This window comes from Haliotis asinina, chromosome 16 (genome assembly GCF_037392515.1).
Source record: "Haliotis asinina isolate JCU_RB_2024 chromosome 16, JCU_Hal_asi_v2, whole genome shotgun sequence".
NCBI lineage: Eukaryota > Metazoa > Mollusca > Gastropoda > Lepetellida > Haliotidae > Haliotis > Haliotis asinina.
The window spans coordinates 162,561-224,025 of NC_090295.1; the positions used below are offsets into that span (position 1 = coordinate 162,561).

At 41.6% G+C, this 61,465-nt stretch overlaps 1 protein-coding gene across 2 annotated transcripts; it reads right to left on the reverse strand.

Moving 5' to 3' along the window:
* Nucleotides 1–10,926: 10,926 nt before the first annotated feature.
* On the reverse strand, nt 10,927–52,115 carry LOC137268199 (uncharacterized). 2 transcript variants are annotated; one of them, XM_067802737.1, is made up of 11 exons: nt 52,015–52,115; nt 34,789–34,937; nt 32,619–32,704; nt 31,743–31,848; nt 30,766–30,900; nt 24,024–24,176; nt 16,372–16,473; nt 15,874–16,006; nt 13,142–13,242; nt 12,213–12,293; nt 10,927–11,768 (listed from the first exon to the last, which is right to left on the reverse strand). In XM_067802737.1, the coding sequence occupies exons 2-11, from the start codon at nt 34,919–34,921 to the stop codon at nt 11,596–11,598; spliced, it is 1,203 nt and encodes a 400-aa protein (XP_067658838.1). In that variant the 5' UTR covers nt 34,922–34,937; nt 52,015–52,115; the 3' UTR covers nt 10,927–11,595. The 2 variants fall into 2 exon arrangements, with proteins under 2 accessions (XP_067658838.1, XP_067658837.1); XM_067802736.1 differs by lacking the exon at nt 52,015–52,115 and adding an exon at nt 38,820–38,935.
* Nucleotides 52,116–61,465: the final 9,350 nt, after the last annotated feature.

Genomic DNA, 61,465 nt, shown 5'->3' on the forward strand with positions numbered 1-61,465 from the left:
GTTCGTTACGGTGTCTGTAAACAGATTATGTGAGAAAGTGAGGCATCTGTTCCTTTCGGCACATGGAATGTCTGTTCGTTAAGGTGTCTGTATACAGATTATGTGAGAAAGTGAGGCATCTGTTCCTTTCGGCACATGGAATGTCTGTTCGTTACGGTGTATGTAAACAGATTATGTGTGAAAGTGAGGCATCTGTTCCTTTCGGCACATGGAATGTCTGTTCGTTACGGTGTATGTATACAGATTATGTGTGAAAGTGAGGCATCTGTTCCTTTCGGTACATGGAATGTCTGTTCGTTACGGTGTCTGTATACAGATTATGTGAGAAAGTGAGGCATCTGTTCCTTTCGCCACATGGAATGTCTGTTCCTTAAGGTGTCTGTATACAGATTATGTGAGAAAGTGAGGCATCTGTTCCTTTCGGCACATGGAATGTCTGTTCCTTAAGGTGTCTGTATACAGATTATGTGAGAAAGTGAGGCATCTGTTCCTTTCGGCACATGGAATGTCTGTTCGTTACGGTGTATGTATACAGATTATGTGAGAAAGTGAGGTATCTGTTCCTTTCGGCACATGGAATGTCTGTTCGTTACGGTGTATGTATACAGATTATGTGAGAAAGTGAGGCATCTGTTCCTTTCGGCACATGGAATGTCTGTTCCTTAAGGTGTCTGTATACAGATTATGTGAGAAAGTGAGGCATCTGTTCCTTTCGGTACATGGAATGTCTGTTCGTTACGGTGTCTGTATACAGATTATGTGAGAAAGTGAGGCATCTGTTCCTTTCGCCACATGGAATGTCTGTTCCTTAAGGTGTCTGTATACAGATTATGTGAGAAAGTGAGGCATCTGTTCCTTTCGGCACATGGAATGTCTGTTCCTTAAGGTGTCTGTATACAGATTATGTGAGAAAGTGAGGCATCTGTTCCTTTCGCCACATGGAATGTCTGTTCGTTACGGTGTATGTATAAAGATTATGTGAGAAAGTGAGGCATCTGTTCCTTTCGCCACATGGAATGTCTGTTCGTTACGGTGTCTGTAAACAGATTATGTGAGAAAGTGAGGCATCTGTTCCTTTCGGCACATGGAATGTCTGTTCGTTACGGTGTCTGTATACAGATTATGTGAGAAAGTGAGGCATCTGTTCCTTTCGCCACATGGAATGTCTGTTCCTTAAGGTGTCTGTATACAGATTATGTGAGAAAGTGAGGCATCTGTTCCTTTCGGCACATGGAATGTCTGTTCCTTAAGGTGTCTGTATACAGATTATGTGAGAAAGTGAGGCATCTGTTCCTTTCGCCACATGGAATGTCTGTTCGTTACGGTGTATGTATAAAGATTATGTGAGAAAGTGAGGCATCTGTTCCTTTCGCCACATGGAATGTCTGTTCGTTACGGTGTCTGTAAACAGATTATGTGAGAAAGTGAGGCATCTGTTCCTTTCGGCACATGGAATGTCTGTTCGTTACGGTGTATGTATACAGATTATGTGAGAAAGTGAGGCATCTGTTCCTTTCGCCACATGGAATGTCTGTTCGTTACGGTGTATGTATACAGATTATGTGAGAAAGTGAGGCATCTGTTCCTTTCGGCACATGGAATGTCTGTTCCTTAAGGTGTCTGTATACAGATTATGTGAGAAAGTGAGCCATCTGTTCCTTTCGCCACATGGAATGTCTGTTCCTTAAGGTGTCTGTATACAGATTATGTGAGAAAGTGAGGCATCTGTTCCTTTCGCCACATGGAATGTCTGTTCGTTACGGTGTATGTATACAGATTATGTGAGAAAGTGAGGCATCTGTTCCTTTCGCCACATGGAATGTCTGTTCGTTACGGTGTCTGTATACAGATTATGTGAGAAAGTGAGGCATCTGTTCCTTTCGCCACATGGAATGTCTGTTCGTTACGGTGTCCGTAAACAGATTATGTGAGAAAGTGAGGTATCTGTTCCTTTCGGCACATGGAATGTCTGTTCGTTACGGTGTATGTATACAGATTATGTGAGAAAGTGAGGTATCTGTTCCTTTCGGCACATGGAATGTCTGTTCGTTACAGTGTATGTATACAGATAAAGGGCGAAAATGTATAGCACCAGTGCCTTGAACATGCGCTAGTGCGTGGATATGTGTGCTATATAAATATTCTATATGTATCCTAAGCGTGGTGTCTGTTCTTTACGGTGTAGGTAAACGCATGACGGGCGAAAGTGTGAACAGGCAATGTCTGTCCTTTACAGCATATCTCAAAAGATCAGGGGTGAAAGTGTAATGTGTAAAGAAGTGGTGTTATGAACAGAAAAGCCCAGTTTCATAAAACTTCAGACCAAACCCAGTCACAAAGGATTCACTAAAAGTTGCCCATAAAAAATCGAACCGGGCCACCAGGTGATACTAAAACTGGCATTGTTTTTGAAAACGAAACGGCCTATGCCGAGACACAACACGCATAATACACTAGCGGCCAAAGAAACGCCACCAAGATATAAACGACTGTAAATTATCAAAATAATCGTGAGTCTGTTTGAAAATAGCTAAAAATACAAACGCATCTCTTGAACAAAACATATCTATTCCCAGAGAACAGTTGCACATGTATTTCGGTTTTGTTTTGTTTTTGTTTTGTTTTATTTTTGTTTTTTTTAATTGACGTGCGTCTTTTTGTTTTGCTTTTTTGGGTTTTTTTGGGTTTTTTGTTTGTTTGGGTTTTTTGTTGTTTGTTTGTTTGTTTTTGTTTGTTTTGTTTGTTTGTTCTGTTTTTTGTGCACAAAGCTACCCGTATCAGCTTAGGGTGTAAAAGCTAAACAGGTTTATCCCCTTACATCATCTTAATCGACTGACAACCGGGAACATGCCTCGTTTAAAGCAAAGGGAGACAGCAATCGGCAAGTTACAGATGGAACAGACACAAGAGCATGTGGTTAAGGCATGGGACGTTGCAAATCCACCATCGGAAGTCACACGTCTACGACAGACTGGCAGTACTGCAGACAGGCCTGAGAGTGGTAGACTGAAGGTCACTACCCAAAGAGAGGACCGGTACTTACGTATACTGGACGAACCGTATATAGACAACATCAAAAGCCAACAACACTCGACATCCAGTCGGCAGACAGACTGTGGCCAAACGACTCCGCAGTCATGGTCTCTGTGACGATTGACCTTTCCATCGCATGACGTTGACGTGCCAACGCCGACGTGCCAAATTGAGATGAACAAGGACTGTGCCACACTGGCAGCAGCGAAACTGTCAAAGAGTGAACTTTTTTGTCGACCGCAGATTCCAGCTCTTCAATATCTGTCCCCAATTGAGCACCTTTGGGAATAACTGGGACGTCGTATGCGGAAACGCAAAACTCAGCCACTGACGAGGAACGCAGCCTCATTGCAAAAGGAATGGCATCGGAAGACGTCAGAAGACTCAGCTACTCAGTTCGACGCCCGCATCACTGCTTGGGTTGGGTGGCCACATCCGGCATTGAATAACGTGCCTTCCAGAAAGTTGTAAAAGGTCCCAATGCATTGGAGGCCAAATACTGGATAATGTGTCATTCGTGTGATATTAGATCACGAGGTGCATCGTTTTTCTACTTGTTAACCATTGAATGATTGCTTTTGACAATGAAACATTTATTGTCACCATATTTTGCTTAAGTTTCGTTTTAAAACCAGAAACTATTCGGTGGCATTTCTTTTGGACGCTAGTTTACAATGTATCTTTGATTGAACTTCGGAATTCAACATGAGTGAGTGAGTTTAGTTTCACGCTGCACTCAGCAATATTCTAGCAATATGGCGGCGGTCTGTCAATAATCGAGTCTGGACAAGACAATCCAGTGACGAACAGCATGAGCATCGATCTGCGCAACTGTGAACCAATGACGTGTGAACCAAGTCAGCGAGCCTGATCATCCAGTCCCGTTAGTTGCCCCTTACAACAAGTAGTGCCGCATTTTTATAGCATGGGTTGCTGAAGACCTATTCTAGCCCGGATCTTCACGTGTGGATCTCAGTATGAAGAATAACAGCTTATATTTATGAATTGTGGGTTTTACATCGTTCTTTGTCATATCTAGCAATATCACCACAGCGGACACCTGAGGTGACCTTCACACATTGTGGGGAATCAAACCCTGGCCTTCAGCGTGATAAGTGAACACTTTAATGACAAGGCTACCACACTGCTCCTTATCGGTATCAAGGGAAGCACCATGACAACAGGGATGCAACTATTCGGTTCTATTCATCGAAAGTCGAATCTGACACCTTAGCTTTGATTTTCACAAACCATTATCGCCAGTGTGATATTTAAATACCTATATCAGTTATTTCCACATAGACAGACAGACCGTCATTTTCACTTCAACTCGAGCAGTTTGGAGCGATGATATATGACGAAACCTGACTGATAGTTCTACGCCACTTTTAGCAATATTCCAGCAATATCACGACCTGGGGACACCAGAAATGGGCACCACACATTAAACACATGTGGGGAATAGAACCTGTGTCTTCAGCGTGACGGCACTTTACACTTTACCTAGGCTGCCCCGGCGCCCCATCCCAGACAGAAAGATGTTTGATCTACGTAAGGAAACCACCGGCCCTGGAGGGAGTGAGTGAGTTTAGTTTCACGCTGCTTTTAGTCATATTCCAGCAAAATCACGGACAGGGCACCAGAAATGGGCTTCACACATTGTGCTGGTAATTGAACCGCGTGACGCCTGAACATTGCAAGTCCTCTGTGTGACGTGACTTTCATGAAAACCCATATTCCTCATACCTCTGAAATATCCCCTGTCCTTCCATGTCCTCTTGCATAGTCATTATCCCTTCCTATATTCCTTACTCCCCCCAATATTCCATATCCCCCACCATATTCCTTATACCTGATATTCCTCATCCTCTCCCATATTCCTCATTGTCCCTTCCGAAATCGTTATCCCCTCCCACCTTCTATATCCAGCTCCCGTATTCCTCATACCTTAAGGGAATCTGAACCAAGGTCAATCAAAGACTTGAACCACAAGACTTCCTTCCCCACATCCCCCCTTTACAAAAAACAAAGAATACCAATCTTAATATAAATGTCTTTTTAATTTTCATATAGCATGACCAAAAGTTAAGACTTGTTCCTCAGCTTTTAGCTTTTAGTTCCAAAAAACAAACATGCACGCACGCACAGAGAGAGAGAGAGAGGACAGAGAGAGAGAGAGATCATGTGACAGGCAACATGTCAAGTCTTACACAACACCATTATCATTATGGTCGAAAGTTCAAACAGTATTGGTTGACAAAGTGGAATGTAATTAACTCACGAAAATGAGAAACACAGTCTGGGAAGACTTTTCTGGCCATGAGCACACCACGTCCAAATAAACACACTTTACTGCTTGGAACAATGAAGTCTAAAACATTCATATCAAGCGATGATAATGCACAGAAACAGATGATGTCAACAGCACTAGGATAGAAGATTGTGAAATACGAAATTAACAGAAAACTGTTGAATGTCACCATACATCATATAAACTGTACTGAATGCCCGTCAAGTCTTGTCAAAAGCCTTAACAACACAACAATAAGGATGAGCCATTCATCGCTTCAAACATGCAGTGATTGCTTTTAAATTAAAAAAATTCATTGGTAACTCTTCAAAAGGTGAGTGAACGATTGCACGCCAATAAAACCTGATATGCCCACCTGAAATAATTTTCACAAATTGTTCCCAAATGGGCAATCTAGCCAGGCCTGTGGCATGAGCAAACACTTTAACCACTAGGATACCTCACCGTGCCCATCTGATGGTTACAGACACCAGTGCGAAAGGATTTAGAATATACACAATGCAATATCTGTAATTGTACATACAATATGATTCAATGACGATGCATTTATTCATGTCAAATCACGTCAAAACTTCCTGGGAATAACCATTCCAGAGCCGTTTCCAAAGGGAAAGCTCAATCAAGATGAAGTTTCATCACAGGTACTCTTATTTGTAATTTGGAAATGCTTTTTACCATTCTTTTGTGGGTAAACATCACAGACAAAATATGGGATGGAGAGCATCATTAAACCAGTAGTAACTTACATTGATACAGAAAATGTCATTTTCTGATTAAAATTGATATTTCACACTTATCCTATCTCAGGCTTATTATGCTTGTCTCCTTCTTCTATGCGAACATAGTGGAACACTTGAATCCCTATATGTTCCCTTCACTGAAGAGGATGTAAAATCAACAGTCACCCATGAGCAGCCTCCCTTTAGTCTGTGCATTGGCGCGTAAATCTATCACATGCTTGTCACTCTCTCTGAATCAAACAGCCAAACACCCAGATTTACAGTGAAATTGGCCAACACGTGATGTTTATCGACATTGTAAACAAAAAAGTAAACAAAGGGGGTTTTAGTGTCTGCACTCGTTTACATCGAGTATGAGTACAGCAGTGAAGTGTCTTCAGCTGGCCGTTTCAGCTGGTTCCCATGGTAGCATCTGGAGCTGCTCATTTGTAACATCACTCTAACTTTACGTCACAGTATGATTTGAATGACGTCACCACTGTTGATGACACAACAAAACAAATGTTTACGTGTCAATACGCAGTGAAAAGTCTTGCAGTTTCCGGAAATCTAAAACCATTTGATCATGTTTTTCAACCAATCAGATTACAGAACACAGTGACTTTTGGTTTATAATATGTTCTGCTAGAAGAAGGAGACTCCCAAAGCACAAGAGCACCACTGAATCATTTCAAACATATTCAAAAGTGAACACCTCTATTTGCATTCTGTTTGTGTTCTTGGACAAGGAACAGCAAAGGCGTTCAAACATTCATTCATGCTAAAACAGAAAGCATGCAACTAACCTGTAGTCTCAAATTCGCAACCATTTACCCATGACTGGGGGGAAAATAGAATGCTTCAGTGATTTGACATGTTTGTAAGTAATCTAGCTTCTCGCTAGCTTGCATAACTTGTAAACGAAACATACATCATACGAAGAGGCCACTTCACGACTCTGTAAACAATTCACAATATCAATTCATCTCGTTCCAAAACCTGTATATGAAATTAGAAAATGTAGAAATAGAAAAATAGAAAACAATGCAATAATTTTATCTCATATCACTGAATTAGACTCAATGCGGCATCTGAATTCTGAAAAAGACTCCTGCCATTAATTTGCACATTCTTTTCATGATTGATCAATCAAAGGTGTAAATAAAATAAAAAAACACATTATAACAGCAGATTTCACAAGGGATCATAAAAACACAAACTTTTTCCTAATTCACTGTTTACGGACATTTATAAATAAGTACATGTATAACCAATAATTTGTCAGAAGTATGCACAGACAGAGAGGATGTACAAGGATAATGTTTATAAATACAAACTTGACAACACCTTCAGGTTACTGGCTCTGTCAAACCATAACTGGGCACCATAACATTGATATACTCTTTAACACCTAGTTACCATGATATTACAAGTCTCCACTATCCAAATAAATAAATATGACATTCAACTAGGAAGTAACATAACATAGAAACATGTCAGTCATATATCTCAGTGTTAGTATTCTTAACTGTTTGTCCACTTGTGGAGACTATTTTGTGTTCATCTACCAGTTGTTTGTTTGCAGTACCTACAACTCATAAAACACCATTAGATCTAAATGGATTTGCCATGTCAAAATACACTTATGATGTTCTGACCAGATCATACCATGGTGGCAACTTTTTTGTCAGTCTTATTTCAGTGTAATTATTAAAGGCCAGATGTCTTGATGTCAGCTGCTAAGTCAACATCCTATTTCTTCATCTGATACCACTTTGTATTTTACATGGGAGACAGAAAGTATGTAAATATTTACATGATTATACAAATATCCTACATTTGTCACACATGGCCTTATCTTGATCCTTTGAAGACATACAGGAAACATCTCACAGTATACAAACATTCAGACATATGTATTTAATGGACACAACTTAAAACCTAAAAACTATCAAAATGGCAAATACAGTCATAAGGAGTTGAATGGTACATGTACTGAAATCTATAACAGGTTTTGAGACTGACATGACAGCACGGAAAATGTACATAGAACAGCTAACACTTTCATTCTAGAATTCATTACGAACATATGCAAATCTTCATCATCAAATGACATTTCTTAAATTGACAGGACAGTAACATAATGAAGTAGTTCATTAACTGAAGATCACAGGCTGGGATCTTCACATCTCAAATGCAAATTTCAGTGTAATTATTAAAGGCCAGATGTCTTGATGTCAGCTGCTAAGTCAACATCCTATTTCTTCATCTGATACCACTTTGTATTTTACATGGGAGACAGAAAGTATGTAAATATTTACATGATTATACAAATATCCTACATTTGTCACACATGGCCTTATCTTGATCCTTTGAAGACATACAGGAAACATCTCACAGAATACAAACATTCAGACATATGTATTTAATGGACACAACTTAAAACCTAAAAACTATCAAAATGGCAAATACAGTCATAAGGAGTTGAATGGTACATGTACTGAAATCTATAACAGGTTTTGAGACTGACATGACAGCACGGAAAATGTACATAGAACAGCTAACACTTTCATTCTAGAATTCATTACGAACATATGCAAATCTTCATCATCAAATGACATTTCTTAAATTGACAGGACAGTAACATAATGAAGTAGTTCATTAACTGAAGATCACAGGCTGGGATCTTCACATCTCAAATGAGAAGTACACAGACAACAATGAAAGCATCTGGCAAGTCATTGCAAAACCTGAAAACACCATAACATCAGCACTATGCAGATCAAAATTATTCACAGATCTTCCTTATAGTGAGGATTAAAGCTAAATGCTTTTCATTTGGAAAGAAGGCAAGGACAAGTATGCTTTTTGGCATCTCTGAGGCATACTTACACAAACTGTAATACATCTACATGCAGTGCAGGAATGAATGACAGCAGACTTAGCTTTGTACATGTGGCCCATGTTTACTGTGTTGAGTTCCACCTTCAGAAGGAATTATTCAAGAAGAAACTATAGCACTGTTGGAAACAGAAAACTGTTTTTTCATCTTTATCTCTACAATTTATGTAGCTGATATGCGAGTGAGTGAGTGAGTGAGTGAGTGAGTAGTAGTAGTATCAGCGGCAACAGTAGTGAGTGAGTTTAGTTTTACGCCGCACTCAGCAATATTACAGCTATATGGCGGCGGTCTGTATATAATCGAGTCTGGACCAGACAATCCAGTGATCAACAACATGAGCATCGATCTGCGCAATTGGGAACCCAAGTCAGTAAGCCTGACCACCCAATCCCGTTAGTCGCCTCTTACGACAAGCTGAACTGATATGCGAAAGTGTGAAATATCTCTTAAAATAATTTCGGCCTAACTACAGTTCCAGTGGTAGGGAGAGACCAAACATGAAAAAGGGACTTTACTGAGGAGAGTTTAGTGCAAAACTGAGCAATGCAGAAAGTCGTAAGCAATTTACTTGGAACAGACCATGACTTTATGCAAATTAGTGTGTGATGATATTGTATTACAAAGGGCACACTTTAAATTCGACTTAGCTTCATTAATAAACGATATCTGCCGTAAACAAAATAACTTTTATGCTGAAACTATTAAGGACGTAGCTACCATGAAGTCTCACTATCACTATAAAAAGAAACTTGTAGGAGTCATCTCAAAAACAATATCAGGATCGGTGTCGCAGACAATGATTGAGATGAGGTTCGGGGATAGAGATATCAGCTAAGATATCGGGTATCGGGTATCATACCCTTTCACATTAACCTCATGGAAGAAAGACAGTAAGATGTTAATTACCAGATGAGACACACATGAAAAAGCACAAAATATCTTTGAGCTGACCCCTTGTGCAGTGCACGCATTTCGTGCCAGGTGAGTCAACTTTCCGTCGTCATACCTGGCTAAGCGACCCAATTGCCACCTATTGTCTGATCTATTGTTTTCAGCAGCTATTCGTATTTTTTCTAAGTTTTGTCCAATTTTACAAGTAAACATGTTTTTCTGGACATCCTCTTCCCACTGAATGCCTAGTTAGGCCAAAGTGAGTATTTCGACATATCCTACTTGTAGCTGTGTAAATTTGAGGGCTACAGAGAAACAGTCGAAAAGCATTTTTTTGTCTATTTCCAACAGTACTTCAGTTTGACATTTTCTACTTTTTTACAAAAGTTTTCTCCAGCTGACATGGCTCAGTGGCAGTTTGCCTTTGTTCCATTTTTAAACACAGCCGCACTGACCCCGATCTTTCCTGCTTTAGCTGGACACTTATGACTGTTGTTTGAAAGAATCAAAAAATGATTTTAAGAGGTGAGAAATGGTGAGGTGAAATGGGAACAACAGACTTTAGCTAGTTTTAAAGTGCTAGCTCACTGCGATACCATGCCACATTATACTGACTCTGAGCCGACTAGTTCTTGATGTACCCATATTACTGCCCAGCTCGAGGCAGGGACTAACAAAGTCCCATATTTTAACGTCTTTTGGTATGACAGGAAGAAGTTCATGAAGATTGGTCAATGTCTGACCATAGGAGAACCAGATTGGTCAATGTCTGACAAGCCTCAAGGACTGCAGCAAGCTCACTTCACCAACATAACATGGACTTAAGACAGGGTTCATTTGCACTGAGATCCTTCTGTGAAGTGATACTAATGTACATGATTTCAGAATCTGAAATATACAAATATTTCACATAATCATCAAGGTCATGGTCATAACCATAGATCAAATTCATCTGCATGAGATTCACAACTACAATTTGTATATCTTCGTTCATGTAATAATGTCAATTATTACCCTATCAAGATTGAATTTTTTGCAAAATATACTTATTTGGGTTTTAAAATTTAAAAATTTTTTTTGCACTGTTAACTCAACTCTCCCTATCAAAACCTCATACTGTCACATTAACATAGCTTAAACATCAGCAAAACATCCTCCAACAATACATCCTTCAACAAAACATCCTCCAGCAAAACATCCTCCAACAAAACATCCTCCAACAATACACCCTTCAACAAAACATCCTCCAACAAAACATCCTCCAACAATACATCCTTCAACAAAACATCCTCCAACAATACATCCTTCAACAAAACATCCTCCAGCAAAACATCATCCAACAAAACATCCTCCAACAAAACATCCTCCTGCAAAACTTCCTTCAGCAAAACATCCTCCAACAATACATCCTCCAGCAAAACATCCTCAAGCAAAACCATTTTCAGCAGCACAGAGTTGGATACAACAATAGTCAAAAATGGTCATTACAAGAATAAAATCTCACTATATATAATTGTTTCATAAAATATATGAATACATGCCAGTGTATTCAGAACATTGAAAAACAGTATGAATTCCATTTCTCTTAGTGTTTCTACCAGTCCTGCATAAACTGTTCACAAACACCTGGTGTCAGCGCTGATTCTCAGTAGTCCAGTCAGATGATTCTTGCCTCTACTCTGACTTTACACCAAACCAAACCAAACCAAAACTACTTTTGTGGATAGTCAAAACTTGTACTACTGTTTTTCCTCCTGTTCTGCTGCACCTTGCTGCACCGTCTGGTTGTGGTCTCCATATTGTACACTCCTGTTACCAACAAAGTTGTGGGTATTGTAGTAGTTATTGATTGTCAGATGTGACGGACTTTTCTCCTCTTTCTCTGATGTTTCTGAGGACGTTGTGGGAGTACCTGAAATAGTGTCTCAGCCATGAATTCAATTCAAATTAAAGTTCAAATTTCAGAGGCAACTGAAAGTATGGCTGCTTGCCAGTCAAGTTCAAAAGCAAATTGTGATGGCGGACTGTCGAACATACACATTCACATAACAATTTCAGTCATAAATTACAAAATGTTGCCAAAAATATCTCCAGTAAGATCTATTCTATGTTTCATGATGTCATATATCCGCAAAATATCAGTAGTGTTTGCATTAATTTTCTTATTTCCCAAGCAAATCCAGAGTGAATGATCTATGGGCATAATGCAGTTGTCAAGAACAGACAGGACAGATGCTGGCAAAATGGAATGTCTGAGAAACATCTACGACCTGGGCTCATCCCATAAGTGACAAAAAAGATATTACATGTGTGTCATTCCTGCAATGTGAAAGATATTCTGAAAGATGAAAGTCACCTGTGCTGGTCTCTTTTGAAGTCAATCGATGACACTCTTCAGTAACTGGGATTTCTCGTACATAGCGCCTCCTTCTCCATTCTGAAACCCCAGTAGACGCTTGTAAAGACACAAGTTAGTGTGGAAAGAATGGGCAGTATACCAGTAGAGTAACACCCTGTTTACATTTGAATCAAAGTCTTCCCTTTGATTAAAAGATGTTGGAAATTATTCTGACAAAGCCTTAAGCTATATGTAGAGCTCTTCTTCCTGAGGGAAGAGCTGTATGTAGGGCACCTCTTCTTGAGCATTGTTTAAGCTGTATGTAGGGCACCTCTTCTTGAGCATTGTTTAAGCTGTATGTAGGGCACCTCTTCTTGAGCATTGTTTAAGCTGTATGTAGGGCACCTCTTCTTGAGCATTGTTTAAGCTGTATGTAGGGCACCTCTTCTTGAGCATTGTTTAAGAAATGATCATTGATTCAAATTGCTTTATTTGTATGACAAAGGGTATGCATATTAATTGAAACACCGAAAACAAGTACTGCTTGTACATTTGTCTCACTGTTCCATGTCTGCATGATGGGAGACTGTAACTAAATAGGTCTGGACCAGACTATCCAGTGACAGACTTCCCAAGCATCAATCTACTCAGTGGTGTATGATTATACGTGTCAGCCATGTCAGCTAGTCTGACCACCCAATCCCACTAGTAGTCTTTTATGTCTGTCAATGTAAGGGTTGTAACACTATCTAATATGAATTACATGATCCTAGAGTCCGCTTAACATGTATACATATGACTTAATCATCATACCAGAGGGTCATTCAGGGCTAACATATCATTGCCTGTAACATGCAGATTTAATGTTATATACCTTTATATTGGATCTTTGCAATATTTCTACTTTTTATCATTACAAAGAATGTATCAAGTAACATCTGACTCACCAACAACTTTATACAAGACACCAAGGCCCAGCCCCAGCCCCAGCACCAGCAACACCACCAGCACTATGATCAGCCATTTGTATTCTTGCATTACACCAGGACTGTAACATCAGAATATCTTTGAATGATTATGATTCAATTCCATCATTTAAATGTTCACAAAAGGAAATACAAAACCAGACTTCAGCCAAGGGTAGTTGAAAGTCCAAGATGTGAAATGATTAATTGCTATCAGTCCTATCAGTCCTTATTGGCTGTAAATGGCATGTTTTAACAATTATTCACTTTCACAATCTGTACTCTCTCTTAATCAGCGTGAGTTTACATAGTCTTATAGCCGAAGCTGGTTGCCACAATACTTGTGAACTACAAAACTCGGCTTTACATATGAAACTAGTATGTAATTCCATCTTCCAGTTTCTTCCACATGTTATCATAAAGAGAGTGTGCAGAAGTACAATGAGCAGAAGTAACTGCCAAATCAACTCTTCTGCAGAATCCTTTGGTGAATAAAGATGCTCCTTAAGTATAGATGTAGCACCTGCTGGGACTAATGTAGTCAATCTGAGTGAGGATGAATCAGCACATTCTCTCAGTTGGGTAAAACCAATGGTTCTGGACTGGTGAAGATCACCAAACCAACCTCGAGCCAGCCAATAAGGAGCGACCAAAAGTTGGGTTATTATCTTCGTAGAGCATAGTTACTGTAACACTCATTGAAAAAGGGCCGGTGCTGGAAACATGTAAGCATTCGGACTCTACCACGAGAATGCTACAGCATCTTGATCCCATGCCAAGTGCTGAGAGGATTGGTGATAGGAATCTGAGTAGCTGATTGTTGAACAAGGATACAGAGAAAACAGACCCTAGCAAAAACAGACCCCCAAAAAACTGAAAAACGGTCTCCAAACCCAGAGAAAATGGCCTCTGTGCCTAAAGAAAACATAGATGATTATATGTATATACATATAACATCATATATATTCTAAATAATAGCAATTAACTTCATTGCGGATAAGGATTTACAAATGGATTGGGGTTTTTTTGTCTTTTTTCAGTTTCAATCACCACAGCGGTTTAACCTTTTTGAAGATTGATTGGTTGTTTCGATAGTCACAATGAACAAACCATTTTGATTCATTGTTTATTTTACAGGTAAGATTAGTTCATGATAGAATAGAAGGACAATAAGGTAGTGCTTATATTAACAAGCATTTTAGTTGTACTAATTCAAACATTGGTTTGGTTAAAAAGATTTCAATGTAATTCCTAGTTTTACATTTCTATCAACAATAGACTAATTGTTTCACTGTCCTTCGGCGACAGGTGTTTATAATCTACCTTAATTATCACGACATTATAACCAGTTGTAACTAATCAGCACCTAATTATGACTTGTTTTAGACATTATAACCAGTTGTAACTAATCAGCACCTAATTATGACTTGTTTTAGACATGACTGAAATATTGTAGGCATGACTTAGAATACAGGTCAAGATACCGAATCACCCTGCTACTCCTCTTGTACTGACGGACGTGAGAGTGAGGAAACATACTTTCACCGCCAACTCCTGAGTAATGATAACATGTTCTTCCGTGTGTTCATTCAATTATTTTGTCCGTTTTCACTAGGGTCCATTTTCACTATAACCCATTAAGCCTGGTCATAAACAGATTTATGTGAGGGATACTGACTTGAAGCCCTGTGTGTTTATCTTCCTTTTGATCGTGGACAGTTGGTCTGATAGGCAGCTTGTCCAAGTATGGGGGACGTCTGGTCAGGCACAATGGCATTGTCGGTGCACCCTCAGAGATGGAAGAGGATCCTCTGTGTGCCTATTTACATGTCTTTCTTTATTCGATCTCTTAACTGAAACAGGGCCTACATCTTCTGATTTATGTCTGGAATCCCAGTCCGTGAGGCGCTGGGCCCCATCTTCATAATATGAGCAAAGTTGTTGTCATCCATCTTAGCGCATAGGTGGCACTTGGTCACATAGGCTGCTCCTGGTCACATAGGCTGCTCTTGGTCACATAGACTGCTCTTGGTCACATAGACTGCACCTGGTCACATAGGCTGCTCCTGGTCACATAGGCTGCTCTTGGTCACATAGACTGCACCTGGTCACGTAGGCTGCTCCTGGTCACATAGGCTGCTCTTGGTCACATAGACTGCACCTGGTCACATAGGCTGCTCCTGGTCACATAGGCTGCTCTTGGTCACATAGACTGCACCTGGTCACATAGGCTGTTCCTGGTCACATAGGCTGCACCTGGTCACATAGACTGCTCCTGGTCACATAGGCTGTTACTGGTCACATAGACTGCACCTAGTCACAGGCTGCTCCTGGTCACATAGGCTGTTACTGGTCACATAGACTGCACCTGGTCACAGGCTGCTCCTGGTCACGTAGGCTGCACCTGGTCACATAGGTTGCACCTGGTCACAAAAACCAATGCAGTCCATACAGGATGCATGTGAATCTGAGACTGAGAAGGCCGTTTGCAGTCCATGAAAACTTTCCTTTTCCTTGACGTAGCATTTTCTTTCCTACAGTGTACAGCACATCAGCACCCTTGTGCGACAAGACAGAGAATGACTACAAATGAGGGTATTATGACAAATCAGGGGACAGACTGCAGGCACAAGTTTGTCAAATCAAATTTCAGCATCAACGTTTGACTGTCTCAACACTAAGGGACACATCTGCAGCAATACTAGAGTTCTTACTTTGAAATTCCAGTCGTTGCAGTAGTTGGTGTGGTTGAAATGGCTACAGTTGGTGACAGTGTTGAAACTGCTCCCATGACATCGTTTGCTGCAGTGTTTGATGTCAGAATCTGTGTTACCTGAGACTGAGTACCTGGAACACATGCACCTCGTCAGACATTCGCCATTGCAATATGGAAGTCACAGAAACATGTTGAAGAATGAATAAACAATTCAAACCATCCACCAGGCGAGTAGCAAGCCAGTTTTTGTAATAATGGCAGCTATGCCCCTGTCCATTCACATCCTTAACATAGCAGGCACATAACAAGAATTTAAAATTATGTTCATCCAAGAACTTTTGCCATATTTACTGACATTACTTGTAGAATTGGGCAACAGTACCAACATTCCTCACAACTCTCCCTTTCAAACAGGTATCAGTATTAGGAAATTCACATTTTTGGTAAATTAAGTGAAACAATAAGAAGAATGAGTAAGACTAGCTGTATAGCTGACCCTGAGCACTGGTTGTTGGTGCTGCAGCAGGCGACATCAACTCCCGCCAAACACAGCGTCCACTTTTATTTCTCACCCGACCTTCTTTACACACACAGCTTCCTGTTGAGAGAGGAAAATATAGTTATGTGCTTAGACGACATGTTTACACGGTCTCCCATGATATGTGCTAAGATAACATGTTTAAAGGGTCTCTCTTGATGCATGATAAGACGACATGTTTAAAGAGTCACCCTTGATACATGCTAAGACGACATGTTTACAGCATCTCCCATGATACAAGCTACAGTGTTCCCAGAAATTATTGAGAAAATCTTTGTTTTTTTTCTAATGATGCTAAGATTGGAAAAAAGGGCTTTCACTATGCACTAAGCATACTAAATAAGGGAGACAACTCTTGAAGGCTTAGAAGGCAGCTCATTACGTCAAGAGTTATCTCCCTTGTCTGAGCAGACAGCTTCCTGTGTTGACATGGCAGAATTTACAGCAAGAGAGAAAAGAAAGCTCATTCTAGATGATTTTGAAAGGGGTGAGGCTGATGCTAAAGTGTTAGCTTGTAGACATGGCATTCCTCTGTCTACAGTATACAGAACTTTGAAGAATATTCAAACAGGAACCGGGATAGAGCACAAAGCAGTGGCAGGTCGGCCTAGGAAATTCAGTGTTGTGGATCGCCGAAGACTTGGGCAGATTGTGAGAAGGGGCAAATTGAAAAGTTTTGAGAACATCAGAAGTGAAATGATTAGCAGAGGAAGTCCTCAGGTATGCAATGAAACAGTTAGGCAGGAATTACAGAGACTTAATTGGGTGAAAAAACGTAGAATTCCCTCGCCGTTGATGAAAGATGCACAAAAGGAAAAACGTTTAAACTGGTGTCGTGCTCATGAAAATCAAGATTGGGATAATGTTTTCTTTTCGGATGAAAGTTCTGTTTGGCTTTTCCCTAATTGTGTGCAAATTTGGACCAAAGATACTGTCAAACCTATCTACCAGCGACCAAAACATAGCCCGAAGTTTCACATGTGGGGTGGCATATCGGCTCGCGGAATGACGCCATTGTGTGTTTTCATGGGAAACTTGACAAAAGAAAGATACATTGACATTCTAAATGGTCACCTTCCGACAGCACAAACATTGTATGAAGATGATTGGATTTTCCAGCATGATAATGACCCAAAACACACTGCGCGCTACACAAAACAGTGGTTGTCGGGCGAAAATGTTCAAGTTTTAGACTGGCCCAGTTACAGCCCAGACCTAAACCCAATTGAGAATGTGTGGGGAGTCATGAAGGACAGAATAAACCAAAAGGGACTGAGAAATATTGAAGATATGAAGGCCGAGGTGGTCCAATATTGGGATACCCTCTCACACGATTACCTACAAACTTTGATGGGTAGTGTGCCTAGGCGTATTCAGGCATGCATTGCTGAGCGAGGAGGTCTAACAAAGTACTAAAACAAGACTGAGACTGTAAAAGGATGATGTTTTAACATGTTTATGTAAGTAAAACGCCAGAAGTTAATAAACGTAATGAGTTACATGACGCAACATGATTCTCAATAATTTCTGGGAATACTATAAATCGACATGTTTAATGGGTCTCCCTTGATACATGCTAAGATGACATTTAAAGAGTCTCCTTTGATACATGCTAAGACGACATGCTAAGATGACATTTAAAGAGTCTCCTTTGATACATGCTAAGACGACATGTTTAAAGGGTCTCCCTTGATGCATGCTTAGATGACACATTTAAGCTTAAAGGGTCTCCCTTGATGCATGCTAACACAACACGTTTAAAGGGTCTCCCTTGATGCATGCTAAGATGACACACTTAAACTTAAAGGGTCTCCCTTGATGCATGCTAAGATGACACACTTAAACTTAAAGGGTCTCCCTTGATGCATGCTAGGACGCCATGTTTAGAGGGTCTTCCTTGATACACAGTTATTTACTGCACTTCTAATGTTTGTGGCAACCCCAGCCACCTAAAGTTCTCTGAAATTTCAAAACACCAGTGAGTGAGTGAGTGAGTGAGTGAGTGAGCAAGCAATGTTCCATGAATATCATGGGTGGAGAACTTCAGTAACATTTATGACTAGACTACCCCCATCCTCGATATCTCCAGGGTATACGTTCCGATAAGTCTCCACTATACCCTGGACGCATCTACGGCTCTGCCAGATAAATTCATTACCTCCCTTTGCTGGCTCCGCCTTCTCACAGAAGCCAATCAGCTAGGCCACCACTATAACAGAGCTTGCCAGTGTCAACAAAGGTAGCGGTCGCAACTGCGGAGGTTTGCCCACAGTGCGTCCCAGATTTTAGGGAAATCATACAAACAAATTGATAGGTCCGAAACTTTAAAACAACATATGCAAGAACGCCTTCTACCTCTTCCAGAGAACCTCTGGATGGTTGCTGTTGCCAAGTATAATCGGTTAAATAATTAAAAAAACGAAAGTGAGTTGTGATTGGTTCGCTCAACTTCCCAGCATAGACACCTGACTGGATGAAAAGACAGTCAAGGGAGGTAATAAATTTATCTGGCAGAGCCGTAGATGCGTCCAGGGTATAGTGGAGACTTAGCGGAGCGTATACCCTGGCGATATCGAGGATGGACTACCCCATGCCCACTGTACTTTGTTAGCGGAAGTAGTCAACACACCTTTCAAATTCTGAAAGCAGCACATCTGAATCTAGCTCATCGGTGATAGATTTCATGCCCTTGTAAACTGCTCAATAACAAATCAGATTCAATTTAAACATGCAATTTTCTGAATAAAATTGATATTTTATACTTATCCTGACTCTCCTCTTCCCGGCGAAGGTAGTGGAATACTTGAAATCCCTTCTAAAAGAAGCAGACGTAAAATCACTCTCACCCAAGTGTTGCCTCAATATTCCCTCCATGGTCAGCTGACCGCCATGATACTTCACTCTCTCCTGTAATCACCCAACATGAGAATGCGAGAATTCAGCGTGTCTGTGAGGGGCGGCTGGGAGGGCTTTCACCATGAGTCAGGATTAGTATAAAATATCAATTTTATTCAGAAAATTACATATTTTTCCTTATCCTGACTCATGCTTAATTGCTTACAGAATCGGACGGAAACGGCGGTAGGTGAGGCCACGCTGGATTCTGCTGTCAGTTGTAAACTACATCCAATAATTTCCCCCCTAACGGGAACTTGTAACAGCAATAATTCAGTCTTATTCTACTCATATTGACTGTAGATTTTGGGGGAAATCACATCCAGTCGAAAAAAGGTTCTGTTGACAGGTACTTGATGACACTAACATATCTAGTGTCTTGTTAGTTTCTGATGTAGCTAAATATCATGATATAACAATCAAACCTAGTTGCGACCTTTCTTCAAATATCTTCATAATGAATATAAGGTCATAATCACTTATGCTAGTCTGTTCAAGACGTGCGCATAGATTTTCCACCAAAATACTCCACACAACGTCTGGCTTCCACAAGTCACGTGATAACTCGGGTGAGTAAAGTCAGCATCATCGGGGAACTGTTAGTTGCTGAGCAACAAGAAGTGCTCCAAACTGATGAATGCCAAAGACGTCCTCTGTGGCTATGTCTGGCAGATAATGGTTGGCGAATACTGTACTTGACTTCCCAAAACAGCCTTCCATAATAGCAGATAGCGAGCCATTACCATGCAGCGCTAGTGTAGAGGCTAGAGTCCTCACTTCATGTGGGTTAGAGGCTCATGGAGGGTCTAATCCTGCTGCTTTATATGCTCTAAGTATAACAGCTCTGAACCAGACTGAGATAGTGTTGTGGGATACTTCCGTGGGTGTCTAAGTAGATATAGGGATAAATAGGCGCTTGAACCATTGTCTTCTAGACTTAGTACGTGCAATGTATATTTTCAATGCTCTCACTGGACATAATGATAAATCTTGTGTATCGTGAGGTCCTAAGATTGAAGAACTCTCTATCTGGTTGACCTAGCAGTTGATTCTTTGCTATGAAATCCCATCTTAGACCTAAATGAGCTGTTTCCTGGTGACTTGTGACCACGTTTCCTGGAGACTTGTGTCGAAGCTCGTTTGATTGAAGTCTAGTGCATGGATTTCTTATATTCTTGCCACTGTAGCCAAGGCAATTAAAAATAGCACCTTTTGAGTCAACATATCAATTGAAGTTCGATAAAGTGGTTCATATGCATCACTTGTGAGATGTTGAAGTACAATATTTAAATCCACGCTGGAGCTCTAAATCTGTGTTGTTGATCTTCCAACTTGAACGAACGTAGTAAGGCAATGAGCTCTGGTACTTTAGTCAGTTTGGTCCCTGTTCCCATGGTGATGACTGAGCTGAAAGCAGCTAAGTATGTAGATAATGTAGAACCCTTCAGGCCTTTAGACTGACGTAAATAGCATAAATAATCCGCTATTTGAGGATGTGTTGCCTTGTTCGCAGAAAATCCCTTTTTTCTGGCGTATGTTTCAAACCATTTCCACTTGTCGTCATAAAGTGTGCGAGTTAATTTCCGTGAAGCTAAGGTGACTGCTTTCGCTGCTCTCGCTGAATATCCTCTACGTTTCAGAGTCTTAATACGATCCATACATGAAGATGGAACACCAATGGTTGGCCGTGCACTTGTTTTGTGTGGGGATGAATGAGAAGATTCTTCCACTCTGGTAACTGTAGTGTTGGTTGTCCTAGCTCTTCTATAAGTGTTGGAAACTAATCTCGCCTTGGCCAGTAAGGCACGACCAAAATCAGTTGTAACCTCTTTGTTTGTCTTATTTTCTCGATGACTTTTGGTAACAGTACTGGAGGGGGAAACGCGTACGCGTTCATACCTTCCCATGAAATGCTGAGAGCGTCCGTTGCCCAAGCTAAGGGATCTGGTACTGGTGACACAAAGGTTGTTGTCTGTTTGTTGAATCTCGTTGCAAATAGGTCTATTTGCAGTGAACCGAAAGTTTGACTGATTAGTTGAAACACTTCCCGATGCAGCAGCCATTCTATTGGAAATGGACGCAGGGGACGAGATAAGGCATCTGCCATGACATTGCAGGCTCCTGGTATGTGACACGCTTTTACTTGAAGATTCAGACTGTCAACTAGGTTGCACGTTAGGCGTAGCAGAGATAGTGATCTTGTTGATCCTTGTTTGTTTATGTAAAAAGCTACTGTTGAGTTGTCCGTATGGATCACTAATAACTTGTTTCTCAATGCTGTCGACCAGTGGTGGATGGCATGAAAGATCACTTTCATTTCCAACTGGTTGATATGAACAGCCGGTTCCTCTTTGTTCCAGATTCCTGCTGCTACCTTGTTTTCCAGATGAGCTCCCCATCATTGTAGGGATGCGTCAACGTAAAGGTGGTTGTTGAATACATATAGCTTCCTGTGCAGACATTCGATCGGCGAGTCCACCACATCAGAAAAGACATCAGACTGTCTGGGAGCGGAATCCAAGATCCAAGAAGCATTGTAAGGGACGCAACTGCAGTCTTCCTCTTCTGGTCATATCTTGCGCTGACATGAAGAGACCTAGTAGACACTGCCATTGTGGAAGTGTTAATGGAGAGAGTAGAGCTTGTATTATCATTTCTTGAATCTTGACCCACCAGTCCACCGGAACTACAATCTGATTCAACATAGTGATGAAACAAATCCCAAGGAATCTGAAATCTTGTTGAGGTTCCAATTCCGACTTTAGGGGATTTACTAACCAAACCAGTTGTGTTAATAGCCTGATCATGAAGTCTAATTGTGGTCTGAGTTGACTTTTCCATTGATGCGCTTGTATCCCATCGTCCATATAAAAAGCACTGCACAGCCCCCTGAGGTGTAGATAATTGATGATGGGCTTGGTTATCCCTGTAAATAGCCATGGGGCCAAAGATATTCCAAACGGTAGGACCCATCATTGATAATGCAGTCCGTTGAAAAGGAAACATAGATATTTTCTGGATTCTTGATGTATCGGGATATGCAGGTATGCATCTTGTAGATCTATGCTGGATAGATAGTCTGCCGGTCGGATGAGGAGTCTTGGTTGAGGAAGATGTAGCATCTTGCAATGTTCTGGCTTCCGTAGAAACTTTTAGTTGAATTCCTTCATGTCGTAAATGAGATGGAATTTCTCTCTGGAATTCTTCTTCGGTACTAGGAAAATTGGAGAATAAAATCCCGCCATTAGATTCTGTGGCTGTATTACTTCTACTGATCCCTTCTGCAACAGTGTTGATATAGCATCGGTCAACTTGTCTAGTTGATTGTTTGCATAGATGATGGGAGTCAGGATCATCCTCTCCTCCTCATTTACTGGATTGCTAAACTTAGCGATGAATGTCTTGTTGATGGCTCTAGATCAAGCTAATCGAAAAAAGGTTTGCCTCGTAGTGTGAAATCTTCTGTCTTCCACCTTGTAAAATCTGCTAGGAGCTGGGTTGATGACTTTATAGCCTTCGTCGACCTCAGGCGCTCTGATGAATGGCTCCATAATATGAAGAGGGAAACGACATGTGTAAAAATGTGGCAAATGTTGCTGTTGAAACTTGGTTGCTATATTGAACACTCTAGACAAAGTCTCAGGTATCGTAGATACAGGAGGTATCGACAGAAATGTTAATGTATCAACGTCGTCATTCTCCATCTTCAATGTGTTGAGCTCGGTGGTATCCTTAGATGGGGAAGCCAGGTTTAAACCATCTGTGATCCATGATGTGATTTCAAAATCCAAAAATAAGACTTCCTCCGGTGATAATTCATGCTGATGTCTAACTTCATTCTTCCTAGAGAAAGATGAATTCATAGATCGCCGACGATCCGGACTGCGTGAGTCTAAGTCCGAAGGGGAGGATGACTGCATACGACGTCAGTGTCAATCTAGTTGCCGATGTCCGATGCATGGTGTCTTCACTCCGTATCATTAATGGAGACTCGTAAAAAAAATGGAGGTTCTTCTAAGGGGACTATCTCCTCCCCAAATGACTTCTTTATCAGTGAGGGATGATTCTGGGATGATCTTGCAGATGAAAACTTTGACTTCTTAATTTTCTTAGTCTGAGACGGTCCTGTCTCAACGAATGATCTCTTCAGAGTCTTGGGTGGGGACTCGCCAGACCCTGGACACAACCTTGGACATACGGCTGGCCTCTCACTGGAATGAATCTCAGCATCAACAAGTAAATGGTTACCTCAATCTGCACTGAAAACACGATTTCATCAACTGAGACTAAGTCTCAGATGTGACGAAATACGTGTTAGAAATAGACACAATAAATACAAAATTGTATAATAATAATATATAAAAAGAAGCCAAATACTGCATACAACACAAATTTAGTTATAAAAATAAAAGAATGAAAGACTTATCGCCGTGTATGGGACCCCAGGTGCCTCCACCCGCCCTCATCAGCCGACAGGGAGAGAGTGAAGCCATGTGCGCGGGAGGGGAGGTAATTCATGGGTGAGTGTGATTTTCTTTTAGAAGGGAACTTCAAGGGATTTCAGGTGTTTCACTACCTTCGCCAGGAAGAGGAGAGTAAGCAATTAAGCATGAGTCAGGATAAAGAAAAATATGCTGAATGTAATCAAAATTATCAGAGATGAAACTTTTCACAAACAGAAACAAAGCAGAACCCACTCACAATCCGAGACTAACCATTTAGCATGAGATTCTCCAGTCTATCACACAACCTGTGTCTGCAGTCTTTTTTTAAGTTGCTGTGTTGGTAGTAATTCCTGGAGGTGTCACACTCACAGACCGGTGGGTTTCCTGGACCAGGCTCCCCTCGACGCACCAGCCTTTGATTGTCTGCAAGAAAACATCACATGTTATATTTAGAACAACTGAGGAGACAAACTTGGTGAGAATTGTTAAAATCTTATTAAAATCTAAATATTTTAGATATTTAAATACTTACCTCACCATAGGTCACCACCGCCCTATGGTAAGGTAAGTATTTAAATATCTAGAATATTTAGATTTTAATATATTTTTAATTTACCTTACCATAGGTCTTATGCATATGGCTTCGACAGATGGACGGTGGTGTGGACCTTCTACTTCAGCAGACAATGCACATGCACAGGGGACACGGGAGACCAATGCCAACCATCACAACCTGGAAACAAGACAAAGGGTAACCCAAGGGAACTGCAAAGAAAAACTGACGCACCCAGAGGGTGAGGTTAATCTTAAGACCAATGGTAAGAACAACATAATTACCTAATGGGCGGAAGGCCGGGTGAATTGCTGGGCAACCACCAATGGACCAAACGACTGAAGCCCCTCCATGTCCTCAACCGCCAAGTCCCTCAGGTAGTGTGAGGCAAAAACGGTGGTCGATTTCCAAAAGCAACCCTTCATAATCTGTGGCACCGTACAGTTCCTGTGGAGGTAGACGGCAGAGCTCTAGTTTCTTAGGGGTTGTTCACCGCCGGATGGGGAGGCTTCTTGGCATCATACGCCGCCAGGATAGTAGACCAAAGCCACAAGGCAATCGTATTTCTGTTTACTTCCCCCTTGCAAGTCGATGAAAAAGGGATAAACAACTTTTTCCATGAGCGTCTCTTAGAGGCAGACCTCTGGATATAGCATCTGAGAGCCCTGACCGGACACAAGAACTCCTCCTCTGTCCCTCATGGACTCGACCATGTCTCGATTGTTCAAAACGCACTTGTGTGACATCCAAGGTGTGAATCTCACTAACTCTGGCTGCCGTAGCTAGGGCCAGTAGGAAGACCATCTTCTTGGACAATAACTCGAATGAGGCATTCTCTAGGGGCTCATACGTTCAACTTGAATGCCTTAAGTAGGGTAACCAATTCCGGTACTTTAGAAATCTGAAGATCCGTTTTGACCGCCAGGACGGAATTCAGCGCCGACAGATAAGTACCCAACGTACTCCCTTTCAGATGCTTGGAGTTGCGCAGGACCATCAGAAAGTTCACCACAAACTGTGGGGAGGCTGTCATGGGATCCTGTGATCTCTGAACACAGAAGTTCTCAAACGTGCACCACTTGTCATCATATACGGATCTGGTGGATACACAATGAGGCCGGGCTATGACACTCGCCACCCACAAGGAGTAACCCTTCGCCCTTAATGCTTTCTGTAAATGACCCAGCCATGCAGATGGAATCTCAGCAGGTCCGGATGGAGTTGTTGACTGTGAGGATGACGTAGTAGGTGTGACCAATCTGGCAGCTGGAGCGGCTCTCCGCTGTCGAGACGTCGCAGATCGGGAAACCACGGTCTGGTGGGCCACCAAGGCGTGATAAAAAACAGTCTCAGGTTCTGCATCTGCTTAATCTTGGCGACGACTTCCAGAAGAAGGACAGGTGGTGGAAAAGCATACGCGTCTAGACCTTCCCACGACTGGGCGTTGACTGCCCAAGTCTGCAGATCCATTACGGGAGACACGTAAGTTGGCAACTGGTGGTTGAAGCTGGTGGCGAAGAGGTCCACCAGGGGTCTCCCGTGAAGCAGGCAAATCTGATGAAACATGTCTGGATGAAGCATCCATTCTGTCGGAGATGGTCTGCCGGGACGCGCCAACGCATCTGCCAGAATATTCTTGCAGTCGGGTATGTGCCGGACCGCGACTGTGATCCCGTTGCTGTTTAGAAGATCTGCTATTAGGAACATCTGGTCTAGGAGTTGCTTGGACCTGGTCGTGCCCTGGTTCCGGATAACCCAAACAACTGTGGAATTGTCCGACACCACAAGGAACTTGGTGTTGGTGAGAATCGGCAGCCAGTGGCATACTGCTAAAATGACAGCTTGCATCTCCAAGTTGTTGATGTGCAACAACTTTTCGGCGTCGGACCACAGCCCTGAGGTCGTCCGGCGGACAGGTGGGCACCCCTAGCAGGGATGCATCCACGAACAACTTGTGGTAGTGACTGAAGTCTTTCAAACAAACGCCGGCGCAAACGCTCGTTTCTACAGTCCACCACGGAAGGTACCGATGTAGATGCAGAGGTAAAAGGAACTCTGACTTGAGATCGTCCTTCCGGATGAATGGTAACAGAAACCTCTGTAACGGCCGCAGCATAAGGTGCCCCCTGAGCGTAAGATCTTGCGCCGACGCCAAAAGACCCAACAGAGACTGCCACTCTCTGAGGGTCATGGGTTGAGGGAGACCTCGATCCGCAAACACAAGTATCTTCTACCATCGATCTGGAGGGACCCTGACAAGATTGTCCTTCATTAGAAACGAAGAATCCTCTAATGAACATCAGCTCTTGCGTTGGCTCCAGGTGTGACTTCTCGGTGTTGACAATCCCACACAGTTGATGTAACAGTTGGGTGGAGAAGTCCAACTGTTTGCGTAGCAGCTGAGGACTGTAGTGGTTGAGAAGACAGTCATCTATGCACGGATCGAAGTCCACTCCCCTGAGATGTAGGAATCTGGTAACCGGCAGAGTGATCCGTGTGAAAAGCCACGCGGCCATAGAAATTCCAAATTGAAGCACCCTCTACTGGTAATGCATTCCGTTGAAAACAAATATCAGGTACTTCCTGTGATGTGGATGGATGGGAACGTGCAGATACGCATCCTGTAGGTCCAGACTGGCTAGCCAAGCCCCAGGTGACAGTTTGGCTCAGATCTGCTCTAGTGACATCATCCGGAAATGTGGAGGTTAGGCCAGATACTGTCTGTTGAAGGCCGCCACATTGTGTATCATGCGCATCTTGCCGGAATCTTTCTTCGGCACCAGGAAGATGGGTGAGTAGAACCCCAGGGAGCGATGGGGTTCCAGCACTGTCTCTATGGCTCTCTTGGACAATAGGCAGTCAATGTTGGACGCTAGGAGAGCTTGTTGATGTTGAGGACATATCCGCGACTGGGGAGTAGAGGTCAGCGGTGAAGTCTCGACCAATGGCAGCTTGTAGCCGGACTTTAAGATGTTGCTTACAAATGGGTCCTCTAGGAATGACCAGTTGGGCCAGAAGATCCCTAGTCTCCCACCTACTGGAGTCGGATGGATAGGTACGACTGGGGGTGGGAGGTCCCAGTCGTAGGCATCCAAGGCTTCAGCGCCCAGAGTAGGGGCGCTTCCCTGTCTCGCCCTGGCGTTGATGGACTGTCATGGCTGCACTCCTGGGGCTTTCGCTGATTGTCGGTGTCCTTGGCGTGGCCACGCCCCCTTCCAAAGGAGGAACGAATGGACTCCCTCCTAGGAATATACCGTTTCTTTCCGCTACCTCTGGCTCTGCCACAAAAGGCAGAACCCAAAGCCTCGAAAGTAGATAACGCTACTTCAGTGTTGGTCAGCTCCGCATGAGACTTGTACACATCCGGGATCTTATCGGCAAATAGAAACTTGGAGGTGAAGGACGCACAAAGCAGCTGACGTTTAAACTCTTCCTGCCAACTGCACGCATCCAAGAATACGGAGCAACGAACAGATGTCGTCATGGCCAAGGCCGCCCGCAAATGTCCGAGAAGGCCATGGAGAACCTTGCCTTGCCACTGAAAAATCGTTGTGTGGTGGTCAACCCTGGAGGCGCCGTCGAGGTAGCCGAGGCTAATGCAGAAATAGGTTTGAGCATGCGTTTAAGTTCCGTGTCTATGGCCGCCAACTTGAACTTTGTAGGCCGATTGCGTAGAACCTGACAGGCGCTTGAGTGAGTCATCCTGGGCAGCTCCCTTATCCGTAAAGTCCAAGCTATGGATCTTATTATCGTATCTTCTTGACTTGGACGCCTTGATCGTTGGATTCAAGGAGAGATTCGCAAAATCCTCATCCAGGAGAGACAGCATCCGCCATGGGATGAGGTGGAATAAGCAAATCAGGTGACAGGTGGATGGCTGACAGGCTACTGGAATCCGCTGAAGGACAGTCTGGCAGCAATCCATTCAAAAACCGCCATTAACGGTAGATAAGTGCCATCATTATCGCCTACTCCTGCCTCGTCATAGTCTGGGCAAAAGTGCTGTTCCTCCAGATCCTCCCAAGAAATCGATGTCGATTCCCGCCGCTGGGTGGAAGCGGAAGTTGAAGTCTGAGTAGTAGAATCCTTCAAAGAAACTTGAGGAGCCTCCGGTGAACATGAGCGCAGAGTCCTAGAACAGCGTCAAGGAGACCTAGACCTAGACCTAGATCGGAAGCGCCGCCTACTCACAGTAGAACGAGAGTCCTAAAAAGAGCGTCTAGGAGATCGTGAACTCGAAGCAAACGCCGATGGTGACTACGGCATGGGGAACAGGAACACCGACCTCTCGGAGACCTGGAACGTGACCTACGTCTTGAGCGCTCCGCTTCCAAGCGCCAAGCGCGCTCCTCATCCTCCCTGGAAAGTGTATGAGAAATCCTGGGAATTCAGTTGGGTGTCGGCGTAGGCACAGGAGTCGTCATCTGAACAAGTGCTGGCATTGGTATAGGCGCTGGTATCAAGACAACTAAAGGTGTCACAATCGGGGCTAGCGTAGGAAAAGGCGCTGACGTGGGCATAAGCGCTGGCGTAGGCGTAGGCGTAGGCGCTGGCACAGTGGTCCCAATGGTACTGCCCTTGATTTTCCTCGAGCACCATAAAAGTTCCACCAGGAACTGGGGTGACGCTAACAATGGCTCCTGTGACTACTGACCAAAGAGGGCATCTGAGGAAAAGGAAGTTCTTATGAGACGCCTCTTGAACTCCTCCTGCCATGAACATGTGTCTAAAAAACTCATCCACTATTGTCATAGATAATGCTGTACGGACATACCCCAATAGGTCGTGAAGCACCTTGCCCTGTCACAGGTATATGCTCCAACTGGGACTCGTTAACTGCAGTCAAATCAACAGCCGCCGCTGACGCTAGCGTCGAGACCGGCTTCAAGATATACCGCAGTCTCCGTATTCTGGAATCATGTAGGAGTAGGAGGATAGTCTCCTAATGGTCTCATCTAACGCCGCAAAATCAAGACTATGAGCATTATAGTCCTGTTTCTTCGACCTGGGTGCCCTATTTGTGGAGTTCAACGACAATTTGGCAAAGTCCTCGTTCAAGCAGGATATGGCGTCGGCCACCATACGATGTGGCAGAATCATCAACTCTGGCACAACTCTGACAGTCCTGGCGCTGTCCACACCTGACGACAGGGAAGGGCAATCTGCGAGTGTACAATAGCGAATTTATATGCTATTATCAACACAAAGATTGAAACATATTACCTACCCAAACATCAAGAACTTACAAAAGGAATCAGTGTAAAAGCATAGTAAATCAAACTTTATTAGCTGAAAAAAAAAGATAGCAACCCAAACACATCTAGACAAAACGACACTTGAAGTAAAAGTGAAGTTCCCATGGAGTCTGCGCGCATTCAAGATTGAATAGCAATTCAACTCCATCAGATCTCCTACTAATCGAAGCTTGAGCTAATGTGCTATATACCTATGGTAAGGTAAGTAAAAAATTAACCACGGCAAGCTTTGAAAAATTTGCACCATGAAGTATCAGAGATGAGCTTAATGACAGCAGGCCAGCTTCCCTGAGCTGCTAATCAGTCTCATGTTTCTAGTATTGTTCTTATGGAGTGGAAAATGTCTTCATGTGCCTGGTATTGTCATAATGGATTTGAATATTATTTAATGTATCTGGTATTGGTAATGATTTGAACATGTCTTGATGTATGTATTACTATCATTATTGAACATTTCTTGATCCATACATGCTATCTTTCAGAACTTTCAGATCAAATATAACTTAAATTACCTATCAAAAGATTAGATTCACCTGTATAAATATAGCCACCTTTTCAGTCAACTGTTCCAAACTAGATTTTGCAAAATATTCAATACTGTTTAAAGGTACTGTTTACACATGAACTGATGTATTGCAAAACAAATTTGTAACGTTGAAATGATTGTGATTACACGACGCTCAGCGGAAGTCGCGGTGGCTGAGCGGGCTAGTCGGCTGACTTTGTGTGCTGGCGATTAGGTGCCTGACTCTGAGGGTGCGGGTTCGAATCCCGGATGGGACTCAACAGAAAAAAGTACTAGAATTTGTACTTTACTAAGAAAGTGAACCCCCAAATATGACATATGTTGCGTTGAAATGATTATTTTCTTAAGTTCAATAGACGATGAAACTAAGTGAAAACTGCCATATTTTTAAAGCTTTACACTAAAACACAGTTGTTCACGGGCACAATATATGGACCAGCTTTTCAGCAATTTGATGCATAATTCTAGTGCATTTCATCTGCTTAAGGTTTGCAGTTGGTTTGGTCATTTTAGTGAAGTAGCTCCTCTTGGAAGTAACCAGATATATATACATTACATACCGTGAGTTCTTTAAGTGAGTGTAAACTTTTGATGGGTAGTATACAAGCAAATAGTTATCTCATTCCAACACTTTCAATAACAATAGGGATACAGTATATAGTCAGCAATGACGTATACCTGGAGCACAATAGACTTGGAAACATGACAGGTGCTGGTCCGAAGTTATGTTGTCCACTGGCTGGTACTTATCTGCAGGACACACTTGACAGGTGTCTGTGGAGCCATCAGTTGTACAGGGCACCGTCTCATAGCCTGTGTCAACAGAACAAGGTAGAGACATTAAAAATTGAATGAGAATAAAAGAGCATTTAAAATATCTGATCAGATTTCCCCATTGATTCCATGGAAATGACGGAATGAGTTAGTGAAGAATTAAGAGATATTTTAAAGTATGCTGTTTAGCATCAACATTTTAGCTGTTTGACTGTGTTTAATGTGTAATAGAGACCTGTACAATGGACTTGTCTATCCTGTGATTGCCATCTTGATCATAAATCTGCACAATTGGGATATGATGAAATGCTTGAACCAATTCAGATGTCTGGCTACCTAACCCCACAAGCTGACATATATGACCAGTATAGCTTGCTGACGACCAGCTCTAGTACAGATCTTAAGCACACCAGGTGATCACGCGAGTGGTAAGTTTTCAAATGTTGTGCATCACAGAAGCATTTCCCTATCTCTCGATTTCTACACCCAAATCTTTTATCACACGCGGGCAGACAGATAGGCGTGCATGCTCACACGCACACAGAGGAATACAAACACAGGTACACACAGATATGGATGCATGCAGTGGCACACTCACAAGCCCTTACACAACCACATGCACGCATGCATACAGAGGATTACAAACACACACTAACACACATGTAGACACAGACATGGATGCATGCAGAGGCACATTCACATGCCCTTACACAACCACATGCACGCATTCATACAGAGGATTACAAACACACACTAACACACAAGTACACACAAACATGCATGCAGCAGCACAATGACATGTCCTCACACTACAACACAAGCACACACGTACACACATGTTCCTTTTACAAAAATGAAATATCTATGCACGCAACACCTACCTCTACGGCAAGTGGCGATGAGGCAGGTGGTGACCCGGCCATGTTGGTGATACTGTATACTTGCTATTGGAGCACCCAAGGAAATAGGCGCCATTCCCACCAGCAGCTGAAGAGATCAACACCATATTCATTGACAAGGTCAGCCACAACCCAAAATAGTTGAATGAAGGTCTACTTTTCAAAACTTATGGTGGTAATGTTATGGAAGACAACTTCCTCATTACTGCATACAGCGACATTCAAAGTAGATGGTTCCACCATAATCAAGTTGAAAGGAATGTGATAAACAAGAAGTAAACTTGTATTCTTCATTCTTGACTCACCAACTTCTAGAATGCTGATCAAACAATAATTTCTCCTTTATTGTTTAATTCAGTAATCGTTGCAACAAGGAACATGTGATGAGTTCCTGCTTGAAATTCAATTCAAAGGCCATAACAGGGTTTTCACAGCTTTATTGACCATGTGACTTCTGAGCAAGTATGGTTTTATAGCACTTTTAGCAATGCTCCAGTAATATCAGCAGGAAGGTCTCTACAAATGGGGTCCACACACTGATTCACAATCGACCTGGGTCTTCAACATGACAGACAAATGCTTTAACTGTTAGTCTACCCTATCGTTCCTGTGATTTCTGATGCAGTAATGTACATACTTGTCAAGGTTGAATTGAAATGATCAATGTCAGTGTTTTAACAAAAGTAAGCCCTTCTGTAGGCAACAGGAACTAAGAGCCACTTAATTTTGAACAAAACTGGTTCAGTAATGTCTAATAGGATTTTCAAATGGTTACCATGTCTTGAACAAATTATGGTTTCATCTTGGGGAGAAAAAAAGTCAAAGAGGACACAATGAAAACACATAAACACAACTTACCAGACAGGCCAGGAAATATAAGGAGAGTTTCCATGGCTGGCAAACATAGCACTGACATGGGACCTGTCTCACATCATGGATCAGACCTGAACATATCAGAAAGTTTGGATCATTACATCATTGTGATACAAGAGTAAGTGAGGTTGCCACTTATAGCAATGTAACAGCAATATCACACTAGGGGGCACCAGAGATATGCTTGACACACTGTACCCACGTGGGAAATCGAACCCAGGTCCTTGGCGTGACAAGGAAACGCTTTGACCACTAGGCTACCCTACCACCCCCTTGATGATGATTAGAGCTGAAATGAATCTACATAGACGAATAACGCATATATCACAAGAATGAGTAACTGTTACAATTATCTTCTATCAATATATACCAGAACAGGTCATTAGTTGAAGATTCCTTCATCAAATTAAGTCAAATTATAACAAAGTGAATTACTTGACATGTCTTTACCATGTTCACAATATCTAAATTGTCAAGGCCACGACACATGACCATATTACTGTCAAACACTATGTATAACTTATCAGAGGGGTACACAAGGCTGTGATCTAGACTATCAGTTGTCCGACATGTCCGACAAGTAGCAGTGGCTGAGATCACTGACTTTGTATGCTGGCGATTACAAGTCTCACTCGGAAAGGATGGATTCAAATCCTAAACTGGATTCAACCCAAGAGAATCCTGAATTTGTATTTTACTAAGAAAGTGTTATCCAAAAAAACCCATTTCTACAACCTCTTTGGAATCATTACGTGTCACCTATAGGCTAGGTTGCACCTGAATTATTCTGCTGTCACTATCTTTTGTGCATCAGTATAGCTTGTTTATTATTTACATTGGTATTATGGTATACCATGGAGACAGTCTTATTATGTATTTGGTTAAGAGTATAATATTTCACAACACTATGACCGTAATAACAGTTAGTTTAAGGGTTTGTGTTTTTTATTTTCCTGATAAAATCATAACATTGACAGAATTGTTTTTGTATAGCATTATTTTCCATCATGTGTATTAGTTTGGGATAACATTTTTACTTAACCAGTAGTTTGAGTCCTCAGACTGTAGGTACATAGCAGTAGTGGTGTAAGTCTTTGACACTTTGATACAACAGATGCTCCCTGACTGTTGAGCTGAGTGAGCGAGAGAGTCACCCGAGAGGGAATGTTGAGAAATACATCTATATTTCAGACGGTCGAGACGCACTCTTCAGGTAGAAATATCGTTTTTACAACATATCTATGTTTGTGAGGGTGTGATATGCTATTTTAGTAAGTTTCAAGAATGTTCAGTTACTTGGTCACATGCAACAATGTATCTTATTTTCGTGATAATGATTTGCCTTCTAATACACAGCGAGTTTGCTTGTAGCAGTTTTAAGTCATAATAACAGAATGTTAGAGTGAGTTTATGGTTTTTGAATCCAAATACAGTCAACATGCTCAGCGTAAATACATGGAATTTGATGTGTAGTTTTCTTAGACATTTCAAAGTTTCCTATACCAAGGGAGTAGTCATTACATGAGAGTGTTGGGCATTTTGAACTGATTGTTTGCAGTTGAATTATTACAGGGTAAGTGCAAGGTACAAGTATTTTTATTGTATATGTCTGTAATTTCAGAACCTGGAACTAAACATCCTTGTTAGAAGAATCTCGACCAGAGTTTTATGGTTCTTTCTATAATAATTCCTACCAACCTGGTTGCCTGCAAAATGATGCAGGCTTCCAAAGAACACCTTGTAAAGCATTATGCAGATCTGTCAAGCCAGCCATTTCTTCCCTGGGATCGACAAGTACATGGCACCTGTACCAGTTGTTGCTATAGTTTGGGACGGCAAGCATATAGTACAGATGAGCAGGAAGATGCTTTGTGCCACCAACCCAATCAATTCTGATTACAATCAGATCACAATTACGACTAAATATACATGCACACATTCAATATCAATGCTTCACAGAATGGTACTGCTTCTGGATACACAATCATGTCCTCCCTTCAAGAAACATCACAACATTTCAAATATTGTCCTGAGGGTATTTAGATTGATGACTAACTGTTCTCACAACTGAATCTAATGGCTTCATCCACCTATCCCCCTGATGGACCAAAGTGTTTCAAAGGATGCACGTGTGCAAGCAAACCCTAGGTCTTACCTGAAATCAGGTCCACACAGGCAGGCAGAAGCCCATAAGCTGTATTAGCGAAGGCCAGTCCTGCATTCGTCTGTTGTCTACATGTCTGACGATTTTCTGGTGTTGCTGTGGCAACTCTCAGGGGATGTTCCATGCACTTACTGGCCAGTCTGAACAAATTAAACTCATACATAGGTACAGGTAAGATACATTCTTTTTCCAAGAGTAAGTTTTTGACTGCTCATATTACCAACATGACTTCTTTGAGGGGCATTTTAGGAAGTTGTAGACATGAAAGAACATCAGGTTCTATTGACACTCAACTTGTTTATTGCAGGCATTACATTTGCAGGCATTACATTTGCAGGCATTACCTTTGCAGGCATTACATTTGCAGGCATTACATTGCATTCATTGTAACAGTAGTATAAACTCACAATGAGAACTAAACACAAACTTTTGCAAACAAAATAATTTTTTTCAATCTCAACTTTTACATATATCAGAGAATCAACAAAAACCAATGCTAGACAGACAGACAGACAGACAGACAGACAGACAGACAGACTGACATTTTATTCAGTAATAGGCCAGTGGCCCAAAATACAAGTATAGGTATAATTAGAATTTACATGCGTTTATCTAAATACATCAGAATCTCTTATTTTCCCAACATTATATAAAAATAGGCATAAGTTTTTTATAACATCTATATTTTTTGAGGTCATAATGTTTATAAAACTGTGTTGTGATATAGGGTGTTTCAAATATTTATCCAGAAACTTTTTTCTTATGTCTAGGTAGGCTTTACAATAAAGTAAAACATGTATTTCATCTTCAATTACATACAAATTCTTTTGATAGCAAAAGTGACAGAATCTTGAATCATAAGGGATATTGTTGTATCTGCCAGTCTCAGAACAAAGTTTATATTTGCCGCATCTAAATTTTGTTAAAGAATTTCTCATATATGGGGCAATATCTATAGAGAGATAAGATTCGACATTCAAGGTGGACTTAAAGAGTATATAATTAGAACACTTGGTTGTATTATGTAGCGATGAGAGCCAGTCTTGTGAAAGATTATCAGATAGTCTTTGTTTAAAAACAGACATGAATACATCAATATTACCAATATCCTGTGCAATCCAGACAAAGCCAAACCCAAGTCTATATAATATATTCTTGATATGAGATGCCCAAGTCGTTCTTCCAGATTCATCTAGTGACTTTAGCATTAAATAACACTGGTGGGGCAACCTACAACTTGGGAGAGTTAAAAGTCTACACCAATATTTAACTGCCTTTGACATATAAGTAAGCTGAAGAGGGAATCTGCCACATTCACCTAGTGCCATGTTGTTGCAAGTATTTTTACCAACTTTTAAGAAATATTTACATGTTTTTATCTGTATTTGTTCGATGATTTTACAGTGGGTAACACCCCAAATTTCTGAACCGTAGCAGAGAATCGGTTTTACCATAGCATCAAATATTCTAAAAAGATCTGCACATGACAGAAAACCTACACGTTTTTGGAATCTAAAGATAGCCATAACGGCTTTATTGGCTTGTGATGCAAGAGTAGTGTGAGCTTTAGTCCACACTAACCTAGGAGTAAACACGATACCCAAATACCTGTAGTATGAAACAACTTCCAGCTTTTGCCCTAAAAGAAACCACTTTTCATACTGTCTAAGGGGCCCATTATTTCTGAACACAATAACCTTAGTCTTATCAATATTGACCTTCATACCAGTGACTCGACAAAAATTCTCAAGGCCATGAATCTTCTTCTGTAGCTGGAATGCTGTATCTGAGACTGAGGAAACATCATCCGCAAACATTAGAGCATATAGGTTATTAACGTTAGGCGAAATAAATACACCACGGCCGCCAAATTGCTCCATACTTTGCATGAGCTGATTAATGAAGATAATAAACAGTTGAGGACTGAAGATGCAGCCCTGCCTAGTACCTATACTACAATCAAAATAGCTTGACAGACCTTTAGATGTTCTAACACAGGCTGACAACCTATCATACATTGATACCAAGATGTTATAGAATTTACCACCCACACCAACTCTTTTCAGACTTGACAGAAGAATTTTGTGATTAACTGTATCAAAGGCCTTAGAGAAATCAATAAACAGACAGTAGAACCTTCCTTTTTTCTTAACTGAGTATTTCTGAACCATAGCTTGAAGTGAGAAAATGTGGTCAGTGGTAGAATAATTGCTCCTAAATCCTGCCTGTGCTTCATGAATAATATTCTTCTCCTCACACCAAACCTGTAATCTACTGTTAAGAATGGAAGTGAATATTTTACACACTGAATCAATAAGAGAAATACCTCTGTAATTATTAGGGTTACTTTTGCCACCAGATTTATAGAAAGGACAAATAATGCTTCTGCCCCAGTGCACAGGAAAAATACTTTCCTGGAAAATCTTATTAAACAGCACTGTTAAGTAATTACTGATAAATGTCTTAGAAGCTTTAATGAAGTCAATTGCAATACCATCTGGTCCAGGGGACTTGTTTTTTGCCAGTTTATCAATGTGAAATAAGACTTCATTTTCGGTAATGTCACAGTTTAATGTTACAAGCTCTTCATCCTTGTAGACCTCTGAATTGATATCTCTGTCATGCACATTACCAGAACACTCAGTAAGAAGCCCTGAAAAGTGATTGTACCAGTTTTCACAACTTATATCGTATGTTTTGTCAGGTGTTGATATTGAACCTGATTGCTTTAGTGTTCTCCAGAATTCTCTTGGGTTGTTTCTCGCTGCCATAAGTTTTTCTTTTTGAATATCAAAGTAAGCTGTTCGTTTGTAGTTGAAAGTCTTCTTGAATGATTTACGTAGGGTTTTATAAATCAATATATCTAAGTTATTATCTCTATGGTCTCTCAGTGCTTTATATTTCAAATGTTTTAATTGTTCAAGTTCTTCGTCCCACCATGGGGGCTGAGGTTTGGAATTAATGTCATGGAAACCTGAAAATACCTTCCTATTGTGTTCTGCAGCTCTTTGGTACAGCTCAGTAAAAACATTTAATTAATCTTCAATATTAATGTCTATATAGTGATATAATTCTCTATGTAGTTTTCCATACAGGCTTTGGAACTTAGAAATAAACATATCACAGAGCTCTTCATTCCACACGTATTTAGTCCATACTGTTGTTGAATTACTCTCTATGCAATTGCTAGTTGGAGGATCTGTTGCTACAGGTGACTCGAGCACACCAGTAATGTTGGGTGGCTGGATATTCAGAGAACAGTAAATAGGAAAATGATCAGACACATCACATGTACCAACACCAAAATTAGCAACTCTAGGAAACACAGATGTTGATGCAATCATGTAGTCTACTAGACTAGAACCATTATGTGTAACACAAGTAAACTGTCCTTGTTTATCCTCATATAGTCTACCATTCATGATATGGATTCCAAATGCACAGCACAGTTCCATCAGTTTTTTACCAAAGTTGTTATGATGTATGTTGTCTTTACTTGATCTGGACATTTCAAAATCATCTGAGGGATAATCATCAACATCTCTTACAATAAAATCAATATTATCATTAGGAATGAAGTCTAAAAAGTCTTTAGTCCTAGCATTTAGGTCACCAGCTAGAAATAGTTGCTTGTCCGGGTGATCAGCAGCTATAATATTTAAGTAATGTTCAAGCATGGCAATTCCATCACTGTCACTAGCATCATACACTGGAGAGCCCTCTGGCGAGATATAAGTAAATATAAGCAGAGTGTCTTTATCCCAATGCAAGCACTTAGTTGAGAAAAGTAAAACAACAGTGTTTTGAAAATGATCATAAAGTCTTGTAATTATATCATCCTGTAGCCATTTCTCCTTTATCAACACGGTGACTCCGCCACTGTGGCGGCCTAACTGTTTCATTTTATCTCTCACAGCGTTGACTGCTCGAAAACCGGACAAAAAGGCGGAAAATTCGTTATGAGCCTTTACAAATGATTCACAAAAACATACTATATCGAAATTATGACACAAAGGTTTCACCTGGGAATATTCATTGTCATGTTTATGTAGACCGCCGATATTCCACGTCAGAATGTTGAAAATAAGGCCATGGCCATCGCATCATTCGTCGGTTTGTTTATCTTCCGACTGGGTCCGTCCTTCACCTTCCTTGTCTATTTCATTTCCGGGTCCAAACAAACTGGCCCACGTGGTTGTGTTATTGTTTGAGTATGGCGGTTCTTTGTGCGATCCTTTCTCTTTCACGATGTTTTGGGAATTCCTATCATACACAAACACTTGACCATTTACAATAAGCTTATTTTGCCTCATCTTCGGGTTGTTTCCTGCATTCCTTGCCTTCACAAACCAAGGTGAAAGTGCTCGTCTGTCCTCTCGTATTTTCTGGGGGAAGTCCTCTGTCACACGCTTGTGTTGTGATCCCTCAGTCCTGTCCGCACGTGCTGCCTTGAAGATGTCGCTCTTATCTTTAGATGTCAGAAATTTCGCAATGATTGGAGAACCTGGCTTCCGCTGATTTAGCCGATGTGCTCGTATTATCACCATCTCGTAGGCGTTGCCCATATGTAAATCTTCAGATAGAAACTGACGCACCTTACTCTCCGATTGTTCCCACGTCTCGCCTTTATCGCCGGGAATCCCATGGAAAATTAGATTTTCTCTTCGGTTCCTAGATTCGAAGTCAGTAATCTTATCTTCCATCGCTGATAGTTTTGACTTTAGCTCTTTGTTTTCTTGTTGTAGATGATGAAGTTGGCTGCTGAAATCTGTCGCCATCTTGTCGACCTTGTCACTGAGGTTTACAAAGTTTTTGTTCATAGATTTGATATCAGTTTTCATTTCAAGGAGTATGGTCAATATATCAGTGCTGTCCTTTTCACTCACGTTTATGCCAAGTGCACCCGATTCGTCCACAGCCAGGGTTTGTTGTCATGTAGTGGGTCCAGGGTTTGACTCGACATCGCCACATGTGATAAGTAGGACACTCATCAGACAAAATTAAACGCACTCCTAGCGAGAGGTAACACCTCTCAAGTTTTAGTCCATGCATACTTAGGCCTTTTATCTTGTTTGGTTGGCAAAATGTGCCTATTTTGGCTCTGTATTGGGCTAAAGAAATGCCCATTTTTCAGAGCTCGTAACTGACACGTCCACACACGAGCTCACGCATGCGCACGATAATGCTAGATAAAGAACAAAAACAGTAAAGTCTCCACAGATCCTAATAAAAGTCAAAAAGCCTATTGGAAATACCCATACTATTACTCTTATCTTAATCCCAACTTAATTCCCCAAAATAATTTTTCCTGCAACCATTATCTAACCAAAACTATATTTCTTCTTTCTTGGCTGGAATTCATCTCAGGCTGCATACTGGCCTATTCCAGAGAAGTTCCACGAGAATATGAGAGAATTTCAATAAGTTGCTGTGAGAAAGATAAGTCATTAGAAACATATACCCAAAGCTTCAATTACAAATTATGAATATTTACATCTTAATCGCGGAAACAGTTTCTATTATCTCAGCTTCAGTCATTATGCATATTCTGCTGGAAGTCACGTGATCTTTCCGCTCATGACGTCAAATGTGACTACCGCCCAAAGACCAAGCGCTACAGTAATACAATTTGTGTTGTTTCTGTCACTTTAGAAAATGGTATGATGGTTTATTCAGTTGCCTGGGGATGCATGGAATCATCAAACAATGACAAGAGCCACCATTTCATCCGTTTTCCAAGTATTAAGACAGATTTAGGAAAGAGAAATATTCTGATCATTCCAAGTCAGGAGCCCTTACTTTCAAGACATCGGAATGCAGTCACCACAGTCACACCTAAGACTATATTAAAGTACAATGAAAGCATATGAGTGTGTGTGAACTGTAATACCATTATTTATGATATTCATCTGTTTAAACAGTGTGATTGTTTTTTGTATGAACGTTTCGAAGGTTTTCATTTTCACAACTTCAAGCAACGGTGGTACATAAGCTGATAAGTGAATGGAAATACCACTTACATGCACATGTACACTAGGCTGGCATAGGCAAGATAGATACATGAAACAGGATAAGGTACAATACAATACGATGCAATATACATCACATAACATATACACAGATGCCACTGGAGAGTGATACATCGGAATGCAGTCACCACAGTCACACCTAAGACTATATTAAAGTACAATGAAAGCATATGAGTGTGTGTGAACTGTAATACCATTATTTATGATATTCATCTGTTTAAACAGTGTGATTGTTTTTTGTATGAACGTTTCGAAGGTTTTCATTTTCACAACTTCAAGCAACGGTGGTACATAAGCTGATAAGTGAATGGAAATACCACTTACATACACATGTACACTAGGCTGGCATAGGCAAGATAGATACATGAAACAGGATAAGGTACAATACAATACGATGCAATATACATCACATAACATATACACAGATGCCACTGGAGAGTGATACAAACATTTAAGTACATGTATTTATTCTCAAATTGATACATTTAATAAATCTTGACAAAGCTTTAACATTTTTAGCTTTCTTTGAACATGTGTGGGTAAATGGGGCAAGACTGACATGCAAGGGTCAGGGTGTGGATGGGGTCAATGTTTGTGTGTGCGAGTGTGTGTAATGCCATTATTTATGTATTTTATTTGTTTAAGCTGTCTGACGATTGAAGGAATGGAGGGGTGCTATGCATGGTGATCGAAATAACGGCCTGCCCGACTGCCCGTGGCCGGTAAATTTTCAGTCGGGCTGCCTGGAAATTCTCTCCACCAGCCCGATTGTCTGGCTGAAATTTTTAAGGTTGACCTACTTTCAGTTCGCTCTCAGGACAATCATTCCATTTTAATTGTCATGTCATATGTTGACTTAAGAAAGATGAATGAAAGTTACGAGTATATTCCTTAATTATACATGGACAACTCTTCTGCCAGTGGAGATAGCAATAGGACACTAAAACTGACTGGCTTAGTAAGCTATGCTATGATTGGATATCTGTAGTCACATGGTTCAATAAGAACCAAACAAAGGCAGGGTTACTTAAAGGTGGGCAGGCAACTTTCAAGATGGGCAGGCAACATTTATGGACCACCAGCCAGCTGTCAGGTTGAGCTGAAAAATTATTTCAATCACTGGTTATGCAATAAGGTATTATGTTCAGATTCGTAGCTGCGTATGCTTGACAGTTGTTCTTTCTGTCATGGCTTAAGGCTATGTCGTCACAATCAACTGTACTTACAGTCGCATGGCCAAATTACCAAATAAACAAACTGAATTGAACTGAATCAAACTGGTGCCTCCATTTCGATGGATTCTTCTTCTTCATCTACATTGGAAGTTTCCGGTGCACGATGTAAGATCAGCTGGTATTGGTACGGTCTACCTTCCAGGTAAAAGATGACGTCAGGAACATATATTACAGCTTCAGAATCCATGGTCACTGTGAAGTTGTCAAATATAACCATAGAGGAAGCTACCGGCAATAGTCACATTTGATGTCATGTCACAAGATACCGCTCCTGCTCATTAACTGTCGGGTGTTTCCGCAATATGTGGAAATCCAAGGTCGTTTTTCACGTTTTTATTGCAATTTTACAAAATTTTTGAGAAATTGAAAGTGATCTTTATGATGTGCTTTTCCATATATCAAAAAATACTTTTACATTAGTATTCGCCTTTAGAAGCATCATATTCCAGGACGCCTGGACATGTTCAGGGTTGTACCATGGATGTATCTCGAGGTCAAAGGCATGGCGGAGACTTTAGTAAAAGTAGTAAGCCGTGCCATCATATCTTTTAAGATATGCTGTTTGTGCCAAGAAAGGGCATCCACTGACAAAGTGTTGGACAGCCTCCGTAAATTCATTGCAACGACAACATTTCATATTGATATTTTCTGTATGAATCACATTTTGCCGATTGTGAGTGGGAAGTGACTAGTCCTGAGCAGCAAAGAGGAAGCCCTTAGTTTCACATTTGAGACCATCAGACTTCATCCAGGCGAAGGAGTCGGTTGGACTGCTGTTCTGTTCCACACACTGCATGTACACACGATGCAGTGGCTTCTGAGACAGCTTCTCCACAAAGGACCGACTCTGGGTAGTCTTGGTGAACAACTTCACCTCGTTTACTCCCATCACTGTACCGTCCGGCAGTACATCGCCATCAACAAAATCAACTTCAAATTTCAGATTTTGTTCAACAACCTTGGCATGCTTAAATAAGCTGTGAAATTCCTTGCTTTCATCAGGAAATTCCTTGACATGCATCACTAGAGGATCATCCGATAAATAAATATGTGCAAAAGTACACAATAAAATTCTATCATGAAGAGCCTCCACATTAATCAAACCCAGACCTCCTGAATTGACTGGCATATATAAACGATTAAGAGAAGAACGAGGGTGGTGTGCTCTGCTATTAGACACGATCCTTCTGGTCAGGTAGTCAAGACTCTGGATGTCTAACTCTTGTTTTTGTCCAATCAACCACTCCAAAGGAATAGGAGAGGACTGGCACAACAAAAGTATTGGTGGCTTTGACCTTGCTTCGAGCATTTAGCTCTGAACTCCAGAATTTCTTAAATGAGATTTACACTTGGCCAAAAGTTTATCCTGAATCTGGGCTTTCTGGGGCTTGTCTCAAACTTGCATTCCAAGATAGGTGTAGGCCTGATCTTCCATGAGATGTTCAATAACTTCTCCCCCTTCTAACGTGACTGATCCATCATTAGTTACCTTGCCATGTTTCAAATGAAGAGTATTACATTTGTCGAGTCCATATGTCATGCCAGTATCATTAGAGAAGACCTCAACCAGGAAAACCTGTTCTTTCGAATTGGTCTCTCCTTTGGCAAGGAGCTCAATGTCATCCATGCATAGGAGATGAGTAAGAGGTGTTGGGGATCTGTACTGAGGAGGTCCAGGCTGGAAGCCCCCCTACCTATCGAGCAGAAAACTCAAAGGATTTAAAGACGGACCAAAAAGCAGAGGACTGAAGGAGTCCCTCAGAAATATTCCCCTTCTGATTTGAATACCTTTTCTCCAAAGATATTAATGATATTTCATCATAAATAGAATGAAACAGAATGTATACAGCATTTTTGGGAAGATCAGCAACTGAAGAAGAGGAAGATTGAGGGTCCAAAATTTCAGGCAAATTGGCTCTAAGGCGGAAGAGTTTGTTTTTGGAAGAGGAAAATGGTTCATGTGGATGTCCATAAGAAGTTTGGCTGCCCCTTGAGCATTCTGCCCTTGCAAAGGTTCCTGAAGGGCACCAGTTGTATGTTGAACTGGTTCACGGGGCACAAGGTTTTTAAGGTTTTTAAGGAATTGATCTTGGAGAGTTTGCTCCATCAGGTAAGCATACATGGGCATAGCATTGTCCCACTGCAGCTTAAGCGACTTACCATTGATACATGGATTATCAGGCCATCCTGTCAGTCTCGCACACTCTTGTAGTGTGGGACATTGTCCCATCTCCAGTGTGGTTCATTTGACTACCAAGACATTTACAAGTTTGTAAATTTGCCGACGTAAGGTGAGCAAGGACGAAGGAAAGATCCTAAGCCTGAGGTCGGAATTTCCGTGACTGAGAGACTGGGACAGGGACAGTAAATATCTTCACACCCAATGTTTAATGCAATAACAGTATTAAGGTGAGCCAAGTAAGTAGACACATGGAACATTTCAGCTTCTTGGAAATTCTCAGATGTTAAAGGTATCCTTCTGATATCTGTGCTGAAGCTGTAGTGATGCAAAACATTTCAAAATTCATCCATTTGTCCAAGTGTCCTAGTGGAGGTGCAATGTGCCGTAGTGATGGCTACTGTAGCCACACGCTTAGAATATCATCTAGCTGTCAAAAACAGATGAAGATTTGGCAAACGTGAAGATGGAGTGTGAGCAGAGACCAGTGAAGTTGTTCAGAGGGTGGATGCACCAGTAGATCTCACCAAAAGGGAAGCAGAACTGGATTGGGCAAACTCCTGAAGATCTACAAATCAAGATCGTCGAGCACAGATTGAGTAGTATGCATGGAAGAAGGGCCACTGGCGTAAACACGTAAACACTGAGATCTTCCCACATAATAGCTTCAACGTCCTGACCCAAGCCAACAGGTCAGTTGAGACACAAAGTCAGGCAGCTGATGATTGAACCTGGGGGCGAATAGATACCCTATCGGATTCATCAATGGAAGGCAATAGTCCACACCACTGCCACAGTGTCAGACCAAACCATGAGGGTAGTTGTACTTATACTACTACGGAGGTCCCTCGTACAAGGTCTTGCCAATGAATGAGGGAAAGAATCACTGCCCTGAGCTCTGGAACATTGATGTGACAAACACGATGTGCAGAAGACCACTGCCCAGACACTTGCTGATCGATTGGGTGAGCTCCCCACAATAGAGATGTTACATCTAGCAGAAACAATCCCTCAGACAGTTTGTTGACCTGAGTCATGATTAGTTCCAATTTCTACCGATTGACCAGCCAACCTAATTGGTGAAGTAGCCACATCGAGAACTTCATGTGACGCAAAAGAAAAGACCGATTGGTCTGAGCTTGAATGCAGCCATCGATGTAAGCATCAAACACTATCCCCCTGTGATGAAGAAAGCTGACAATTGGCTATGTGACACAACAACCAAGGGGCCGAATAAATTTCAAATGGGAGGACACTCCACTGATTGTGGGTGCATTCGAAGACAAACCGAAGGAACTTGCAATCAGCTGGGTAGATTGGGATGTGGAGGTATGCATCCTGCAGATCGAGGCTGACAAGGTTTGATGATAGTTCTGAAAAGGGCCCCTAACACCATCTGGAAACGAGGTGGCAACTGAAGAAACATCTTGTTGAAAATCTTCAAGTTGAAGATGAGTCTAAACTTATCCGAGTTCTTCTATGGAACCAAAAAGATTGCAGAGTAGAAACCCGACTCGGTCGGAGTTGTGCCTAATGACTCGATCGCCAGCTTCTGCAGCAATGTGTCTATTGTGGATCATAGAGCAGTCAATTGCTGAGCGGGATACATTCTGTGATCCGAGAGGAGTTTTAGAGGAGGATTCCCAACAACTGACAACGATACAAGAGGCTGTATCGAAACGTCACTCCACCTGAATAAAGAATTTGCTCATCCATAAAATTTTGTCCTTACCCCAACAATAGAAAGTTGAAACCCCTTCAAAAGAGTGGCGAGAACATAAGGGTCGTCCCAAAAGGTCCATTTTGGGGCATAAGCCCGAAGTCTTCCGTCTATTGGAGAAATCGAAATAGGTACAACTGGGGGTGGAAGGACCAAGTCGTGCTGAAATCAAATCTCAAGCAGTCGCTGTTTGTCAAGTTTCTGGCAGAAGGACTGGTCGGAAGTGGAAGCTGATCGAGTAGTTGTGAAGAACCAACGCTGACATCCGGAGCATCCTTTGTTCCCTTGTCCTCAAAAGGAAGGCGTAGAACCGGACCACAGATCGGAGCTCGAGGGAACATACCGAGCAGGTCATCTTTGGCACATCAAACGTTCCACCTGTAAACCTTGGTATTTCAGCAATTCCACTGAAACTTGTAGGTGAGCATCTTACCAAATAGCCCCACTGAACAGAATTGTACCCAACCAGGGCTGATGAAAAAGGTCAGTGTGAAATCTATCCTCCCATGAGGAGGATAAACGGAGAGGACCTCTACAACGCATTGCATCGACACCATAGTAGCCCGACTGACTAAATGCCTGCTGATGTGAAGATGCATGTGCGACCGCCATAGCAACTGCTTCAGATACCATCAAAATCATACTGAGAAGGGCTATAATGTTCCTGACCGCACCATCCAAAAGTAGGAGTTCATGATCTTCAACCAGAAATGGTGAGTAGACTCTCTGCTCTCTTTAACCCCAACAGCGCAATATCATCATCCACTGGAGGAGACACAACCATCATTGAAATGCCATGGGCATGCGCCAATGCTAAATTAATGCATAGAGCTGTGTACCCAACCTTGACCTTTCTCAAGTTATCAAGGGCTGCATCAAAAGACGCCATTAGCGGAGTGATGCAGGGACACTGTGAGAAGGTGATGGAGGCAAAAATCACATGACCTCAAATTAAAGCTAGACAAGTCAGCAGGCAAAGTACTCTCTTGTAGTTGAAGATTGTCACCAATCCAAACCAATAGCTGAAGCATGTTATTGATGCTAATGTCTGAAGCCAAACTTCCATCTGATGAGCGAAACTGCGTAGCAGAGCGATGAACACTCCACATTCAGAAGTGGAGTGGCCAATGGAACAGGCGCAGAAACTGAAGTCAGGTGACGTAATGCAGCAACTGCAAGCGCCGAACCATCAGCAAGTGGCACTCTAATTACAAACGTTGCATGGGGAAACAGAGGTCTGACATCATGCACTTGATAAAATTGTGCCTCACTGGTAGAAAAAAGATGTCCTTGATTAAACGTGTCCATGTGAAGAGAATGAGAAAGCACCAAATGAACTCCATCACTTCCCCTTGCAGAACCGCACTGGACTCAGACAACGCAAGAGTGGTAAAAATGGACTCAACCAACAAAGTAGAATGTGCCGAACTCACCTCTTGGTAAGTCATACAGTGCATTACACCAAGAGGTGCATAGGACCCTACTGCAAATTGAATATGGTTAAAGGTCACATGCAACCAAAAAACCAAACATAAGTAAAACACATTTATCACTTATTCATGACATATAATATACATTGCTGCTTTTAAAAAAACAAATAAACAAAATTATAAGCGTACAATCGCGATTCAAAAGTGCAATATTTTGTACTTGGGCTTACTTCCCCCGAAACGAAGGCCTCAGGAGACCGAACCCAGTCTTAGCACCTGGATGTGCACTCAAGTGTAACGACGGATTCTGATTGGCTATTTCATTTGCTGATCTGCTGAGGGTTCATTGTGTGTAAAGACAGATGATCTGTTTGATGGGCATTTTAGAAGTATAGCGAGTCACAAGAAAGTAAAATTCTTTATGGATAACAACTTCTTTTTGTGTACTTGATGCGTCGTTTCAGTATGGATTCATGTACTGTTGTCAAACAAAATCATATACACTAAAACAAGTCGTTATCCATGAAGAATGTATATAGAGATGTTGGGTTTTGAAAATACATGTTCTCTGAATTTGCGCTCGATCCAATCAAAAATCATGTCAGTAGAGATGGTAAACTACTGCGTGGCTGGAATCTGTCATTCGTCCAAGTACAAAGCAGGACTTGGAACGGACAAGAGTTTGCACCAATTTCCGTCAGATCCAGTCATCCGAAAAAAGTGAATGTAGTTTGTTTGCAATCCACAGACATAAAAACATGTCATGTGTATCACACGTGCCTAATTACATAATGTGGCAGAGACGGGACTCGGGTGCACGAGTCATAAATCAACTTATTTTCTTTATGTCGTATACTCTGATATGTGTTAAGTTCAAATTGCATGTTGACAATGATTGAAGCTGTGTATTGCATATTGTCTTTAGCAGACAGGCAGGCAGACATATAGGTGTGAATAAACCAGACACTGAGCTTTCTCTGTGACAGAGACTGCTTACCACAATCCACAAGTTTTTTTTACGTAACGAGTAGATTATTTACTTGTTTGTGTACACAACCAAGATTAGACTAGTGCTCACGACCTCAGACGCTGGGCATGCATACTGTTTCAAGCTCCGCGAATCTATTCACTGCGCATGCGTTATGGACGCAGCGCAGCACAGCTGTTGAAACCAGTTTTCCCCCCAGCGCTGGGGGGAATTTAGTGAAACGTTTGAACTCCGATTTCGCGGGCTTTTTTTCATCGCGTTTTTTCAACTTTATAGGTTGAATTGGCATTTTTGATGATTTGTTTCGGTAAGTGCATACCGAAAGGTACCAGAATCTGCAAAGTTGTGTTTTACGTTGCATGTGACCTTTAAGCTGTGATCCAGCTACCATCGAAGTACAATGAGATGGGACATAAGCTGACCACAAAACTACCACTCAAGGTGGAGACAAACCTTCTTCCATGACAGGACTAGAGGCATGAGGCCGAAACATTCTCACTAAGATAGGAATCTGAGGCCTCCTCAAAAAAATCTTTCTTAGGAGACTTAGACGATGACTGATATGCCACCAACTTCATCCGACGCTCCGTCTTAGGTCGTTTCAGTGGGGACGGGCCCTCATCTGATCTCCTACGATCCTGTCTGCTAAACGCTGACTAGCAGCTCAACAACACTTCAAAAAGGCGTCGTCATCCAGGTTCATACAAAAAGTACAGATATTCAACCACACGCAGCATCCCAAACAATCCACACATAATAAGCATGTTCATCACTCACAGAAAAGTTGCTGTTATTTGCTGCAATGTTCCTTTTGTTCAAAATATTGCATTTAGATCTATCCATCTTTTTGAAAGAACAATCACACTTATCAGTGAAAAACATGTCGTAGCAAAAAGCAAGGTAATGAGAAGCAGAGATCGTCATGTGATCATTGGAGCATCCAGCAAAACAAACATACAAATGAGCATTAATTAAGCAACACCCATTTTCATGCTATAAGACTGTGTGCAACCCAACACACTTGTCATTCATGATACGGAAATCAAACACATGGTTAACCGAACCATCTGAAGTGTCAATGCATCAACTACCAATACTGCTACTTCTTTTGGCTGTAATTTATTGACGGTCATATGAGACACTAAAAACGTTATCAATAATCATGTCCAAAACTATGGTCACACAGACTATGGTGACATCAGTATTTGGTGTATCCTCCCTTTGCACGGATAACTGCTGCAACCCTAATCGTGCTGGAAATCAAACGCCAAATGTGCATCATTGCAATCCTCTGCCATTCCTCATGAAGAGCCGGAGCTAATTCCTGTAGATTTTGAACATGTGGATCCCTTACTTGAACTTGACATAGTGTACCATAAATGCTCAATTGGGTGGAGATCAGGGCCTCTCGCAGGCCAAGGTAATCTGTCAGCTGCATTGTTCTGCAAGTATGCGATAACAGCTCTGGAACAATGGGGCCTAGCATTATCGTCCATAAATACTGGCCGACTGAGGAGGGGGTGGTTGTCAAAATGCGGGACAACAGCAGCTTCAAGTACTTTCTGTTGGTATCTCTGACCATTGAGTGTTCCTTGAATGGTGATAAGATTCAGCTTACAGTCATTGGAGATACACCCCTACACCATTACAGAGCCACCGCCACAGGGTTCAGCTGCATGGACCATCCGCTGTTGATAAACCTCATTACTCCTTCTCCAAACGCCAATGGCCATCAGTAACATGAAGAAGAAAACAGGTTGCATCAGACCAATGCCATGTCCTCAGATTGTGGTTTTGCCACTGATTACACCATGGCTAAGTTGAGCCTTGTGTCTATCAGTGAGTAGGGAATGTCTGATTGGACGTCGTGCATCCTGAGCCGCCTTCGGATGGTGCTGGCTGAGAGACGAACACCCACACGCCATTGTTCTCTGAGATCTTTGGCATTGGTCATGGGCCTGCGTCTCACTAGGAGAACTAGGGCACAGTCATCATGGGGAGTGGTCTTTCTCAGCCTTCCTGATTGTGGACGATCCCTGAAGTAACCAGTGGCCGCACGTTTCCTTGCAAGGCGACTAATGACAGTGTGATTGATATTCAATCTCGACTCAATGCTGTGACAGGACAAACCAGCTTCATGCATACCAATAATCTGACATCTGGTATTTTCAGAAAGCCTGCTCCTCGGCATGTCCAAAAGAGTTCAATTTCAGCACTGTTCACTTATTGATGCGTCGATAGGAAAGCAATGAGAATACTTCATTTCACCTTTTTATACCCCTCAGTCGCTTGTACCATGACAGAACTTTAGCATGAAAGCATGCATTTGAGTCAGCATGTGAATTTCATGCTAACTGCATGGATATTTAGATATACAGTGGAAACCTGAAAAGTAAACTTTCAAGGGACTCGTCAAAATTGTTTACTTATCAGGTTTTTTACTTATCCAAACTTATCAATATCTGCAAATGAGAGAGCAACGGACAAGATTTGTAAGTAATATAACATGTTTTATTGCACCAGTCTACTCACTGATACTCCCAAGCTACATATAACAATGAACAACTCATCAGGGCTGGCCTCTAGTTGTCAGTGTATTGTAAACTGCTTACACCAGAGCAAGCTGTAAGTGGGATGTTTATTTACCTGGTGACTGACACATGTCCCTCATGTCGGATTATGTGGTGATCGCTAATTTAGTTATCAGGTCTCATTTAGTCAGTAATTTACTTCCAGGGACCATGTAAAAACGTTTACTTAAGCGGTATTGTTTACTTATCCAATTTTAGTTAACAGGACTCAAATAGTGATGATTAATGAAGAAGTTTGCCGGGACCAAAGAATAGTGTTTAGTTATCCGATGTGTTTTTTTAAGCGGTTTTTACTTAGGCAGTTTCCACTGTAACTGGCTGACTTCTCTGTTTTGATCCCTTTTTGTTACAATCGACAATTATTTTTGGTGGTGCTTAATTAACGTTCAAGTGTATACAATATGTATCATGCTTGCTTGTTGTTTGATGGCAAACCCAGCAATAGTCCTCTTTTAAGGCGGCAGTCTGTACATAAACAAATTTGGACTATTCAAATCAATACAGTGATCTATGTCATAAGCATCAAACAAACAGAACGATCATGGCTTACATACTTTCAGTAACTACAATTTATGCATGCAAATTTGACACATAACATCCCTCTGTTTTTATTTGTGATGTGTCAGGCTTGCCTCTATTTACTTCAACACCTGAGTGAGAAACGGTTATGTATGATTCAGCTTTGATTACCTAAAGTAGTACCCGAGATCAAAATCCCATGTGTTGATGCACCGACACACTTAGAATGGTGTCATTACTATCAAGTGTCAGAGTTAAATAAATTTGGCAGTGCCTACAGAGGGAAACTCAGAATCATGTATTGTCTTATGGTGGACTAACTATTGCAAAATACTGTAAAAATACTTAAAAGGAACGAATGACTAAATAACAAGGTTCTGAACTTTTGTTTGCACTCTACTCTTCCAGAGACCTTGCAGTCTCACAAATATCTTCAAAACACACTTCCACCGACAGAATTTCGGAAATCGCTTCACAGATACAAACAAAATCAGAGCTAATGGCACAACAAATTTACATTTCGTACCTCCTCTGTCTCAAGCCGTCTTCTGCTATTCAAAGACGTATGTCTATTATCTACGTTCCAATTCTTGTGCGCAAATATCATGGACTCCCACATGGGGATTCCCCAAGCTATGACCAAGCTATGACCAAACTGGGTACCGTCTCGTATACCACAAAAGTACATATGAACGCAAAGAGAGTCGGGAACCCACCTACTGAACCAGTTTAACTGTCCTACCCAGAGGTCCATGCGACCGGTGTAAGATTGAAAACATATGCGCGATGAAAAGGTACCTAATTTGAATCTGGTGTAGTGCACTTCAGTTATGCGTAGTTATGCCGGGACATTGCTTCGCCTGAGTGCAGTTTCATCAGGGAGACTGACGAGGGGAGTAGTCACTCCTCGAAAAGCCCTTCAGCGTTTGTCGTGGGTCGTTACATAAACAGTGTTGATAATATGGCGGCAGCTTAATCTGTCAACTGCATTGTTCTGCAAGTATGCGATAACAGCTCTGGAACAATGGGGCCTAGCATTATCGTCCATAAATACTGGCCGACTGAGGAGGGGGTGGTTGTCAAAATGCGGGACAACAGCAGCTTCAAGTACTTTCTGTTGGTATCTCTGACCATTGAGTGTTCCTTGAATGGTGATAAGATTCAGCTTACAGTCATACAGTGGGTAACGGTATTCCGGATCACGGGTATTCCGGATCACTGCCACTTACATTAACCCCTAGATACTGTAAATCTCGATAGATTTCTTCACTCAATCTCTCATTTTAAAGCCGAGACATTGCTCTTTAAGGTGATATATTTTGTTTTACTTGATCTGAACCAGAAGTTTACTTGCGCGCCCTGTAACGAGGATACCTATCATTGCGTAATTTGTCGTTGGCACGTCAGGAAAAGGTAACTCATTCGGAATGGCCCGTCTCAAATAAGACTAGAATCAAGTTGCTTCGTGTTAACTTTCCCCTCTCCATTGCATGCATATACTTTTCACCTGTTAAAAGCAACAAAAATCTTCTCTTCATCTGCCATATTTTTGGAGAAATGAGCAATTTATGGAACCACGCAACATATGTCATATTTGGGATTTCACTCTCTTAGTAAAGTACAAATTCTAGTACTTTTTTCGGTTGAGTCCCATCCGGGATTCGAACCCGCACCCTCAGAGTCAGGCACCTAATCGCCAGCACACAAAGTCAGCCGCCTAGCCCGCTCAGCCACCGCGACTTCCACAAAAAATGAAAGTCGGACAACTGGTAGTCTAGACTACGTACTTTGTGTACCCCTCTGATGAGTGTAAATTGGCACGGCTCCCACGGCCGAGAGCTATGATTACACGATGCCATTTAGAAAGTGGTCAAATGCAACATATGTCATATTTGGGATTTCACTCTCTTAGTAAAGTACAAATTCTAGTACTTTTTTCGGTTGAGTCCCATCCGGGATTCGAACCCGCACCCTCAGAGTCAGGCACCTAATCGCCAGCACACAGGCGGCTGACTTTGTGTGCTGGCGATTAGGTGCCTGACTCTGAGGGTGCGGGTTCGAATCCCGGATGGGACTCAACCGAAAAAAGTACTAGAATTTGTACCTTACTAAGAGAGTGAAATCCCAAATATGACATATGTTGCATTTGACCACTTTCTAAATGGCATCGTGTAATCATTATGGAACCACGTGTTTAAGTCAGTTCCGGATCACCAGAAAATAGGGATCACCTCAGGACTGCCAACCGCCGAAAAATGTTAATTAGATCTACTGTTGAAATAAAGTAATTAGTTTCACGATCTTACTTCGGTTGCCTTATTTAAAATATATACTCACTCAACGGTCTGTCTTAGATGTTCTTCGCACAGAGTAGATACATAAAACGTTTTGGCCTTCATTTCGCCAAAAAGTAATTTGCGGTACAGAACTGCCTGTCTGTCAGGTAAAGGGTTATGAATATTGGAAATAACCAACTTGACAATTTGGGGTTGAAATTGTTTTGTTTTGTTTTCAAGTCATATTATTCTTTTTTTTAATAACTTGATGAATTGTAGTGATGAATTATGCCAGAGGCGGAAGCAATGAGGTTGGAGTAGACTCGAGCTGTAGTTTGTTTCATTTTTAAACAAAAGAAGATACACGTACACCCATAAAGAGTTCAAATAGGCTGGTATTAATAGATTATACTCGTTAGCTTTACAATCAGTAAATGCTGATGTGATGTTAACAATCTTGACTGAATAAAGCTTTAAAGGTTCAGAAAAAATGGGTTATTTTGCCTCGATAGTTGTACTTTACAAGTTGAAGTCGCATGTAAAAGTCACGACAAAATACTATATATCAATACTGAAGAGATCAGTACCATAAACCACTTATGTATTCACCCCAAGAAAATATTTTCAGCCCACACCGGTACCTGGAATCATGATTCTGGAGTATGTTGTTATGAGCAGCAAGTGTTAAAACTATCTACCAAGTGGATGTTGTTATCAACTGCAATGTTTGTTAATTATTCGTTTATCAAACATTATGGATATTGTTAACGCATCTATTTAATTAAACGTGTGTTGCTGTTTGACACAGACCCCTGTTGCCCCAAACGAGCACCAATAACCGAACACTGCCTCGTTATGTCACATGATCCGGAATACCCGGAAATGATTCGGAACTGCCGTAACGGCGGAGCGTTTCTTTGGCGATATTTCTAAAGTCAATCAGGACCGAATTAATTTCATACGTTGGTGTAAGTAACATGAAACATTGCTCAGTCAGAAATTGCCCTTAGGTGCTTCAGATATATTTTTGCGGAGACGCATGCAGTTGGTTTTTCGTTAGTGATCCGGAACTGCCCTACGCACTGTAGGAGATAGACCCCTACACCATTACAGAGCCACCGCCAGAGGGTTGAGCTGCATGGATCATCCACTGCTGATAAGCCTTTCTAAAATCAACAAAAGCTACATACGATTTTCTTTTACTAAAAGTTAAACATCGCTCGACAACTGAGTATAGAGTAAAAATATGATCAAAGGTTGAGTATTCTTTTCTAAACCCAGCTTGTGAATCTGGAATCAGGTCTCTCATATTTGAACACTGATAATAGATACAAACGTTTTGCCAAAGACACTTGTCAGAGAGATGCTCCGATAATTGTTAGGGTTATTCGAGTTTCCATTTTTAAATACTGGAACAATTATTGATTTAGCCCATTCAGACGGGAAAGATCTGGAGTCACATACCAAGTTAAAGCTTTTAACATGGAACGTCATTATCTCAGGCAAGGCAGTTTTGATCATCTTTGGAATAACATTATCCGCCCCAGCAGACTTTCCAGCTGTAAGTCGGGATACAGCGTTAACTATTTCTAATTCTGTAATAGGAGACTCAAGTAGAGACTTATCAACCTCACTAAACTCGTCACGACCATGATCTGTATCTACTGTATCATCATGTGCATCAACCTCACTAAACTCGTCACATCCATGATCTGTATCTACTGTATCATCATGTGCATCAACCTCACTAAACTCGTCACATCCATGATCTGTATCTACTGTATCATCATGTGCATCAACCTCACTAAACTCGTCACGTCCATGATCTGTATCTACTGTATCATCATGTGCATCAACCTCACTAAACTCGTCACGTCCATGATCTGTATCTACTGTATCATCATGTGCATCAACCTCACTAAACTCGTCACGTCCATGATCTGTATCTACTGTATCATCATGTGCATCAACCTCACTAAACTCGACACGTCCATGATCTGTATCTACTGTATCATCATGTGCATCAACCTCACTAAACTCGTCACATCCATGATCTGTATCTACTGTATCATCATGTGCATCAACCTCACTAAACTCGTCACGTCCATGATCTGTATCTACTGTATCATCATGTGCATCAACCTCACTAAACTCGACACGTCCATGATCTGTATCTACTGTATCATCATGTGCATCAACCTCACTAAACTCGTCACGTCCATGATCTGTATCTACTGTATCATCATGTGCATCAACCTCACTAAACTCGTCACGTCCATGATCTGTATCTACTGTATCATCATGTGCATCAACCTCACTAAACTCGTCACATCCATGATCTGTTTCTACTGTATCATCATGTGCATCAACCTCACTAAACTCGTCACGTCCATGATCTGTATCTACTGTATCATCATGTGCATCAACCTCACTAAACTCGTCACGTCCATGATCTGTATCTACTGTATCATCATGTGCATCAACCTCACTAAACTCGTCACATCCATGATCTGTATCTACTGTATCATCATGTGCATCAACCTCACTAAACTCGTCACGTCCATGATCTGTATCTACTGTATCATCATGTGCATCAACCTCACTAAACTCGTCACGTCCATGATCTGTATCTACTGTATCATCATGTGCATCAACCTCACTAAACTCGACACGTCCATGATCTGTATCTACTGTATCATCATGTGCATCAACCTCACTAAACTCTTCACGTCCATGATCTGTATCTACTGTATCATCATGTGCATCAACCTCACTAAACTCGACACGTCCATGATCTGTATCTACTGTATCATCATGTGCATCAACCTCACTAAACTCGACACGTCCATGATCTGTATCTACTGTATCATCATGTGCATCAACCTCACTAAACTCGTCACATCCATGATCTGTATCTACTGTATCATCATGTGCATCAACCTCACTAAACTCGTCACATCCATGATCTGTATCTACTGTATCATCATGTGCATCAACCTCACTAAACTCGTCACGTCCATGATCTGTATCTACTGTATCATCATGTGCATCAACCTCACTAAACTCGTCACATCCATTATCTGTATCTACTGTATCATCATGTGCATCAACCTCACTAAACTCGTCACGTCCATGATCTGTATCTACTGTATCATCATGCGCATCAACCTCACTAAACTCGTCACGTCCATGATCTGTATCTACTGCATCATCATGTGCATCAACCTCACTAAACTCGTCACGTCCATGATCTGTATCTACTGTATCATCATGTGCATCAACCTCACTAAACTCGTCACGTCCATGATCTGTATCTACTGTATCATCATGTGCATCAACCTCACTAAACTCGTCACATCCATTATCTGTATCTACTGTATCATCATGTGCATCAACCTCACTAAACTCGCCACGTCCATGATCTGTATCTACTGTATCATCATGTGCATCAACCTCACTAAACTCGTCACATCCATTATCTGTATCTACTGTATCATCATGTGCATCAACCTCACTAAACTCGTCACGTCCATGATCTGTATCTACTGTATCATCATGTGCATCAACCTCACTAAACTCGTCACGTCCATGATCTGTATCTACTGTATCATCATGTGCATCAACCTCACTAAACTCGTCACATCCATGATCTGTATCTACTGTATCATCATGTGCATCAACCTCACTAAACTCGACACGTCCATGATCTGTATCTACTGTATCATCATGTGCATCAACCTCACTAAACTCGTCACATCCATTATCTGTATCTACTGTATCATCATGTGCATCAACCTCACTAAACTCGTCACGTCCATGATCTGTATCTACTGTATCATCATGTGCATCAACCTCACTAAACTCGTCACATCCGTTATCTGTATCTACTGTATCATCATGTGCATCAACCTCACTAAACTCGTCACATCCATTATCTGTATCTACTGTATCATCATGTGCATCAACCTCACTAAACTCGTCACGTCCATGATCTGTATCTACTGTATCATCATGTGCATCAACCTCACTAAACTCGACACGTCCATTATCTGTATCTACTGTATCATCATGTGCATCAACCTCACTAAACTCGTCACGACCATTTTCTGTATCTACTGTATCATCATGTGCATCATAGATGATATCGTCTTTAGAACACAAACAAGTCCCTGAAGTGGCAACACCATTCTGCCTGTGATGTACTCGATAAGGGTAGGGAGCCTCTTTGGAGGGTGCGAATATTTCGCCAAAATAGCCTTTGACTGTGGAGGGTACTATTTAGTCGAGATAGCCTTGTGTTTTGCACTTCACGCTTGAAAGCTCTACAGGCACTCTTATACTTATTTCTGATTTTACAATACCTTCTACGATTCTGCACAGAGCGATAACGTCTAAACTGCCTAAGGGCCTTCCTAGATTCTGATCTAGCTACAATACATTCTTCGTTGAATTTCGGTTTAGACCACCTTGTCTAAACTGTCTCCTCATACAAGCTGCCGAATCTAAAATACACTTTATACATTTGTCTATGCCCTCTTCAAGAGAAGTATCTAATTTACTTAATATTAACTCTTTGTTGGCATCCAGACTTCTTTTGAGGAACATTATATAATCATCCTGCTTAGAAGCACCCCATGCGAATTTGCTAAAACGCTCAGCGCAATCCACTGTCCGGTTAAACCGGTAAGTAGAAGGGAACGTGAGAGACAGCTCCAGAGGAAAATGGTCAGAATCAGATCTATCACCAACATTTAATTTTTCTACGAATTCAAACAAATCAGCAGATGCAAGAAAATATTCAACGACACTTGAGCCATTTTCTCCAACAAACGTAAACTCTCCACCTCTGTCTCCTTCTACTCTGCCGTTCATTATGAGCAAGCGACAAACGTAACACAGATTCTCTAACACACGCCCGAATTTGTTAACCACACTGTCAGAGCGGGTGGGTGTGCACTCAAGTGTAACAAAGCCTCTTCCTTGGCCTCTGCGTGAACACGAACGGTGACATGCGCGCTAATATTTCGTGTGACCCGGCAGCAGCTCTGCCAATCTCATTCGTCCGAGACAGCGGTTCTGTATTGAAGACATTATTATTGGTACATTATACACCGGCAGTGACGTCACTGTTGTTCATTGGGGACACTTTTTCCCGTAATATCACCCAAATCTGATACAATCTCGTTTCCTCGGGCAATTATCTAAATGTCCCTCTGCCCCGGAACTTTGAATTATTACTTGTTGTGAAGATTGATACGATTTAGTCTTGCCATCTCTGAATATGATCGTGAAACATGACATTGATGACAATTTCCAACTGGTATAGTGCCGACACCCGGTTTCGAACCCACGTCCCTTCGCTTACCAGCGTGGTGATTTTACGTACAAGGCTATAAGGGTCGCTGTAATGAAGGATATTGTTACTCGGTATGGACTGCATGTTCCTCTGCGTGCAAGGCGAGGCGGCTGCCAATCGTATCCCAGTTGATTTCATCAGTGAATACCAGATACTGAAATTATATCTGAAGTTTCTATGTTGCAAATAACAAGATCCGTGGGCATTTTTGAAAAGTAAGCCCATTCTCCACATGAAGCGGGCTTACTTTCAATAATAACATGATCCGTGAGCATTATTGAAAAGTAAGCCCATTCCCCACGTGAAGCAGGCATACTATAAGGGTAACGCTATTTTTCAGGGCATTATCATTTGCAGAAGCCCGAGGTCTTTCATTAACTGCCCGACGAAGGAGAGCAGTTGAAAAGACCGAGGGCTTCTGCAAATGATAATGACCTGAAAAATAGCGTTACCGTTATTATAGCTAAAATGAATAGAATTTTTTATGAAAAAATAATAAAAACAGCGGCATCGGTTTAGAAGCATTTACTGCCAACAACAAAACGACGGAGGTCACTGACACACATTTTACAAATATAGTCACGTCATAGAACAACAGAGATGACGTCACTATTGAAAGTGACGACATTCGACCTTGACCTTCGGTCATACCACCAGCCGCCATTGTTTTCAGTGATCAACAACATTAGACTTCAAGTCGATATTTTCATTGCTGTATGTTGTCATTTATGGTACAATCGTTATGGATGGCACAAGCAGGAAAGTGCATAATGGCACAGGCACATGTGACGAATGTGAGACAGATATATGGTCAATGATGAACCCAAGTTCATTCGAGCCGTAGGTGACTGAACTTCAACAGCTGAGCTACTTATGACGTCACCTAACAACGGGCTTGATAATGGCCCGTCGTCAAGCATTTTGCGGGCGTTATCAAGTTACAGTGGACCGCTCATTTCTGATAACGAGCGGTCGTTTTCATGATAATTCTATCCATTTTAGCTATGATATAAGGGTAACGCTATTTTTCAGGGCATTATCATTTGCAGAAGCCCGAGGTCTTTCATTAACTGCCCGACGAAGGAGGGCAGTTGAAAAGATATTGTTCTTCTGCAAATGATAATGACCTGAAAAATAGCGTTACCGTTATTATAGCTAAAATGAATAGAATTTTTCATAAAATAAGAATAAAAACAGCGGCATCGGTTTAGAAGCATTTACTGCCAACAACAAAACGACGGAGGTCACTGACATACATTTCACAAATATAGACACGTCATAGAACAGCACAGGTGACGTCACTATTGAAAGTGACGACATTCGACCTTGACCTTTGCTCATACTACCAGCCGCCATTGTTTTCAGTGATCAACAACGTTAGACTTCAAGTCAATATTTCCATTGCTGTATGTTGTCATTTATGGTACAATCGTTATGGTTGACACAGGCAGGAAAGTGCATAATGGCACAGGCACATGTGACGAATGTGAGACAGATATATGGTCAATAATGAACCCAAGTTCAATCGAGCCGTAGGTGATTGAACTTCAACAGCTGAGCTACTTATGACGTCACCTAACAACGGGCTTGATAATGGCCCGTCGTTAAGGTTGAGCGGTCCAATATCATTTGCAGCGGCCCGCAAATTTCTGATAACAGGAGGTCCGTATCATGATAATTCCATGTATTTTAGCTATAATTTTCAATAATAACATGATCCGTGGGCATTATTGAAAAGTAAGCCCATTCCCCACGTCAAGCGGGCTTACTTTCAATAATGCTCACGGGTCATGTTATATACTACCCATCAAAAGTTTAGACTCACTTAATACAATGTAGATATCTTGGAGGGAAAATGCCCATTTGCCCAATTCAATCGATCCTGACGGTAGCGTGGTGTAAGACGGGGTCTAACGGCGCGACGTCGCGCCCGCAGTCCATAGTGACGTAATCGGCGCCGTGTTGTTGATACAGATACACGGTGTCCAGAAGCCTGTCTAAACGCATTATTGACTGCAGTGGCGGTGACTAGTCTGCTCCTGAGAGCAATCAAACGAATGTACCTGTCATCCTGTTGTGACGTCACTTTTGGCCTACCGGATCTTGGTCGATCCTTGACAGAGTTTGACTGCTGGAACCGTATCCATAGGTTGGAAATTGCCTCTTGGGATACACGAAGACGTCCAGCAACACATCGTTGTGATCTCCCATCTTGCAGGAGTGCTAAGGCTTGATGTCGTTGGTCAGTGGTTAAACTTCTTCCACGACCCATGGTCACGTCAATGGATAAATTTTGCCACTAACTCAAAGGAATCAACTCCAAACCTTATAAAGCTGAACTGCAC

Coding starts and splice junctions, on each gene's coding strand:
- LOC137268199 (XM_067802736.1), bottom strand. CDS start 38,839: ATGACAATGAATATTCCCAG. Junction 24,177..30,765: donor CCAAGTCTATTGTGCTCCAG/GTATACGTCATT, acceptor GTTTTCTTGCAG/ACAATCAAAGGCTGGTGCGT. Junction 12,294..13,141: donor TGTCTTGTATAAAGTTGTTG/GTGAGTCAGATG, acceptor CTGGGGTTTCAG/AATGGAGAAGGAGGCGCTAT.